Source organism: Helianthus annuus, chromosome 5 (genome assembly GCF_002127325.2).
Source record: "Helianthus annuus cultivar XRQ/B chromosome 5, HanXRQr2.0-SUNRISE, whole genome shotgun sequence".
NCBI classification, from domain to species: domain Eukaryota; kingdom Viridiplantae; phylum Streptophyta; class Magnoliopsida; order Asterales; family Asteraceae; genus Helianthus; species Helianthus annuus.
The window spans coordinates 108,723,259-108,791,555 of record NC_035437.2 but is presented as its reverse complement, the minus strand read 5'-3'; the positions used below and the strand labels follow the sequence as shown (position 1 = coordinate 108,791,555).

Genomic DNA, 68,297 nt, shown 5'->3' with positions numbered 1-68,297 from the left:
ACATGTTTACATAATAAGCTACATTCTACTTAAAACAAATCCACTTCTTATGATGTTGTACAACAATCACTGGAATCCATCATTACCACAACCATATTCGCTTTATTCTTCTTCTCAGTCCGTATTCACGATCCTGCCAATGTAAATTACATTAAAATTTGTTAACCCATTTTACTAATTCAACCTTAATTATATTTTCTCAATAAATGAAATTAAAAAAAATACACAAAGTATACTTTGTAAAAATGTATATAACTTTGTATGGGTCTCACGTCTTCTTTAATGTAGACAACATATGGTCAACTAAATGTTTTGTTCATAAATATATTGGACGTAGATACAATTGTAAGCCATGTTAACACATACATTGGACCAAATATATGATTTCTTTTTATAAATTTTCGTTTTTAATTAGTTTTGGTATAGAATGTAGATACTTAAAATGGAATCTTTCATATATTTTTTAATTTTAATTTGTTAACTATGATTATGGTTATGATTTGTTTATTAATTAATATAAATGACTAAATTCAAGTTTTAAGTAATTTTAATCGATTATATACTTTTTATATATAAATACTCATAAAGTTGAAATCATAATATTTTTAAAATTTGCGTATATGAAAATTGAAATTGAAATATGGTAATGATTGAAATATGGTAATGATTGTAAATTTATTATAAATTAAAAGTTTGATTGAATATACTTCGTAATTCAAGTTTTAAGTAATTTGAATCGATTATATACTTTCTTAGATTAATACTCTTAAATTTGAAATCTGGTTCGAAATCAAAATATTTTTAAAATTTTCGGAATTGAAAATGGAAATTGAAATATGGTAATGATTGTAATTTTATTTTAAAATAAAAGTTTGATTGAATATACTTCGCAATTCAACTACTTAAATGATTGTACAAATTTTTACTGATTTATATATTTAAGGGAAAAATAATGACCAAAAATAATATACTAGCATAAATACCAATTTCGAAATACAGTTTCATTCACAACTTCGCTTCTTCATTCAAAGAAACATCATCGTTCACTCATCCGAATGTATGAATTTGCTTTGAGTTTCAATACGTAGTATTTTAAATGTTCTTTTTGTTTATCTTATTTTTTATGTCCATTTAATTTATTCTTTTTTTGCATGCTATGTAGAATGGAACAACCAGCCATCACGTCGCTGAAAAATTTGAATCTCAACCAGGATGACTATACCATCAAGGTTCGCATTGTCAGACTATGGAGTCGAGCAGCGTTCAATGATCCGCGAAAGGTTTAATGCTATGATATGATTTTAATGGATGAAGAAGTAAGTGTACATAAAATTGTTTTTAATGATACTTCATATACATATGTTTTACGTTCTTTCTCTGGTATAAATTTTGTAATTATTTTATATATTAGGGGACGAAAATGCAAGCCTTTGTCTTAGCCAAAACTGCAAGAGAGTATGAACATTTGTTGAAGGAGAAGCAATGTTTGTTCATCTGTAATCCTTCATTAGGCGAGAATCGACAGAAAGTGAAGTATGTTCATATTCCGACGAAGATTAATCTAAACAGCAACGCAATAGTTTCGGTTTGTGATGAACCTATTGGTACTGTGTGGGGATTCGACTTTTCTCCTTTTCGTTCTGTTGTAGAAGACCCGAATGACGACAACAAGTCCTTTAAAAGTCCTATTGGTATCTTGACTCTCTATTTTTAATATATTATACTGCAATGTAATTTATATGACGTTACAAATAATTTTATGTTAATATTGTTTTATTTGTAGACGTAATTGGTTTTGTCGTTAAGAGTTTTCCTTATGATCTAAAAGAGGATACCAAAGACGGGAAACAAGAAAAGAAGCTAACATTCATGCTTCAGGATTTAGAGTATGTTAACCCTTTTTTTGTCTAATAACGATATGTAAATCAATCACTCCTATGCTAATTTTTTTGTTTTTGTTATTTTGTTCCATAGAGGGAAGCAAATATATGTTACTCTTTGGGATGCTTATGCTGAACAGATATTGGATTTTGAAAGGGACAATCAAGATGAAAAAAATGTGGTTGTAATTGTTCAATTCGGAAAATACAGGTTCTGGGGAGGTATACGCCTACATATATATGATAATTTTTTTTTTAATTACACAATCTGTTGTTAACAATTGTCCATCTATATTAATTTGAGAATTTTGTGGACACTAATAGGGTATCTTTATGTTTCAAATCTCTACACTGTCACTCGCGTGTTGATCAACGCTGAAATTGATGACATAATAACTTTTAAGAAGAGGTATGTTTTAACGTCACCATATCATGTCTTTTTTGCGTACTTTGCAAATAACGTTCAATTAAATATTTTTTTAGGTTCCTTTCAAACATTACCCCTGAAACGTCTTCCAGCTTTTCTGGATTGAGTTCCTCTAGAATCAAGTCTCCTACTGAAGAGTATGTTTCAGATTTTCAGTTCAGTACTATTGGAGCTTTAAATCAAATTTTGGAGGTACTAAAAGTCTTACTTTTACCATGTTTCTTTAATTGTCATATCATTAAAACGTCATTTTTAATATCTTCTGTACAGCAAAAGTTTGTAATTATTGTTGGAACTATCAAGAGTTTTGCTTCCGAGGATTCTTGGTTTTACAATGCTTGCAGAAATTGTAATCGAAAGGTCACCACAAAAACAATTTCAAAAGAAAAAGCAAGATGGTTCCGATGGGTTTTGAGGATGTTGTGGTTCTGGAGTGTAAGGACGATGGCTGTAACAGTAAGACTGTTTACTCCGTTCCGAGGTACTATTACTTTAGATATTAATTGGTATTTTACATGTTTATGCGTTACATTATTGTTGTATAACATATAATTAATATGTTTCAGGATCAGGGTTCCGATACGGGTTCAGGATTGTACAGGGATTGTGACGCTCACCCTATTTGAGCGTGAGGTGCTTAAGCTATTGAAGGTTAACGCGAGTCAGCTGTTGGATAAGAACCTTGATGTACGTTATAATTAGTTGTTTTGTTTTACAGCTGTGGATTATTATTAGTTAGTTAACATTACATCGCTTTTTGACAAAATTATTATTTTTTGTATATGACTCGCCAGTTAGCTAACGAAGGGAATTTTCCGCCTGAACTCAATGCTCTACTCAACAGGAAGTTTGCATTCAAGATAGCCATAGGTTCTTTTAACATACAAAACAAATCGGATGGTTACTCTGTTTCGAAATTAACTGACAATCCAACCGTGATTTCCGAACTAGATAAGATTTTTGATGTCATTCAAGTACTTGAAAACCTATGCACTGGTATTTAGTTATATGTTATATAATTCTAACCAATAATATAACTTTTATATTTCATATTTCAGCCTCTTGACGAGGAGCGTGTGAATGTTGTTAGCTCTGACATGAAAGTAGCAGATGAGGTCCCCGTTAATGTGTGTAATTTGTATCTGGTTGTTCATTAAAAATGCTTCACTTTTTTTTGGGGGTTTAATCATTATTTGTTTTCCCTTTTTTAAGGATTCTATCTCCCGTACCAAAGCCGATGAGACACCTGTGTCTAATTTTACTAAAGGCATATTTACAACACCCTATGAAGATGGCAACGGTACCTCACTTCGTGTCATGGAAAGCGAACTGAAGCGGAATTTGGACAACATGTACGATGCTGATGTGATGTCTTCGCAGTCGTCTACAAAACCACGTAAAGCTGGCAAGGAGGTTGTGGATGATGATGGTGTCACAGTTGGATTACTGATTCCCAAGGTTGAGAAGTAGTTTGTCGCAACTACGAATGTTTTGAACATCTCATTGGTTTTTATGTTTTCGTGGTGTGTTTTTTTGTTTGTTCGTAAACCTATTAATGGTTCCCGTGTTAGACATTCGTGATTTTATCCTTTTGTGTGGTTGCTATTATATTAATAAGAGATGTTCCTTTTGCATTTTGGTATGTATGTCATTCGTTGTGTTGATAACATTTTCCATGAATTATTGCTTTGTTATGCTATTGTATGTTTTTTAAAGTAAGTCTTTTCTAAATGAAGGAAACGGCAAAAGTGGAATCCGTTGATTTGTTTTCAGATTTGAAAGAAGATGGTGTTTGGTATTCTATTATCTTTGTTAGCTTTGAATTTGTATGGCATGACAAAGAGTTAGACAGATTGATTGTTGTTCTACTCGACCAACAGGTAACTTCATAACATGTTTACTAAAGTTTTGAATTATACATTTCGTTTAAGTTTACTTAATTGAAATTCGTTTTGCATGATTTTTTAGAGGCAGAAGATTGCAGCAATTGTGCCTATTAATTTGACTAACTTATACCCATTTAGTAAGATGGTTGGTGGTCTATATTCTCTGTCTCAATTCAAAATCGAAAATCTCATGTATCATGAGTATCCAAGATATGAAGGCTACATCATTGTTTCAACAAACAAAAAGATCGTATTTAATGAATTTTCAAAAGTAACACCTTTTTTAGTTGATCCTCCTAAAGGTTTTTTTGTACCCGTTGACACCATGCATTAAAACATTAGCTCATGACAGAAGACGTGAAAAGTATGTTGTTGGTAAGTTTAATTTCTTTTAACCTTGATTGATTACATGTTATTGTCTAAAGTTTAATTATAGTTGTTATCTATTATTTATTATAATATATTATTTTCATTTATTTGAATACTTATGTTAATAGTTGTACCTTTTATAGATGTTGTTGGAAGAATAATATGTGGCGAAAGAGACAAAGAGAAATATATGTTTAGGTTATTCCTACAAGATTTCACGTAAGTCAACTCTTTGGTGACTATACATTATCTAAAAGTTACTTTTTAAGAATAAATTAAAATCTAGCAGGGGACATGTTAGTGAAATGGAATTGTATGACATGAGAAGATTTAGATATGTTTCAACTCGAATGAATATAGAAAAAAAGTCTATAATATACGTTGCTCGGGTCAAGTTGGTTTACTGGAGCACCAGTAAGTGTTTTAGTTTTATTTATTTTGTTTAATAACATTTAAGTTTACCCGATTATTTGTTTAAAAGTCTATAATATAATTTGCAGGAAACATTTTGAGATCAACGGATTTGACTAACATCATTTTTGAGCCTAAAATTCCGGAAGCACATCTTCTTGGTTTTAATATTCGATCATCTATTCCATGCGATTGTATTACAAAATGACCCGCTCATTGTTTTATGTTACATGACATTCTTTTACTTATTTATATATATACTTTTTAAGCTTTCAATGAAATGTTAAAATGCAATGTTAGATTGGATATATATGATATTAGTTGTTCGATATATTTGAACTGTATTAAACTTCTACAAAATTATCAAAGATTCTTTCCTTCCCACGTTTTCAAAAAAAGTTATTTTTACGATTTATAATACACGTATTATAACATTATAACATTTGTATGTAAAAAAACATGTTATTCGAAATGTAATAATATCAGCTATAATATTTATCCGTGGTTTGATTATTGTAATTGATAACATACCAAAAATACAAAACGTATACTTGGAAAGTATGAAAATATATGTAATTTTAAATTTGGAAAAACTTATCAACCATAAATAAAGATAATCTGTTGCAATTTAACTTATTTGACGTTTACAACTGCTTGGTTGTCCATTTATTGATTCCAATAAATGGAAACCACTGTTATATTGGAATGAAGAGGCCCAATTCATTTTCTTATAAAAAGCCCCATTTTTCTTGGTTTAATACAATTTATGTTATAATATACACATTTTTATCATTGATATGTTTCAATTGTTTACGAAACATATATGGTTTCACACAATTTTAATTACCAATCTCATATTTTTAGTAATAGTGTGAATAATTTTTTAAATAAATTATAACTGTATCCTAAAATAAACCAATATTTTAGTAATAGGTTATTACCCGTGGGTACCACAGTTTCATATTAGTGATTATGATCATTTATTTACTAAATCGAATTCTTAGATATTTAAGAATTCAAAATTTGAAATTCAAATATCTATATTATTGGTAAGTTTTTGATGATTGAAAAAATATAAAAAACAATCATATTTGGATTAATATCGAAGCATTTGATACAGTATCAAATTGATTCCAAAAATATGTAAACCACTGTTTATATTGGAACGAAGAGTCGTATTTCTTTTCCTATATAAGCCTCATGTTTGTTGGTTTACTTCAGGTTTATACATTTAAGAATTGGATCTTCTTCTTCTTATTGCAGTAACTTTAATCACATTTCCGGTGATGTCAAAAAGATCAAAAAATGATTTTTTTTTCTTCTTCATTAAAAGATGTACAGAATGAGAACATTGCAAACCGTAAGTGCCATTTCATAAATTTATCGAAATAAAGTCTTAATTTTATATCACTTTATTTAATTTTTCATCTACCATTTTACAATTATAGTCATGTCGAAAAGATCAAAGATTGAGTCTTCGTCTTTCGGCAACCAGCCTTGCAATATAAACAATTCAAGTGGTAGCATTTTCTTTATCTTTCAATTTATTGATTATTAGTTAGATACATGGCTCAAACCATTTAAATATACTACTTTTTGTATGCTTTTATTATTGATGTTGCAGGTTGCATATCAAGGATTCCATTTTCAGACATTACTAATGGTATACATATAATCCACACATATATGCATAATGTTTTAACGTGCTGTTATAGTTGTTTGGTTTTTATTTATACTTTGTAATTTGTAATTTTAATTTTTTTTAGTTCGCAATCCTGATACCAATAAGGAAGCGAAAGAGAGACGAAGACAACGAAAAATGTATTTGGATTCTCGGAAATCTCAGTCCCTACGAACACATTCTAACGCTCTCAGGAATGTATCTTCAGGTAATAGTTGTACACACAATCTAACTCTCAAAGGAACGTACTTTCATGTAATAGTTTTAAAGTTAGATGAATTGATAATAATAATGTGACCACGAACGCGTCCTAAACAGTTAAATATCTAAACCTTTTGTCCGTAATAGCTGAATATCTTAACCTTTTTTCGCTAATACAGTCACTGTTCACAGATACTTTTGTTATCAATGTTATTTATACGCATCTAATTAACCACGTGCTATAAAATATAAATGTTACTAATACATATATAAGTTAAGAACTTACAACAACTTTTCTGAGCCGGAAAGAAAGAAACGTATCAGTTCTGGTCCATTCCCAATCCATTTTTTCTGTCGTCGTTCAAACTACTGCAGATTGTAATATGCTACCAAACTGCAATACAACTTCATTTCTGTTACTCCTTTGTCAAATAACATGCCATTGTATTAGACATTAGAGTTACCTATTTCGAATACTTTAATTGTATTTATACATCAAATTGTACAATGAGAGAGTTCTTTGCATATCGAATACTTTAATTGTATTTATACACATGTATTTCCTATTATCTCAGATGTCCAGCATCGAACACCTTTGGGAAACATTTCAAACGGTATTATTTAAGTTTTTATCTTAATAATATTTACATTTTCAATTTAACCCGTACCATTAATATTTGATGTAGCTTATATGTGTTTTATATTTAATCATTGTTTGTAAGTTTTCATCCCTAAACTTACTCAAGATGAGAGTAACGAGAGGCGTAAACTGAGAAAATTATACATCGATGGTAAACGTTATAGCATGCAAAAAGGTACATCACAATCAATAGATGTTATAACATCTACTTCTGGTTCATTATCCATTCCGCATGACATGGTCAATGTTACAACAGAGGCGTCCATTGAATATGGAGGTAAAACTTTAATAAATGTTTAAAGTAGGATACTATTTATAAGAAAAATTTTATTTATTAATTGGAGAATGTTTATATGTTAATTATCTGTTTTTTTTATAATATTATAGTTTTTGACCCGAGACTTTCTTCAAAATGACTACAAAGAGAGACGGAGGTTAAGGAAATTATATTTAGACAGTAAAAGATCTACAAGTCTACAACAACGAAAATTATACCCTTCCAATAATTTATCATCTTCTACTGATTTAAGATTGATATCTTTCAACACGCACAATGTTACTCCTACAACGTCGGTTGTACCTACAAGTAAAAATTATATTTACCGAATAATGCAAATATAATTTCAAATACAATATATATGTTTTAAAAATTTTAATAACTTCGATTATATTATGTTATTTAGGTAATGTTAGTTGTCTTACAAACAACTTGACTACTTCAATAAACATTCGTCGTTTCTCTCTATCTTCAAACATCACAACTTCTAGCAACACATCTACTATACTCGAAAGTTCTTCTTTACAGAGGATGTCATCAGGAAAACGTAAGTTATTAAGTAAATCACGGCTTACATCTCCTATACCAATGATTGACTTGACGACAGAGGAAATTACAGATGAGGCAATTTACAAAGGAGTTTCAACAGGTATAATCACAATTACTTTATTTATTAAATTACTTAAATAGTATATATTATTTTTATATTTATATTAGTTCGTAAAGTAATATTCTTTTTTTCTTCAACTAACTTTACAGATTATTTCTACCATGGTGACCAATGTATTACTTGTGAAGTATGCAATGCTAAATTATGGGATGCAGAAAAAGGAAGGGGAAGAAAAGAGAAAGGAAGAATATGCTATTTCTTATGTTGTGGTTATGGCAAAGTAGAGCTACCAGATTATAAAGATGCTGTCCCAAGTTATAAGAAACTTTTTATGTATAAGGATAAAGAAAGCAAACATTTTTTGAATAATATTCGACGGTATAACTCCATGTTTGCTTTCACGTCAATGGGTGGTAAGGTTGATCCCACTGTTAATAGAGGTAATGGACCATTCTGCTACAGAATTAGTGGTGAGAACTATCACAGCACTGGAAGCCTGCTTCCGGAAAACGGAGATCAACCAAAATTTTGCCAGCTCTACATATTCGATACTGAAAACGAACTTTCCAACAGACAATCCGTTTTTAGGTAATTATAATAAACTATAAATTTTTGTCCCACCGAAGCTTTCTTCAGTATTTTTTTTGATTAATATTTATGTTTTTGACACTCCGCTATTTTTTAACCAGTCGTTCCAAGGATACATCTTCCTCAAGTGTGGCTGATCTTGATCGTAAACTGATTAAACATATAAAAGTTGTTTTAGATTCAGAAAATCAGTTGGTAAAAGCTTATAGGATGGTTAGAGACTGTTTTCATGAAAACCCTGATCTTAATCTCAAGCTTCGTCTAATTGGTATTAGAGAAAAGGATGGACGAACGTATAATTTACCAACCTGTGGTGAAGTTGCTGCTCTAATTGTTGGGGATATTGCAAACACAATCAACAATAGAGATATAGTTATTGAAACGCAGACAGGTACTTTGAAACGAATTAGTGAATTGCATCCTTCATACCTTGCACTTCAATATCCTATTTTGTTCCCTTATGGAGATGATGGTTACAAAATTGACATCCCTCATCGAGGTGTCGTAGATGTAATCAATAAGAAATGTCCAAATTGTACAATGAGAGAGTTCTTTGCATATCGTGTGCAAGACATAATTAATCAGTTTTCATTGATTCTAAATTCAAGGAGACTCTTCCAACAATTCTTGGTTGATGCCTATACCATGATTGAGAGCTAAAGGCTTACCTACATACGACTTCAACAAAAGAATCTAAGGTCTGATAGCTATGAAAGTCTCTGTGAATTAAGAAATAAGGGCCAGCAAGACATATCTAATGTTGGAAAACGAATCTTTTTGCCTTCTTCGTTTACCGGTGGCGCTAGATATATGATGCAAAATTATTTAGATGCCATGGCTATCTGTAAGTGGTTTGGTTATCCGGATTTTTTTTATAACCATCACTTGCAATCCAAAGTGGCCTGAGGTTAAAAGGTTTCTTAGAGACACAAATCTTAAACCTGAAGATAGGCCCGATGTACTGAGCAGATTGTTTAAAATAAAGTTGGATTCAATTTGCAAAGATTTTAAAGAACGCCATCTATTTGGAAAAGTTACAGCAGGTATTTTATCAAATTGCTTTTTATATACATATTAGATTATTTAAATCTACTAATGATTTCTTTTTGTATAGTTGTTTACACAATCGAGTTTCAAAAGAGAGGATTGCCTCATGCCCACCTATGCTTATTCTTGGAAAATGAATCCAAACTTCCGACGGTAGACCATGTTGATCCATTTATATCTGCAGAAATCCCTGATGAAGATGAAGACGCATAATTATATGCGCTTGTGAAAGACTATATGATTCATGGTCCATGTGGTAACGCTAATTTGAGTTGTCCATGTATGGTTGACAATAAGTGTTCTAAGGGTTTTCCAAAGAAATTTCAAGATCATACTACACTGGATTCAAATGGATTTCCAATATACAGAAGAAGAGATAATGGTGCTTCTGTAGTAAAAAATGGAATCGACTTAGACAACCGAAGTGTTGTACCATACAAAAAAAAAACTTTTGAAACGGTACCAGGCCCATATAAATGTTGAGTGGTGCAATCAAGCCGGATCAATTAAATATTTGTTTAAATATATAAATAAAGGCCCTGATAGAGCAACCGTTGCTGTTGTCCAACATGATAATAACAATGAAGAACTAGAAGAGGACGAGGTCAAAGAATATTATGATTGTAGGTATCTCTTAGCTTGTGAGGCATCTTGGAGGATATTCGCCTACGATGTGCATTACAGGACTCCTTCTGTTACAAGGCTGCCTTTCCATCTTCCCGGAAAACAACCTGTTGTTTTTGGACCCGACGAGGATATTAATCAAGTCCTTAACAAACCATCTGTCAAAGCATCAATGTTTCTTTCCTGGATGGAATGTAACAAAGACCCGAATGACACAGTGGCCCGTACACTTACATATGTTCAGTTTCCAAGTTGGTATGTATGGAAGCTTGATAAACGTTGTTGGGAACCTAGACAAAAACATAAGTCAATTGGGAGAATTCACGCTGTGAGTCCGTCTCTTGGGGAAGCCTATTTTTTAAGAATTCTTCTTAACAAAGTGAAAGGACCAAAATCTTTTGATGATATTAAAACAGTTGATGGTAAGGTATATGATACATTTAGAGATGCATGTTATGCACTCGGTCTTTTGGAAGATGACACAGAATACACTGAGGCAATCAAGGAAGCAAATGAAACAGGATCCCCTTCGTATCTTCGTAATTTATTTGCTACTTTGCTATTAACAAATACGTTATCCAGACCTGAGGTTGTATGGGAAAGCACATGGAGATACATTGTCACACCCTGGCTTTGCGGAAGCGTGGTTATTTTGGTGTGACTTCTTAATACCATAGCTTAATCATAACAAAGCTATATGAATTAAAATCATGCAAGATCATCCATTCAATTTAGTTTATAATCCAAAAACAACAACATTGTTTTAACGGGAAAACACCCTAACAACCTTAACATTGTTCAACAAACATAAACATCAACATAACACAAACACAGTTTAAGGACTGTGACTTGTCCAGGAAAGAGTCACATTCCCTAAACCCCGGATGACCTCGTACTAGTGCAGCGGGAAAACGTGCCATACCGTGCCAGATCCTTTAATTCCCTGAAATACATGTAAGTTGAAAAATCAACAATAATGTTGAGCGAGTTCATGTGTAAGTGAGTAAATAAACCTTTGTATTTATCAAAACCCTGGTATGTAGCAAATAAGGAAAAAGAGATCACCAATGGTTTGCAAGGCCATTGACATGTGTGAAATGCAAGTAGGAAGGCTCAAACCTAGCAGATTTATGCGTCGGGTACAAAGTCATCCCGAGGTCCGTTATGCTGGGCCTGGGACTGGGCTCGCTACACCCAAATAGATCTATCGCTCCTGCCCCTCGGTCCTACCCTGAGGATTAATGACCTCAAGTTTCCGCCTACCCATTCACATGATCTAAAGTAGTAAACCTCCTTACGCTAACCATACCATGTATAAAGTATTCAAAATCAAAGTAACATGTATTTCACCCCCGCAGTTTAGAAAACTGAAAACAGTTAAGTTGAAAAGGGGGACATGAACTCACAGTCGGTGCGTCTCTACCAAGTATACTCCAAATCAAGCAGCTGTGCAACGACCTACATGTACTAACTCTATTAGACGGACAGCCGTGCCTTAGCTTTATGGTTTAAGTTCTTGGGAAATAGTTAGGCAACTATTTCGTGTTTACTTTTCGTATATACTTGGTAGTTAATCTCCTTCCCAAGGATGGGGGATTTAATACATGTGCGCTCGAAATATATTATTAAGTCTTAGTTAATATATAATTATTTTCCAATTCCAAAATATAAGTATTTTTCTCAAAAATATTATATTTTCATTTCACATAATTTCCCCAAAAATAATACGTCGACAAAATTACGCGTTCATAAATATTTCCGTATAATGCGTAAGTTACGTTTTAACGATCGAGTGGTAATAATAATTACCAATGTAACTTATATATTTATTGTGAAAGCGTTCGTATTATTTTGGATTCGTTAACGTTCGTAAATATTATTTTTACTCTAAAAATAATATTTATACATTTCACAAAATAGTGACAAATAATGTTGTGAGAAAATATATTTACTAAATAAATATATATTTATCACGTTTAATTTTGTGAAAATCCCACCTCCGATATTTGTAAATAAAGTCGTGGCGAAACTTATATTTCGAAAACATGTCAAAAAGTATTTCTAACACTTATAGTGAAAATATTTCTAAGTGTTAGGTTTTTGGAAAAATTTCGCCAGAGTTTCCTCTGTAACTGGAGGTGGCCACGCTTTCAAGCGTATCATTTTTCTTTTACAAAACAATTCAACAACTTCTTTATTCGATCAAAACAATTTTCAACGCAACAAACTAGTTAACAAGTATGTAAATTGCAGAAATCACATGAACTTGTAGTTTTTTCCAAAACTATGGTGTAAATCCCCTTATATTTAGTGGATCTTCATATAAAGTAGTTCGATCTCGTAAAAACCTCGTTTTTAGAGAAAATCCATCTTTACAACTTCTCGTCATTTTTACAAAAATTGTTATTTTGTCGAAACTTTTGTGTTACACAAGTGCTTACACACTTGTGTGTTCTAAAAATCATACTTGTAAGTGTAAGATCCGTTTTTTAGAAAACATGATTTCTGTGATACGTGGTTCTTTGAAAATACCACCTGCAGATACGTAGATCTGCTAGTTTTAAATACTATTTCACAAGTAAAACACTTTTACACAAGTTCATGATTCGCGTGTGGTAGAGTTTCACCTTTTAACCCTTGTTTTATCCAAAACAACCTTATGTCATGATTCATGATCATGACCAACCCGGGTTAAATGATGATCCGAGCTACCACAACATAGATCGGGTCCAAATAACCTCACAAAATAAATACTACAACATTTACACAACTTGTAAGCTTTTAACCATCATTATTCATGTTTTTAGTAAACTTTAAAGCTTCATCTAGCAAGATTTCGAGTTTTAACCGTTACACAACATATTAACCGCTTTAGATTAGTTCAAGAAAAGGATTTAAGCATCATACCACTAGCTCGAGGCTAGGGAAGAATCTAAGCGCAAAATGAGAGGATAAAAGCTAGAGAAAGAGGTCCTTCGCCTTCCGTTTGCACCAAGCTTCCTAATACGAGATCCTTGATGCTTGTGTATGCTTGGAAATGGGATGATCAAACTCGAAAATGGATGTAGGGAAAGGGGGGTGTTCGGCCGAGATATGTAGAGCAAGAGGGAGAGAGTAGTTTTGTGGTGTTATGAGATGAGAATGTTCTTATGTGCATATGGTGATACTTATAGACAATTATTTAGGTTATAGTCCAATGGATTACATGTCCTCTTGATATGAGACAAGAGCCATTAAAATAATGAAAATGGTACATGTTCTAGTTACATGGGGACCGAAATCGGCCATGGGGGGGGGTCTTGGTTGGATTGTAACTAGTAGTTAGGTTATTAGTTAAGTTAAGTAGGTTAGTTAAGTAGTTAACTTGGTTAGTTGTGTGTTGTGTTTTATGGCGGGTGTTAGGGTATTCAGGGACCCTAACTGGCTCAGAAAAAGACAAATAGTGTTATTAACAATATTTTCATGTTCCGGGTATAGTCCGGTTGTTCGGTTGGATAGTAATTCGTTAAAGTGCTTAACCAAGCTTTTAAGTGTCGTTAATGCCCTTTTAAGTGACACAACTTATTCCTGACACTTTGGAAAGTGTCTAGTAATATTTTTCTCATGTTTTGGCACTTTATTAGCTAGCCAGAGGCTGAATTGTTCATTAAAGTGCTGTGTTTTGTGCTTAGTGTACGTTTTAGGCACATCCAGTCATTGTAACTTATTCCTAGAGACGCAGTTCTACAACCCTTGTATCCCTACACTCACTATGGGTGTAGTAAAATATTCCTGGCTCATACAGGCCTTAGAGGCAATGTCTGCCTGATGCTGGCTTTATCAGCATGTTCAATAGGTTATCCGTTCATAGTGCTACTGTGCTTTTGTGCATCATGTTTGTCACTAGAGTTCAGTATGTAAATAATGTAGTGACGGAAATCAAAGTATGATGCAGGAATATACAAGTATCAGAAATCAAGTAGCAGTTCATCAGTAATTTCAGTTATGCACAGTAATCAAGCAACAATTAATTATTAATTAAACCGTACGGATACCTGGTTTAGTGAGGGTTGTCACATACATGACAGACGACTTTATCTACTGACTTAGAAAATATCATTGAGTTCCAGGTAAATTCTTTTACACAAAATGTTGTTTTTCTCCCCTTTTTTTGTTTTTGGTTGTGATACCAAAAAAAAAAAAAAAAAAAAAAACTATTTCGCTTTAAATAAAACATGGTTTTGTGTTTCATTTATGTTATATTGTTTGGTTCATTAAATATTTTTTGATTACATAATATTTTTTTTTTCATTTTTTACAGATTTATCAATTCCAGATGAGCAGCTTAAAAACTATGTTTTGAGTGAAGTTGAAAAATTCTTAGCTAGAAACAACTCATCACTCAAAAGATTTGAGACAATGCCGTACCCAGATAATGCATCTATGTCTGATTCAGAGAATCGTTTGATTAACGAGGAGCTTGTCTACGACAAAACCAATCTTGAAATTGAATTTAGTAATCAATTGAATTTGCTAACTGAGGAGCAACGGTCAGTTTTCCAACAAATAATCAACGCAATTGAGGGTAACAAAGGTGGGGTTTTTCTTGTGTACGGCTATGGTGGGACCGGGAAAACCTTCTTATGGAAGACATTATCTGCGGCAATCAGATCAAAAGGTCAAATTGTATTAAACGTTGCTTCTAGTGGGATCGCGTCGTTGTTATTGTCTGGTGGCAGGACCGCGCATTCCAGGTTTCGTATTCCATTGAATCTTAGAGAGGATTCAGTTTGTAATATAAAACCTGATGGAGATGTAGCTAGACTACTACATGAAACAAACTTGATTATATGGGACGAAGCGCCTATGATCCATAAGCATGCATTCGAAGCGTTGGATAGAACAATGAACGACATTTTCAATATCGACACTTCCAACAGCTCAAATATCCGCTTTGGAGGAAAGGTTATTGTTTTAGGAGGTGATTTTAGACAGATCCTTCCTGTTGTTCCAAATGGTGGAAGACAAGAGATTGTCAATGCCTCATTAAGTTCGTCTTACCTGTGGAATACATGTAAGTTGCTGAGACTAACAAAAAACATGAGGTTAACAGTTGGAAGTTCAGCATCGGACACTGAAGAAATAAAACAATTTGCAAAATGGCTTTTGGATATAGGTGAGGGAAATGTTGGTGGTCCAAATGATGGAGAAGCATCAATTGAAATACCAAGCGATCTTCTGATCACTGATACATCGGACCCCATTTCAACTTTAATTAATTTTGTGTATCCTTCAGTTCTTGAAAACTTCAACAATCAAAATTATTTCAGTGAGAGGGCTATACTTGCACCTAATAACGAGGTTGTGCATGAAATTAATGATCGGTTGTTGTCACTATTCCCAGGCGAAGAACGAGAATATCTTAGTTCAGACAGTCTTTGTCAGTCTGAAAATCCAAACGCTACACAACAAAAGCTATACTCTCCTGATGTGCTTAACGGTCTTAAAGTATCCGGCTTACCTAATCATAGGCTAGCACTAAAAGTAGGCGTGCCGGTGATGCTCTTACGTAACATTGACCAACAAAATGGTCTTTGCAATGGTACACGACTACAGGTCAAAAAATGTATAACCGTGTAATAGAAGCCGAGATAATATCCGGAGGGAACATAGGCACTCGCACTTATATACCAAGGATTAGTTTGATACCTTCTGATAAAAAAATTCCTTTTGAGTTTCAAAGGAGACAATTTCCGTTGGCTGTTTGTTTCGCAATGACTACTAACAAGAGCCAGGGACAATCACTGTCTAGAGTTGGTCTGTATCTGAAACAGCCAGTTTTCACCCACGGTCAGCTGTATGTTGCTTTATCGAGAGTTAAAACCAGACAAGGAGTTAAACTTCTGATTTTGGACAATGACGGCAAACCTACTAATAAAACGACAAATGTAGTTTACAAAGAAGTATTTCGTGACTTGTGATCTCCATGTACTCATTCATCGTTCGATCATTCATTCCATGTAACTGTTCTCTAAAATGATCTATAACATTTGTTTGAAGTCATTTAATGTTTATTTTTTGTTGTTTTTTAATGAATTTTGTTAACGTAATACAAAACTTGTATACTCATACACACACTTAAATATTAACCTAAAATTCTACATAAATAAACAGTACGTTGACTTATAATTCGCTATCCATTATCTTCCATAAACACAATATTACACAAATTTGCATCATCATGTATCTCGAGAGATTAAATTATTTGTCTCATTGTAGTTTACTAATTTATTATTACTTGAACGGTCATTTAATTCAAACGATTAGTTCAATAAATTAAACTTATTCATTTGTGTTTTAGTCCACCCGCGAACCTCGCGGGTTCTTAAACTAGTTAATCCCTAAATAAACATCATTTTTTAACTGCACACTAATTTAACATTCACACACACACAAAAATAAACAACATAACAATTAAAACAAATTAGGGCACAGTTATATAAACACTAACCCTGTGAGATTAACTTTAAGATGCATAAACCGCTCATACATCTAACTAATATCAGAAGCATTCCAAGGTGAATAAACCACTTTGTAAAAAGGTGGGTTTGGTGGGAAAATTGCCAGCGTTGCCGCCATTGATGTGTCGCACCTTATGACGTTGTTGTAGTTGTTCAGGGGTTTTGATTGAATGCAGGTTGTGGGAACTGGGTTGATGAGTGAAGGTTTGCCAGAAGGGATTTAGATTGAAAGTGTGAAGTGGTGGTTACCGGTGAAGGGAGTAGAGACGATCAGGGAGATAATATTATTCGTTTCTTTTTTAAATCGGTTTTGTTTAATTTATTAAAGTATTTTTAAATATATTTATAAAAAGACTAAACTACCCTTGTGTGATCAGATTTAACAAAAAAATATAACTGGGTTAGTGCTAAAGGACTTAAAGTGTTATGTTTTTATCAAATAAAGGATTGTGACTGTAATTATTGAAGTTAAAGGCTATCTGTTGCAATCTGATACAAACATAAAGGACGAAAAATGTAATTTACCCGGGTTTTTCTGTGATCAAGTATATGTAATCAAATTTTAACTAAGCTTGTCATGCCGTTTCATAATTTTCTTATGTTGATTCTTTTTATCACGACGCTATCGGTTGTAAATTTGTAAAATTATAACCTTGTTAGAACTTGAAATTCCCAACTTAAACCTAGACAAGTAAAATGAAGATTTTTGAAAAAAATTTGGGGTGATTTGCGGTTCCAATAGAGTTTTGTGTAAGGCTTGTTAATTAGGACTTGCAAGATTCAAAGTTTTAGCATCCCCCCCACACTTAAATTACACATTGTCCTCAATGTGTCCCAAAAATAAGTTTTTAGGTTGATTGAATGTGTAAAAGGGTGTTAAAAGCAAAATTTTATGTTACTGGTACTCTGGACACGGCCCCGTGGTGACCGGGCACGGCCCCGTGTTCAAGTGCCAGTAACAGAAGTTTGTAAAAAGAAACAGAAGCCTGGACACGGGGGCGTGTTCAGTGAACACGGCCCGTGTCCAGTTACCTGAACTGGGCGTTTTGATCGAAATGTGAAATGTGAAATGTAGTATTTTGAGATCTGATATGGATGTGAAGTGAAATTAGGTCGTCTTTAGGGTTAGATTAACCTAGATATATATATAGATATACCAGGGATGTTTATTTTTAGGAGAGTGACGTTTGTGTTTGGTTTATCTAATTTTTTATAGAAGTTAATGGTTGTATATTGATGTAATGATGCTGCAAACTGTAAGTTTTGGTGTGTTGGATGCAAATTTGTAATGAAAGATCAGTGTTTGGGGTTAAACGCTTTTTGGATGGAAGTAACATGTTATTGATGATTAAATTAGCAATATGGGGGATTGAGATGTGATTTTAATTTGAACTATGTAGAATTTGGTGGTTTGTAATGGAATTTGGGATGGTCTGGTAGCTAGGTGATGCTTATTTTGTTAGGTATAGGCTATCTAGAAGAGAGTAATGAATCGTTAGTCTGTAAATTGTTGTTTGCTTTCTCTTACATGGCTAGACATTGATGCATCGAGTCTACTTGATCAGCAGGAAGCCAAAAAGCCTGCTGTTAAAGCTCCTCTTTAGTTTTTATGTTAATTAGTCTAACTGTTTTTTTCCCTGAAGTAGGTTTGGGCTATAAAGTTTCTCTTTATGCTTTTAAAAAATTGTGAATAAATTTATTCTACAACCTCTTTACCTTGGGGATTGGCCAGGTGTTCCGGTTGAGTAATGCTATAACAACCAAGTTTTGTAGACATTCCATTCATTTGAACACCTTTTATGCCAATTTGGCTATTTTGTTTTTATAAATAAATAGTGTTATATATATGGCTTAGTTGTTATTCCATAACATGAAAATGTTTCATTTGTATGTAATTATATATATATATACTTATTCCTCGTGGTAGGTTTGTACAGTACCTCCAGCAGCCACCGGAGTAAGATAATAGGTTATTACTTTACTAAAAGTTTAAAAGCCAGACTATTACTACAATAATTTGATTCTTTCTAAATAAGCCGCTTTAGGAAACAACCATTAAGAGCACATTTCAAGCGACTATATACCAGTTTGCCTTATACTGTCCATTCAATATAAAACACATATAAACGGGTCCAAATCCCCATATTTATAACTAGGCGCTTTAAGTATTGATTTTCAGGTCATTGGTACACTTGATTAAAAAAGCTTAAAATGAGTATGTTAAAAGCTATATTGGACTGATCTTGTATTGTTTTATGTGTTATGCCTTGCCACTAATAGTTTAAACAAAATGAGTAGATTGGCGAGTCGGTTTTTACGCTTTGAACTGATCTTTTTTTTTGAATTGTTACACTTCAATGAAAGTTACCGAAGTGGGAGTTTAAAACCTATCTTGGATGGTACGAGCAGGTAAGTTTAATCACATTATCTTCACATCATTAACATGTTTACATAATAAGCTACATTCTACTTAAAACAAATCCACTTCTTATGATGTTGTACAACAATCACTGGAATCCATCATTACCACAACCATATTCGCTTTATTCTTCTTCTCAGTCCGTATTCACGATCCTGCCAATGTAAATTACATTAAAATTTGTTAACCCATTTTACTAATTCAACCTTAATTACATTTTCTCAATAAATGAAATTAAAAAAATACACAAAGTATACTGTGTAAAAATGTATATAACTTTGTATGGGTCTCACGTCTTCTTTAATGTAGACAACATATGATCAACTAAATGTTTTGTTCATAAATATATTGGACGTAGATACAATTGTAAGCCATGTAAACACATACATTGGACCAAATATATGATTTCTTTTTATAAATTTTCGTTTTTAATTAGTTTTGGTATAGAATGTAGATACTTAAAATGGAATCTTTCATATATTTTTTAATTTTAATTTGTTAACTATGATTATGCTTATGATTTGTTTATTAATTAATATAAATGACTAAATTCAAGTTTTAAGTAATTTTAATCGATTATATACTTTTTATATATAAATACTCATAAAGTTGAAATCATAACCTTTTTAAAATTTGCGTATATGAAAATTGAAATTGAAATATGGTAATGATTGTAAATTTATTATAAATTAAAAGTTTGATTGAATATACTTCGTAATTCAAGTTTTAAGTAATTTGAATCGACTATATACTTTCTTAGATTAATACTCTTAAATTTGAAATTTGGTTCGAAATCAAAATATTTTTAAAATTTTCGGAATTGAAAATGGAAATTGAAATATGGTAATGATTGTAATTTTATTTTAAAATAAAAGTTTGATTGAATATACTTCGCAATTCAACTACTTAAATGATTGTACAAATTTTTACTGATTTATATATTTAAGGGAAAAATAATGACCAAAAATAATATACTAGCATAAATACCAATTTCGAAATACAGTTTCATTCACAACTTCGCTTCTTCATTTAAAGAAACATCATCGTCCACTCATCCGAATGTATGAATTTGCTTTGAGTTTCAATACGTTATTTGATATTGATTTCAATGTAGTATTTTAAATGTTCTTTTTGTTTATCTTATTTTTTTATGTCCATTTAATTTATTCTTTTTTTGCATGCTATGTAGAATGGAACAACCAGCCATCACGTCGCTGAAAAATTTGAATCTCAACCAGGATGACTATACCATCAAGGTTCGCATTGTCAGACTATGGAGTCGAGCAGCGTTCAATGATCCGCGAAAGGTTTACTGCTATGATATGATTTTAATGGATGAAGAAGTAAGTGTACATAAAATTGTTTTTAATGATACTTCATATACATATGTTTTACGTTCTTTCTCTGGTATAAATTTTGTAATTATTTTATATATTAGGGGACGAAAATGCAAGCCTTTGTCTTAGCCAAAACTTCAAGAGAGTATGAACATTTGTTGAAGGAGAAGCAATGTTTGTTCATCCGTAATCCTTCATTAGGCGAGAATCGACAGAAAGTGTAGTATGTTCATATTCCGATGAAGATTAATCTAAACAGCAACGCAATAGTTTCGGTTTGTGATGAACATGTTGGTACTGAGTGGGGATTCGACTTTTCTCCTTTTCGTTCTGTTGTAGAAGACCCGAATGACGACAACAAGTCCTTTAAAAGTCCTATTGGTATCTTGACTCTCTATTTTTAATATATTCTACTGCAATGTAATTTATATGATGTTACAAATAATTTTATGTTAATATTGTTTTATTTGTAGACGTAATTGGTTTCTTCGTTAAGAGTTTTCCTTATGATCTAAAAGAGGATACCAAAGACGGGAAACAAGAAAAGAAGCTAACATTCATGCTTCAGGATTTAGAGTATGTTAACCCTTTTTTTTTTGTCTAATAACGATATGTAAATCAATCACTCCTATGCTAATTTTTTTGTTTTTGTTATTTTGTTTCATAGAGGGAAGCAAATATATGTTACTCTTTGGGATGCTTATGCTGAACAGATATTGGATTTTGAAAGGGACAATCAAGATGAAAAAAATGTGGTTGTAATTGTTCAATTCAGAAAATACAGGTTCTGGGGAGGTATACGCCTACATATATATGATAAATTTTTTTTAATTACACAATATGTTGTTAACAATTGTCCATCTATATTAATTTGAGAATTTTGTGGACACAAATAGGGTATCTTTATGTTTCAAATCTCCACACTGTCACTCGCGTGTTGATCAACGCTGAAATTGATGACATAATAACTTTTAAGAAGAGGTATGTTTTAACGTCACCCTATCCGGTCTTTTTTGCGTACTTTGCAAATAACGTCCAATTAAATATTTTTTAGGTTCCTTTCAAACATTTCCCCTGAAACGTCTTCCAGCTTTTCTGGATTGAGTTCCTCTAGAATCAAGTCTCCTACTGAAGAGTATGTTTCAGATTTTCAGTTCAGTACTATTGGAGCTTTAAATCAAATTTCGGAGGTACTAAAAGTCTTACTTTTACCATGTTTCTTTAATTGTCATATCATTAAAACGTCATTTTTAATATCTTCTGTACAGCAAAAGTTTGTAATTATTGTTGGAACTATCAAGAGTTTTGCTTCCGAGGATTCTTGGTTTTACAATGCTTGCAGAAATTGTAATCGAAAGGTCACCACAAAAACAATTTCAAAAGAAAAGCAAGATGGTTCCGATGGGTTTTGAGGATGTTGTGGTTCTGGAGTGTAAGGACGATGGCTGTAACAGTAAGACTGTTTACTCCGTTCCGAGGTACTATTACTTTAGATATTAATTGGTATTTTACATGTTTATGCGTTACATTATTGTTGTATAACATATAATTAATATGTTTCAGGATCAGGGTTCCGATACGGGTTCAGGATTGTACAGGGATTGTGACGCTCACCCTATTTGAGCGTGAGGTGCTTAAGCTGTTGAAGGTTAACGCGAGTCAGCTGTTGGATAAGAACCTTGATGTACGTTATAATTAGTTGTTTTGTTTTACAGCTGTGGATTATTATTAGTTAGTTAACATTACATCGCTTTTTGACAAAATTATTATTTTTTGTATATGACTCGCCAGTTAGCTAACGAAGGGAATTTTCCGCCTGAACTCAATGCTCTACTCAACAGGAAGTTTGCATTCAAGATAGCCATAGGTTCTTTTAACATACAAAACACATCGGATGGTTACTCTGTTTCGAAATTAACTGACAATCCAACCGTGATTTCCGAACTAGATAAGATTTTTGATGTCATTCAGGTACTTGAAAACCTATGCACTGGTATTTAGTTATATGTTATATAATTCTAACCAATAATATAACTTTTATATTTCATATTTCAGCCTCTTGACGAGGAGCGTGTGAATGTTGTTAGCTCTGACATGAAAGCAGCAGATGAGGTCCCCGTTAATGTGTGTAATTTGTATCGGGTTGTTCATTAAAAATGCTTCACTTTTTTTGGGGTTTTAATCATTATTTTTTCCCCTTTTTAAGGATTTTATCTCCCGTACCAAAGCCGATGAGACACCTGTGTCTAATTTTACTAAAGGCATGTTTACAACACCCTATGAAGATGGCAACGGTACCTCACTTCGTGTCATGGAAAACGAACTGAAGCGGAATTTGGACAACATGTACGATGCTGATGTGATGTCTTCGCAGTCGTCTACAAAACCACGTAAAGCTGGCAAGGAGGTTGTGGATGATGATGATGTCACAGTTGGATTACTGATTCCCAAGGTTGAGAAGTAGTTTGTCGCAACTACGAATGTTTTGAACATCTCATTGGTTTTTATGTTTTCGTGGTGTGTTTTTTTGTTTGTTCGTAAACCTATTAATGGTTCCCGTGTTAGACATTTTATCCTTTTGTGTGGTTGCTATTATATTAATAAGAGATGTTCCTTTTGCATTTTGGTATGTATGTCATTCGTTGTGTTGATAACATTTTCCATGAATTATTGCTTTGTTATGCTATTGTATGTTTTTTTAAAGTAAGTCTTTTCTAAATGAAGGAAACGGCAAAAGTGGAATCCGTTGATTTATTTTCAGATTTGAAAGAAGATGGTGTTTGGTATTCTATTATCTTTGTAAGCTTTGAATTTGTATGGCATGACAAAGAGATAGACAGATTGATTGTTGTTCTACTCGACCAACAGGTAACTTCATAACATGTTTACTAAAGTTTCGAATTATACATTTCGTTTAAGTTTACTTAATTGAAATTCGTTTTGCATGATTTTTTAGAGGCCGAAGATTGCAGCAATTGTGCCTATTAATTTGACTAACTTATACCCATTTAGTAAGATGGTTGGTGGTCTATATTCTCTGTCTCAATTCAAAATCGAAAATATCATGTATCATGAGTATCCAAGATATGAAGGCTACATCATTGTTTCAACAAACAAAAAGATCGTATTTAATGAATTTTCGAAAGTAACACCTTTTTTAGTTGATCCTCCTAAAGGTTTTTTTTGTGCCCGTTGACACCATGCATTAAAACATTAGCTCATGACAGAAGACGTGAAAAGTATATTGTTGGTAAGTTTAATTTCTTTTAACCTTGATTGATTACATGTTATTGTCTAAAGTTTAATTATAGTTGTTATCTATTATTTATTATAATATATTATTTTCATTTATTTGAATACTTATGTTAATAGTTGTACCTTTTATAGATGTTGTTGGAAGAATAATATGTGGCGAAAGAGACAAAGAGAAATATATGTTTAGGTTATTCCTACAAGATTTCACGTAAGTCATGTGACAATCCGAACGTTTCAGGTTAGTAACGTTTAACCGCGTGGTCTCAACTTTTCGTTACTTCTCTTTAAGGCATTATGCGTTCGGTGTTTGTATGATTCTGTAACCATATATTAGTGCATCGGGCCACATCTTAGTGTTCGTGTTCGAATGGGCCGCACCCAAAACCGACCTATTCTACTTGGGCTTAAGCCCAATGTCACGGCCAATAATACAAATTAAAAACCGTCCTCTTGCAATCTTTTAAGCCAATTCGGAAACCCAACTAAACCTTATGTCACTAGGTACCTAATTCGATTAAGAATCGGTTTTACCTTTGTTGTGGGCTTTGGCCCAGTTCTGTTGGTAATTAAACCGCCCCACAAATGCATATTTATACGTGATATGTATCATAATCTCTGATTAAACTTCTACCACAAGTCAAAAACCCTATTCTTCTTCACCTGAATTGCGTCGATAGGAGAACCCCCCCCCTTTGATCGAGATAGTAGCATTGATTGGTCGAGATCTTGGTTAGTAATTCTTGCTTGTTGATATTTATATTCAATGATATATTTGATGATGATATGTATATGTGTTCTTATTAACTGTGATGTTATACAAAGGGGTCGAATTATATGACAAGATTTGTGTGATTTTATATAAAGTGGTCCAATAAGATCAAGAAACAATTCATAGTTTTCGGCCATTGTGGTAATATAAATTCTTGCATATGTGATGTGTCTCTAGGTAAGATATAGTAGGATAGGGTGGTTATGCATGTGATTGAGTTGAGAGGTCCAATGAAGCCTTACCACTAACTAAAGTTATGTCGGCTATCTTTATTAAAGTCATCATATGTTTATGAGAATTGAATGGCATGTAACTGATTGTTAATGTGATTAAGATATTGCATGATTAGGTTATATTACATGAATATATCACATGAATAAAGTAAGTTGTCAACCCAATACTTGAATCGGTCCAATAATAGCATGGATACATGTATGATTGTCGGCCACTGTAGTTTGTTTTGAATGGCAAATTATTCCAAACATTATTTTGATAATAAAGGTGTAATATAAAGTGATGAACTGGACTGCATGATTGGTTAGACATAGAGTGGGTAATGGGCGGTGTGTTTTGGATTTTTTCTTGGATTGGCTGATTGGGCCGCCCACGATTATAATGGCCATCATGTGACTAGCTATGTTTATTAATCTCGGTGGAGCCTTGTTGACTATTTAGGGGTAATACAAACTGAATAAGTGTTCGGCTATATACATAAAGACTAGATTTCACACTATTGAATTAAATGCACCTTGTGAATTGGAATACACATTGACCGAGTAGTTATGTTGGGCCACATTAGGGGATGTGCCAGTATGTAGAATTTGGGTTGTGAACTTATTAGTTGTTGTTGATAATGGCACTCAAATGGGACGCACAAAAGTAGCAACTTGGGCCACGAGAATTGTTGGGGGCCCAAGTCACTTAGATTTCGCAAACGTTAACAGGCTGCACAGTTGATTTGATCATATGTTTCATTGGGTTGTTCACTGTTAATGAATTGCTATACAACGTGTTAACTGTTAAGTCAAGTGTATGGGGCAATAAATGCTAAAACATGTACACTTATTCATTACTTGCTAACTAAGTGGAATAATATCTGTTGTGCTAGTGTATAAACTGATTAGTATATGTAGTTATCATAGGCTGTGGTTGACCAATTTTGTTTAACGGGTAAATTGATCTTACCGAGCAAAACAAAGGTGAGTTCATTGCTCTTTTCTCAAGCATGGATCCCAGGGAAGGGATAATGGGTAACGTTCCGAGGGGGAATGCATGTGTAATGGGATGTTGGTTATCGTACTCAGTTTTCTATCATTGTAAGACCACAATATCTACCGGCACGTTGCTTGTAGGGCAACGGGGGTTATTAGTTGATAGCGCTATTAGGTTTGGCACCCTCACGACGTTCGAGGAGAACGGGCGTGAACTAATTACCTTAAAACATGACCAATGCTTTGATAGAGGCATTGGGGTTGGCAATCACATATCATATGGCCATTCGGTAATCGAGTAATAACAACATCGAAACATCAAACATCATAACAACAAACAACATATCGTCTTGTAAACCGTTTTACTCACCTGATTGGTAACACAACTTGGTAAACAAACACAAACCTTGAACTCACCAGCGTAGTCTGACACACTTGTTTACATGCTTGTAGGTAATTATTGAAGGAACTTGGGAGCTTGCCGTCTGATGCTGCTGGAGTGGTTGTGGTCATAATAAAAAATTATATTGATTTGGTTTTCTTACATTTATACGCTTATACATTTATGCTTCCGCTCAATACTTTGGTTTTGGTTTAACTTTTCAAACGATACATTTCTTTCAATTGGGTATTTCAATACATTATAACTTGTGTTTGATATGATTGGTGGCTCTTTGTTGGATCGTTACACCTCCATTAGGGACACGCCCTAGGTGGTAATTGGGGGTGTGACAGTTTGGTATCAGAGCCACTGGTTATAGAGAACTCAGTTTTAAAATGTTTTCATAAATCCATACTATAACCTAATTGATCCAAACGATGACCATGACACTCAGCTTCAGATTGCAAGGTTCGTTCCTCGTTAGCTTATGCATTATATGTCTAGTAAACGTAACTATATTTATAGCATGCACGATACGACATGGTAGGCATCATGACACATTGATAGTGTAATACAACTCTTGCAGCTAGTAAATCCTAATCTTGTTGGTAGTGCATATATTGTGTTGATTGGGGTGGGAGAAACTTCGAACATAAGTTAAGAAGCATTGAGAGGAGCATGCAAACCGCCTTATTATCATGGGTGCACACATAATAATAACGCGTGGTGCATGCAAATCCCAATGAGGCTTAACGAGTGTAAGAGGGGTTCTTCCCTGTTTGTGTATGAACATGGTAGTTAATCGTCCCTAACGTGATAAACCTGAACACTTTTCTCGTTCTCGACTCCTAAATTCGTTCCCTTCTTCTATTATAGAACCATGAGTGGACGAGGACACGGACGTGGTAGCATCAACATGACTCAGGCTGAGTTAACAAATCTGATAAACACACGTGTGGCTGAGGCTCTGGCAGCCTACCAAGCTGGTATGAACTGTACCAAATACTTTTAATCCTGTATCGTGTACACAACTCTTACTCCTGTGTTGTATCTTCTTTCACTCAGCGCACCCGAACAACCAGCCTGCCTGTACGTTCAAGATGTTTATGGATTGTAAGCCACAGACCTTCAGCGGGATGGAAGGGGCTGTGGGACTATTGAGGTGGTTCGAGAAAGCTGAGTCAGTGTTCGCTATGTGCAACTATCTCGTGGGGGACCGCGTGAAGTATGCGACGGGCACGCTTGAGGATGGTGCCTTAACCTGGTGGAATGCCCAGGTTCAGCTGCTGGGTATTGATGCAGCAAACGCTACTACTTGGGACGACTTCAAGGAATTAATGAGGGAGGAATACTGTCCTCGTGATGAGATACAGAAGCTAGAGAACGAGTATTACGATCTGAAACTGGTGGGATCTGAGGTTGAAGCGTACATGAAGCGGTCGTATGAGTTGGCTGACTTGTGTCCGAATTTGTCTCGACCTATGTCTCGAAGGATTGAGTTATTCATCAAGGGGTTACCTCCACGAGTGAAGGGTTTGGTTACTGCTGCAAACCTCAATAACTTAACCCAGATTGTCCGGTTGACTCACAAGATTATTGATCAGGAGGTGGAAAGCAACTCACTACCACCGCGTGTTTCTAAAGCTACTGCTGCCACCACCACAGCCACTACTCTAGTCACTGATAGTAAATGCAAGTGGGGTGATATGGACAAGGCGTCCCACTCGATTCAGCCCCAAAAGAAGACAGATACTGGCAGTACTCGCAGCTTTAGCCAATCATCCTCAGTGAATCAAAATCAGAGCTCTTATGTGGGAAAGAAGCCTCAGTGTAGCAAATGTGGGTTTCATCATTATGGGCAGTGTGCTCGAGTTTGTTGCAGGTGCGACAAGGTAGGCCATGAGGCCAAGGATTGTAGGGCTCCTCAGCCAAAACAGCAGCAACAGCAGACTCAGCCGAATCAGAGACAGCAAGGGCAGCAATCTCAGCAGAGTCAGGGGTCTAGAAAAGGATGTTATCAGTGTGGGGCTGAGGGGCATATGAAGCGGGATTGCCCACAATTGAAACAGAATACAGGTGGTAACAACGCAGGGAGCAATGGTGGGAACAATGGGGGCAACGTGGCGCGTGGGCGTGGATTTACTATTGGAGCTGGTGAAGCTCGGAACGACGGCAATGTAGTTACTGGTACGTTCTCTGTGAATGGTGTTTATGCTTCTATTTTATTTGATTCGGGTGCCGATTGGAGTTATGTGTCTACGGGGTTCAGTAGTCGTCTAGGATTGAGTCCTACACCTCTTGTTGTTAAGCACGTAGTGGAAATAGCAAATGGTAAAACTATTGAAGCGTCACATGTCCTCATGGGATGCAAATTAGATCTCTTAGGTCAAGTATTTGACATTGACTTACTCCCTGTCACTCTCGGAAGCTTTGATGTAGTTGTCGGTATGGATTGGTTATCCAAATATCAGGCGGAAATCCTCTGCAAGGAGAAAGTCATTCGTATTCCCCTTGCTAGTGGTGAATCTTTATCGGTTCAGGGTCATCGTAGCGGTGCTACAGTAGGTATTATCTCAGCCATGAAGGCTCTAAGTTGTCTACGTAAGGGCTATCCTTCCCTTTTGGCCCTTGTTACTGACTCTCAGACTGACGAGAGGAAACTCGAAGACCTTCCTGTTGTTCGAGAGTTTCCCGATGTTTTTCCTGAAGAGCTCCCTGGTTTACCTCCTCATCGTCAGGTAGAATTTCAGATTGAACTCCAGCCAGGAGCAGCACCGATTGCTCGTGCTCCATACCGTCTTGCACCAGGAGAGTTGAAAGAATTATCGAATCAACTTCAAGAGTTACTAGACAGGGGTTTCATTCGTCCTAGCTCTTCTCCTTGGGGAGCCCCTGTATTATTTGTGAAGAAGAAGGACGGGTCTTTTCGTATGTGCATCGACTATCGCGAGCTCAACAAGGTGACGATCAAGAACCGTTATCCTCTGCCGCGTATTGACGACTTGTTTGACCAGCTGCAAGGGTCAAGTTTCTATTCCAAGATTGATTTGAGGTCCGGATATCATCAGGTACGGGTTAGAGAGGAGGATGTGCCTCGAACAGCTTTTCGGACGCGGTATGGCCACTATGAATTTCTGGTTATGCCATTTGGGATGACCAACGCACCAGCGGTCTTCATGGATCTCATGAACCGCGTGTGCAAACCTTACCTTGACGACTTCGTTATCGTTTTCATTGACGACATATTGATCTACTCCAAGAACAAGGAAGACCACGAGCGCCATCTTCGCCTTATTTTGGAGCTCCTGAGGAAGGAGCAGTTGTACGCAAAGTTTTCTAAGTGTGACTTCTGGATTCGGGAAGTACACTTTCTCGGGCACATCGTTAACGAAATGGGTATTCATGTGGATCCTGCCAAGATCGATGCTATTCGAAATTGGGCGGCACCAAAGAATCCTTCGGAGGTGCGTCAATTTCTTGGTCTTGCGGGATATTATCGTCGGTTTATCCGGGATTTTTCTAAGATTGCTCAACCCCTCACCGCCCTGACTCAAAAGAAAGTTGTTTATTCTTGGGGATCGAACCAGGAAGAAGCTTTTCAGCTCTTAAAGCAGAAGTTGTGCAGCGCGCCGATTTTATCTCTACCTGAGGGTACTGAAGATTTTGTGGTTTATTGCGATGCGTCTATTCAGGGTCTCGGCTGCGTGTTGATGCAGCGAGACAAGGTGATAGCTTATGCTTCCCGACAGTTGAAGGTACACGAGAAGAACTATACGACACACGACCTGGAGTTAGGAGCCGTAGTCTTTGCGTTGAAGATTTGGAGGCATTACCTGTACGGTACCAAGTGTACCATCTATACCGATCACAGGAGCCTTCAACATATCTTCGACCAGAAGGAATTGAATATGCGGCAACGCCGTTGGATCGAGCTTTTTAATGATTATGAGTGTGCTATCAAGTATCATCCGGGTAAAGCTAATGTTGTAGCTGATGCCCTTAGTCGCAAGGAACCGAAGCAGAAGCGTGTTCGTGCCCTACAGCTTACTATTCACTTTGATTTACCTGCCCGGATTCGTTCAGCTCAGATTGAAGCGTTAAAGGAAGAAAATATCGAAGCCGAAGGATTACGAGGGCTACACAAGAAGAAGTTCGAGCAACGATCTGACAATATCTACTACTTCATGGAACGGATATGGGTTCCTTCATTTGGTGATCTTCGAGAACTTGTGATGGACGAAGCACACAAGTCACGATATTCTATTCATCCAGGGTCTGATAAGATGTACCAGGACCTCAAAGTTTTGTATTGGTGGCCGAACATGAAAGCTATTATTGCCACCTACGTGAGTAAGTGTTTGACCTGTGCTAGGGTCAAGGCAGAGTACCAGAAGCCTTCGGGTCCACTTCAGCAGCCAGAGATACCTATGTGGAAATGGGAGCAGATCGCTATGGATTTTGTTACGGGGTTACCTAGAACACAGGCTGGGAACAATACTATATGGGTGATTGTCGACCGGCTCACAAAGTCAGCACATTTCCTAGCAATCAAGGAGACAGATAAGTATTCGCAGCTCGCAGCAGTGTACCTTAAAGAGGTGGTTTCTAGGCACGGGGTGCCAACTTCTATTATTTCTGATCGAGATCCTCGTTTTACTTCAGAGTTATGGCAGGCTATGCATAAGTCATTCGGCTCACGTCTCGATATGAGCACGGCTTATCATCCACAAACGGATGGTCAGAGTGAGCGTACTATTCAGACACTAGAGGATATGCTGCGGGCATGTGTTATTGATTTTGGGAAAGGATGGGAGAAGCACTTGCCGTTGGTAGAGTTTTCCTACAATAACAGCTACCACACCAGTATCAAAGCGGCACCATTTGAGGCACTGTATGGGAGGAAGTGTCGTTCACCCCTCTGCTGGGCTGAGGTGGGTGATAGTCAGATCACAGGTCCTGAGATGGTACTCGAAACTTCAGATATGATCGTGAAAATCAGAGAACGTATGGCAGCTGCTCGTGACCGCCAGAAAGCCTATGCTGACAAGCGCGCCAAAGAAGTAGTGTTTGAAGTGAATGACCGCGTAATGCTGAAAGTCTCACCGTGGAAAGGGGTCGTACGCTTTGGGAAGCGTGGCAAGCTGAATCCACGTTATGTTGGGCCGTTTAAAGTTCTTGAGCGTATCGGTAAGGTGGCTTATAGGTTGGAGTTACCTACTGAGCTGGGTAATGTTCACGACGTATTTCATGTATCACAGTTAAAGAAGTGTTATGCTGACGACCCATTAGCGGTACCTTATCAAGAGTTAAAAATCGACGACAAGTTACAGTTTGTTGAAGAACCCATCGAGATCATGGACCGTGAGGTCAAAGTGCGTAAACACAGTCGTATTCCCATCGTTAGAGTTCGTTGGAACTCAAGACGTGGACCGGAGTTCACTTGGGAGCGCGAAGATCAGATGAAACTCAAATATCCACACCTTTTTCCCAAAGACAAAGCCGAGTCAAGCAAAACTGGTGAATCTCGGGGCGAGATTCCTCTTCAAGTTGGGGATGATGTCACAGTCGAGCAGAACCCGCAACAATCCTGATTTCTCACTTCGTTTCTCGCACACTTGACGCTTGCCAAATTTCGGGACGAAATTTCTTTCAAGTTGGGGATGATGTGACAATCCGAACGTTTCAGGTTAGTAACGTTTAACCGCGTGGTCTCAACTTTTCGTTACTTCTCTTTAAGGCATTATGCGTTCGGTGTTTGTATGATTCTGTAACCATATATTAGTGCATCGGGCCACATCTTAGTGTTCGTGTTCGAATGGGCCGCACCCAAAACCGACCTATTCTACTTGGGCTTAAGCCCAATGTCACGGCCAATAATACAAATTAAAAACCGTCCTCTTGCAATCTTTTAAGCCAATTCGGAAACCCAACTAAACCTTATGTCACTAGGTACCTAATTCGATTAAGAATCGGTTTTACCTTTGTTGTGGGCTTTGGCCCAGTTCTGTTGGTAATTAAACCGCCCCACAAATGCATATTTATACGTGATATGTATCATAATCTCTGATTAAACTTCTACCACAAGTCAAAAACCCTATTCTTCTTCACCTGAATTGCGTCGATAGGAGAATCCCCCCCCCTTTGATCGAGATAGTAGCATTGATTGGTCGAGATCTTGGTTAGTAATTCTTGCTTGTTGATATTTATATTCAATGATATATTTGATGATGATATGTATATGTGTTCTTATTAACTGTGATGTTATACAAAGGGGTCGAATTATATGACAAGATTTGTGTGATTTTATATAAAGTGGTCCAATAAGATCAAGAAACAATTCATAGTTGTCGGCCATTGTGGTAATATAAATTCTTGCATATGTGATGTGTCTCTAGGTAAGATATAGTAGGATAGGGTGGTTATGCATGTGATTGAGTTGAGAGGTCCAATGAAGCCTTACCACTAACTAAAGTTATGTCGGCTATCTTTATTAAAGTCATCATATGTTTATGAGAATTGAATGGCATGTAACTGATTGTTAATGTGATTAAGATATTGCATGATTAGGTTATATTACATGAATATATCACATGAATAAAGTAAGTTGTCAACCCAATACTTGAATCGGTCCAATAATAGCATGGATACATGTATGATTGTCGGCCACTGTAGTTTGTTTTGAATGGCAAATTATTCCAAACATTATTTTGATAATAAAGGTGTAATATAAAGTGATGAACTGGACTGCATGATTGGTTAGACATAGAGTGGGTAATGGGCGGTGTGTTTTGGATTTTTTCTTGGATTGGCTGATTGGGCCGACAACGATTATAATGGCCATCATGTGACTAGCTATGTTTATTAATCTCGGTGGAGCCTTGTTGACTATTTAGGGGTAATACAAACTGAATAAGTGTTCGGCTATATACATAAAGACTAGATTTCACACTATTGAATTAAATGCACCTTGTGAATTGGAATACACATTGACCGAGTAGTTATGTTGGGCCACATTAGGGGATGTGCCAGTATGTAGAATTTGGGTTGTGAACTTATTAGTTGTTGTTGATAATGGCACTCAAATGGGACGCACAAAAGTAGCAACTTGGGCCACGAGAATTGTTGGGGGCCCAAGTCACTTAGATTTCGCAAACGTTAACAGGCTGCACAGTTGATTTGATCATATGTTTCATTGGGTTGTTCATTGTCAATGAATTGCTATACAACGTGTTAACTGTTAAGTCAAGTGTATGGGGCAATAAATGCTAAAACATGTACACTTATTCATTACTTGCTAACTAAGTGGAATAATATCTGTTGTGCTAGTGTATAAACTGATTAGTATATGTAATTATCATAGGCTGTGGTTGACCAATTTTGTTTAACGGGTAAATTGATCTTACCGAGCAAAACAAAGGTGAGTTCATTGCTCTTTTCTCAAGCATGGATCCCAGGGAAGGGATAATGGGTAACGTTCCGAGGGGGAATGCATGTGTAATGGGATGTTGGTTATCGTACTCAGTTTTCTATCATTGTAAGACCACAATATCTACCGGCACGTTGCTTGTAGGGCAACGGGGGTTATTAGTTGATAGCGCTATTAGGTTTGGCACCCTCACGACGTTCGAGGAGAACGGGCGTGAACTAATTACCTTAAAACATGACCAATGCTTTGATAGAGGCATTGGGGTTGGCAATCACATATCATATGGCCATTCGGTAATCGAGTAATAACAACATCGAAACATCAAACATCATAACAACAAACAACATATCGTCTTGTAAACCGTTTTACTCATCTGATTGGTAACACAACTTGGTAAACAAACACAAACCTTGAACTCACCAGCGTAGTCTGACACACTTGTTTACATGCTTGTAGGTAATTATTGAAGGAACTTGGGAGCTTGCCGTCTGATGCTGCTGGAGTGGTTGTGGTCATAATAAACAATTATATTGATTTGGTTTTCTTACATTTATACGCTTATACATTTATGCTTCCGCTCAATACTTTGGTTTTGGTTTAACTTTTCAAACGATACATTTCTTTCAATTGGGTATTTCAATACATTATAACTTGTGTTTGATATGATTGGTGGCTCCTTGTTGGATCGTTACACCTCCATTAGGGACACGCCCTAGGTGGTAATTGGGGGTGTGACAAGTCAACTCTTTGGTGACTATACATTATCTAAAAGTTACTTTTTAAGAATAAATTAAAATCTAGCAGGGGACATGTTAGTGAAATGGAATTGTATGACATGAGAAGATTTGGATATGTTTCAACTCGAATGAATATAGAAAAAAAGTCTATAATATACGTTGCTCGGGTCAAGTTGGTTTACTGGAGCACCAGTAAGTGTTTTAGTTTTATTTATTTTGTTTAATAACATTTAAGTTTACCCAATTATTTGTTTAAAAGTCTATAATATAATTTGCAGGAAACATTTTGAGATCAACGGATTTGACTAACATCATTTTTGAGCCTAAAATTCCGGAAGCACATCTTCTTGGTTTTAATATTCGATCATCTATTCCATGCGATTGTGTTACAACATGACCCGTTCATTGTTTTATGTTACATGACATTCTTTTACTTATTTATATATATACTTTTTTAAGCTTTCAATGAAATGTTAAAATGCAATGTTATTTGATGTTATTATTTACCTATTTTTGATCTACATTGGATATATATGATATTAGTTGTTCGATATATTTGAACTGTATTAAACTTTTACAAAATTATCAAAGATTCTTTCCTTCCCACGTTTTAAAAAAAAGTTATTTTTACGATTTATAATACACGTATTATAACATTATAACATTTGTATGTAAAAAAACATGTTATTCGAAATGTAATAATATCAGCTATAATATTTATCCGTGGGTTGATTATTGTAATTGATAACATACCAAAAATACAAAACGTATACTTGGAAAGTATGAAAATATATGTAATTTTAAATTTGGAAAAACTTATCAACCATAAATAAAGATAATCTGTTGCAATTTAACTTATTTGACGTTTACAACTGCTTGGTTGTCCATTTATTGATTCCAATAAATGGAAACCACTGTTATATTGGAATGAAGAGGCCCAATTCATTTTCTTATAAAAAGCCCCATTTTTTTTGGTTTAATACAATTTATGTTATAATATACACATTTTTATCATTGATATGTTTCAATTGTTTACGAAACCACAATTTTAATTATCAATCTCATATTTTTAGTAATAGCTTGAATAATTTTTTAAATAAATTATAACTGTATCCTAAAATAAACCAATATTTTAGTAATAGGTTATAACCCGTGGGTAATGATCATTTATTTACTAAATCGAATTCTTAGATATTTAAGAATTCAAAATTTGAAATTAAAATATCTATATTATTGGTAAGTTTTTGATGATTGAAAAAATATAAAAAACAATCATATTTGGATTAATATCGAAGCATTTGATACAGTATCAAATTGATTCCAAAAATATGTAAACCACTGTTTATATTGGAACGAAGAGTCGTATTTCTTTTCCTATATAAGCCTCATGTTTGTTGGTTTACTTCAGGTTTATACATTTAAGAATTGGATCTTCTTCTTCTTATTGCAGTAACTTTAATCACATTTCCGGTGATGTCAAAAAGATCAAAAAATGATTTTTTTCTTCTTCATTAAAAGATGTACAGAATGAGAACATTGCAAACCTTAAGTGCCATTTCATAAATTTATCGAAATAAAGTCTTAATTTTATATCAGGTTATTTAATTTTTCATCTACCATTTTACAATTATAGTCATGTCGAAAAGATCAAAGATTGAGTCTTCGTCTTTCGGCAACCAGCCTTGTAATATAAACAATTCAAGTGGTATCATTTTCTTTATCTTTCAATTTATTGATTATTAGTTAGATACATGGCTCAAACCATTTAAATATACTACTTTTTGTATGCTTTTATTATTGATGTTGCAGGTTGCATATCAAGGATTCCATTTTCAGACATTACTAATGGTATACATATAATCCATACATATATGCATAATGTTTTAACGTGCTGTTATAGTTGTTTGGTTTTTATTTATACTTTGTAATTTGTAATTTTAATTTTTTTTAGTTCGCAATCCTGATACCAATAAGGAAGCGAAAGAGAGACGAAGACAACGAAAAATGTATTTGGATTCTCGGAAATCTCAGTCCCTACGAACACATTCTAACGCTCTCAGGAATGTATCTTCAGGTAATAGTTGTACACACAATCTAACTCTCAAAGGAACGTACTTTCATGTAATAGTTTTAAAGTTAGATGAATTGATAATAATAATGTGACCACGAACGCGTCCTAAACAGTTAAATATCTAAACCTTTTGTCCGTAATAGCTGAATATCTTAACCTTTTTTCGCTAATACGGTCACTGTTCACAGATACTTTTGTTATCAATGTTATTTATACGCATCTAATTAACCACGTGCTATAAAATATAAATGTTACTAATACATATATAAGTTAAGAACTTACAACAACTTTTCTGAGCCGGAAAGAAAGAAACGTATCAGTTCTGGTCCATTCCCAATCCATTTTTTCTGTCGTCGTTCAAACTACTGCAGATTGTAATATGCTACCAAACTGCAATACAACTTCATTTCTGTTACTCCTTTGTCAAATAACATGCCATTGTATTAGACATTAGAGTTACCTATTTCGAATACTTTAATTGTATTTATACATCAAATTGTACAATGAGAGAGTTCTTTGCATATCGAATACTTTAATTGTATTTATACACATGTATTTCCTATTATCCCAGATGTCCAGCATCGAACACCTTTGGGAAACATTTCAAACGTGATTATTTAAGTTTTTATCTTAATAATATTTACATTTTCAATTTAACCCGTACCATTAATATTTGATGTAGCTTATATGTGTTTTATATTTAATCATTGTTTGTAAGTTTTCATCCCTAAACTTACTCAAGATGAGAGTAAGGAGAGGCGTAAATTGAGAAAATTATACATCGATGGTAAACGTTATAGCATGCAAAAAGGTACATCACAATCAATAGATGTTATAACATCTACTTCTGGTTCATTATCCATTCCGCATGACATGGTCAATGTTACAACAGAGGCGTCCATTGAATATGGAGGTAAAACTTTAATAAATGTTTAAAGTAGGATACTATTTATAAGAAAAATTTTATTTATTAATTGGAGAATGTTTATATGTTAATTATCTGTTTTTTTATAATATTACAGTTTTTCACCAGAGACTTCTTCAAAATGACTACAAAGAGAGACGGAGGTTAAGGAAATTATATTTAGACAGTAAAAGATCTACAAGTCTACAACAACGAAAATTATACCCTTCCAATAATTTATCATCTTCTACTGATTTAAGATTGATATCTTTCAACACGCACAATGTTACTCCTACAACGTCGGTTGTACCTACAAGTAAAAATTATATTTACCGAATAATGCAAATATAATTTCAAATACAATATATATGTTTTAAAAATTTTAATAACTTCGATTATATTATGTTATTTAGGTAATGTTAGTTGTCTTACAAACAACTTGACTACTCCAATAAACATTCGTCGTTTCTCTCTATCTTCAAACATCACAACTTCTAGCAACACATCTACTATACTCGAAAGTTCTTCTTTACAGAGGATGTCATCAGGAAAACGTAAGTTATTAAGTAAATCACGACTTACATCTCCTATACCAATGATTGACTTGACGACAGAGGAAACTACAGATGAGGCAATTTACAAAGGAGTTTCAACAGGTATAATCACAGTTACTTTATTTATTAAATTACTTAAATAGTATATATTATTTTTATATTTATATTAGTTCGTAAAGTAATATTCTTTTTTTCTTCAACTAACTTTACAGATTATTTCGACCATGGTGACCAATGTATTACTTGTGAAGTATGCAATGCTAAATTATGGGATGCAGAAAAAGGAAGGGGAAGAAAAGAGAAAGGAAGAATATGCTATTTCTTATGTTGTGGTTATGGCAAAGTAGAGCTACCAGATTATAAAGATGCTGTCCCAAGTTATAAGAAACTTTTTATGTATAAGGATAAAGAAAGCAAACATTTTTTGAATAATATTCGACGGTATAACTCCATGTTTGCTTTCACGTCAATGGGTGGTAAGGTTGATCCCACTGTTAATAGAGGTAATGGACCATTCTGCTACAGAATTAGTGGTGAGAACTATCACAGCACTGGAAGCCTGCTTCCGGAAAACGGAGATCAACCAAAATTTTGCCAGCTCTACATATTCGATACTGAAAACGAACTTTCCAACAGACAATCCGTTTTTAGGTAATTATAATAAACTATAAATTTTTGTCCCACCGAAGCTTTCTTCGGTATTTTTTTGATTAATATTTATGTTTTTGACACTCCGCTATTTTTTAACCAGTCGTTCCAAGGATACATCTTCCTCAAATGTGGCTGATCTTGATCGTAAACTGATTGAACATATAAAAGTTGTTTTAGATTTAGAAAATCAGTTGGTAAAAGCTTATAGGATGGTTAGAGACTGTTTTCATGAAAACCCTGATCTTAATCTCAAGCTTCGTCTAATTGGTATTAGAGAAAAGGATGGACGAACGTATAATTTACCAACCTGTGGTGAAGTTGCTGCTCTAATTGTTGGGGATATTGCCAACACAATCAACAATAGAGATATAGTTATTGAAACGCAGACAGGTACTTTGAAACGAATTAGTGAATTGCATCCTTCATACCTTGCACATCAATATCCTATTTTGTTCCCTTATGGAGATGATGGTTACAGAATTGACATTCCTCATCGAGATTTCGTAGATGCAATCAATAAGAAACGTCCAAATTGTACAATGAGAGAGTTCTTTGCATATCGTGTGCAAGACAGAGTTAATCAGTTTTCATTGATTCTAAATTCAAGGAGACTCTTCCAACAATTCTTGGTTGATGCCTATACCATGATTGAGAGCAAAAGGCTTACCTACATACGACTTCAACAAAAGAATCTAAGGTCTGATAGCTATGAAAGTCTATGTGAATTAAGAAATAAGGGCCAGCAAGACATATCTAAGGTTGGAAAACGAATCTTTTTGCCTTCTTCGTTTACCGGTGGCGCTAGATATATGATGCAAAATTATTTAGATGCCATGGCTATCTGTAAGTGGTTTGGTTATCCGGATTTTTTTTATACCCATCACTTGCAATCCAAAGTCGCCTGAGGTTAAAAGGTTTCTTAGAGACACAAATCTTAAACCTGAAGATAGGCCCGATGTACTGAGCAGATTGTTTAAAATAAAGCTGGATTCAATTTGCAAAGATTTTAAAGAACGCCATCTATTTGGAAAAGTTGCAGCAGGTATTTTATCAAATTGCTTTTTATATACATATTAGATTATTTAAATCTACTAATGATTTCTTTTTGTATAGTTGTTTACACAATCGAGTTTCAAAAGAGAGGATTGCCTCATGCCCACCTATGCTTATTCTTGGAAAATGAATCCAAACTTCCGACGGTAGACCATGTTGATCCATTTATATCTGCAGAAATCCCTGATGAAGATGAAGACGCAGAATTATATGCGCTTGTGAAAGACTATATGATTCATGGTCCATGTGGTAACGCTAATTTGAGTTGTCCATGTATGGTTGACAATAAGTGTTCTAAGGGTTTTCCAAAGAAATTTCAAGATCATACTACACTGGATTCAAATGGATTTCCAATATACAGAAGAAGAGATAATGGTGCTTCTGTAGTAAAAATGGAATCGACTTAGACAACCGAAGTGTTGTACCATACAACAAAAAACTTTTGAAACGGTACCAGGCCCATATAAATGTTGAGTGGTGGAATCAAGCTGGATCAATTAAATATTTGTTTAAATATATAAATAAAGGCCCTGATAGAGCAACCGTTGCTGTTGTCCAACATGATAATAACAATGAAGAACTAGAAGAGGACGAGGTCAAAGAATATTATGATTGTAGGTATCTCTCAGCTTGTGAGGCATCTTGGAGGATATTCGCCTACGATGTGCATTACAAGACTCCTTCTGTTACAAGGCTGCCTTTCCATCTTCCCGGAAAACAACCTGTTGTTTTTGGACCCGACGAGGATATTAATCAAGTCCTTAACAAACCATCTGTCAAAGCATCAATGTTTCTTTCCTGAATGGAATGTAACAAAGACCCGAATGACACAGTGGCCCGTACAGTTACATATGTTCAGTTTCCAAGTTGGTATGTATGGAAGCTTGATAAACGTTGTTGGGAACCTAGACAAAAACATAAGTCAATTGGGAGAATTCACGCTGTAAGTCCGTCTCTTGGGGAAGCCTATTTTTTAAGAATTCTTCTTAACAAAGTGAAAGGACCAAAATCTTTTGATGATATTAAAACAGTTTGAAGTCATTTAATGTTTATTTTTTGTTGTTTTTTAATGAATTTTGTTAACGTAATACACAACATGTATACTTATACACACACTTAAATATTAACCTAAAATTCTACATAAATAAACAGTACGTTGACTTATAATTCGCTATCCATTATCTTCCATAAACACAATATTACACAAATTTGCATCATCATGTATCTCGAGACATTAAATTATTTGTCTCATTGTAGTTTACTAATTTATTATTACTTGAACGGTCATTTAATTCAAACGATTAGTTCAATAAATTAAACTTATTCATTTGTGTTTTAGTCCACCCGCGAACCTCGCGGGTTCTTAAACTAGTTAATCCCTAAATAAACATAATTTTTTAACTGCACACTAATTTAACATTCACACACATACAAAAATAAACAACATAACAATTAAAACAAATTAGGGCACAGTTATATAAACACTAACCCTGTGAGATTAACTTTAAGATGCATAAACCGCTCATACATCTAACTAATATCAGCAGCATTCCAAGGTGAATAAACCACTTTGTAAAAAGGTGGGTTTGGTGGGAAAATTGCCAGCGTTGCCGCCATTGATGTGTCGCACCTCCCATTTATGACGTTGTTGTAGTTGTTCAGGGGTTTTGATTGAATGCAGGTTGTGGGAACTGGGTTGATGAGTGAAGGTTTGCAAGAAGGGATTTAGATTGAAAGTGTGAAGTGGTGGTTACCGGTGAAGGGAGTAGAGACGATCGGGGAGATAATATTATTCGTTTCTTTTTTAAATCGGTTTTGTTTAGTTTATTAAAGTATTTTTAAATATATTTATAAAAAGACTAAACTACCCTTGTGTGATCAGATTTAACAAAAAAATTTAACTGGGTTAGTGCTAAAGGACTTAAAGTGTTATGTTTTTATCAAATAAAGGATTGTGACTGTAATTATTGAAGTTAAAGGCTATCTGTTGCAATCTGATACAAACATAAAGGACGAAAAATGTAATTTACCCGGGTTTTTATGTGATCAAGTATATGTAATCAAATTTTAACTAAGCTTGTCATGCCGTTTCATAATTTTCTTATGTTGATTCTTTTTATCACGACGCTATCGGTTGTGAATTTGTAAAATTATAACCTTGTTAGAACTTGAAATTCCCAACTTAAACCTAGACAAGTAAAATGAAGATTTTTGAAAAAAATTTGGGGTGATTTGCGGTTCCAATAGAGTTTTGTGTAAGGCTTGTTAATTAGGACTTGCAAGATTCAAAGTTTTAGCATTCCCCCACACTTAAATTACACATTGTCCTCAATGTGTCCCAAAAATAAGTTTTTAGGTTGATTGAATGTGTAAAAGGGTGTTAAAAGCAAAATTTTATGTTACTGGTACTCTGGACACGGCCCCGTGGTGACCGGGCACGACCCCGTGTTCAAGTGCCTTGTCGGGTGGACACGGGCCGTGCTGAACTTGCTGCAATGAAGAAATTTCTGTCAGATGGCCCTGTTTTCGTGCATGGGGTGATGTTTCTCGTTTCCCTTGTTATCCTTCACCATCCCGAGTGTGTTTTATTCCTGAAAATTAAAATTAAACTAAAAATTAATCTAAGCTAAACTAAGGATAGTTCCATGGAATGCCTCCGTGGTGCGCCACGTGTATAAGGGTTCTTGGCTAGACCCAAAATCAGGTCACATGTTATCCGAGCGGGATGTTTTGCATCCCATGTTGCACCGTCGGAGAGCATCATCCAAACTCGAATCAATGACCTTCATGTAATTGACCGGGTCATCGTCCTCTACTCTCTTCCCAACCCCAAACTTCACTTCCTTATCCCCAAACTTCAAAGTAAGTGTTCCGTCATTCATGTCTACCACTGCTTGTGCAGTGGCTAGAAATGGCCTCCCTAGTATGAGCGGGACTTCGGTGTCTTCTTCCATATCTAGTATGACAAAGTCGGCCGGGTAGACGAAATTGTCGACTTTAACCAATAGATTTTCAGCGACACCTTGCGGGTATTTGACGAATCTATCGGCAAGTTGTATACTCATCTTGGTAGGGCTTGTTTTTCCTAGGCCGAGTCGTTTGAACATTGATGCAGGCATGAGGTTAATGCTAGCCCCAAGGTCGGCTAGTGCATTACGAACGGGGGATTCCCCGATCGAGCAAGGAATCGTGAAGCTTCCAGGATCAATCTTCTTCTGTGGGAGTTTGTTGAGTACAAGGGCGGAGCATTCTTCGCCTAAGTTAACTAATTGCAATGATTCAATTTTCCTTTTATGAGTGAGGAAGTCCCTCATGAATTTTGAGTATTTAGGCATTTGAGTTAGGACTTCGATAAATGGAATATTAACATGCAATTGTTTTAGTAATTTTTCGAATTTTGCGAATTGCTCATTGGTCTTTTGGCGAATTAACCTACCGGGGTATGAACCGGAGGAGCCTTGGTAGGATCTTGAATTAGAGGGGAAGCCTTCTCTTGTTGGGGCGGTGTTGTGCTTCCCTCAGTTGGCGGTGGTGGAGCTTCTTCGGAACCCACGGTACGATTTCTCAATGTTATGAGATGGACTTGTGCTTTTGGTTTTGTTTCGGTATTACTTGGTAACGCGCCTTGTGGTCTCTCGGAGAAATTTTGAGCTAATTGATTTATTTGTTTTTCAATGTTTTGTATACTAGCTTGTTGATTTCTAAAATTCGATTCCAATTGTTGAAATCGATCCGAGTTTTTCTTTTCAGTATCGGAGATGAGGCGAGATATAGTATCTTCAAGCCTTTCTCGTCCACCTTGTTGTTGAGGGAAATTTTGTGACTTGTTTCTTGGTTGTTGAAAGCTTGTTCGTTGGCTTAGGTTTTGTTGGTTACAACTATTGCCGGGTTCTCTCCAACCAAGGTTAGGGTGGTTACGCCATCCTAGGTTGTAGGTACCCGTTGGAGGACCCGATGGCCTAGGTCTGTTATCAATGTAGTTTACCGACTCTGGTTGATCATCAGTTTCTTTCATACAACTCCAACTTTCATGTGGCCCACCACATCCTTCACAAGCCATAACTGAGACCGTTTTTGTCATTTCTAACTTTTTGATTTTTGAAGAAAGGGCCTCGATTTGGGCTTGTAAAGAAGTGCTTTCATCAACCTTATGGGCGCCCAGGGCAATAGATTTATTGCCTCGGGGAGTGTGCCACTGAAAATTGGTTTGAGCAATTTCCTCAATTTGATTGTATATTTCATGTGGGCGGCGATTACCTAAAAGTCCCCCGGAACTAGAGTCAAGTGTTTGTCTTGTGTTTGGCAACAACCCATTGTAGAAAGTGGATACTTGTTGCCATACCACAAGACCGTGATGAGGACACTTTCGCAATAGCTCCTTGAACCTTTTCCAAGTTTCATACAAGGATTCCCCATCCTCTTGTGAATATGTATTAATTTCAGTCATTAATTTAGCCGTTTTAGCGGGAGGGAAATACTTATATAGAAACTTTTGGGCTAGTTCATCCCAGGTGTTTACCGAGCCAACTGGGAGGGCATTGAGCTAAGCCTTTGCTCGGTCTTTTAGTGAAAATGGAAACATCCGAAGGCGGATGGCGTCGTTTGATGCTCCATTGATCCGGAAGGTATCACATATTTCTAAGTAATTAGTAATATGTAGATGGGGATCCTTGTCCGCAAGCCCATGGAAGGTTGCGGAGTTCTGAAGCATCTGTATCAAATGTGGATGAAGTTCGAAGTTGTTAGCTTCGACATTCGGGGCATTGATAGCGGCGCCGAGATTACCCACGGTGGGTTGTAGGTAATCCATGAGGGTACGTTGGTTCGCCATTGGAAGTGGGTCCCCCGAAACTTTCTCTTGGTTTTTAGCTTTAAGTCTTTTTCTAAGAAAGCGTTCGGGTTCTTCTAGAGGTTCTTTTATGTCTCTACTAGAACTGGAGCTCATACACTACGTAGAAAGTTCAGATGTGGTGCCTGGGTTCTAAGTCCTACAATGAAAATAGAAAAGAATGTTGGTCAGAAAGTTCACCACGGCCCCGTGCTCAGTGAACACGGCCTGTGGTCGGAGATACGATGATTGTTTTTCGGATCCCTGTTACTGGGAAGTTGGACATGGCTCCGTGTTGCACCGACACGGCCCCGTGCTCAGCTCTCTGTAACTCGGAAAATAAAAACTGCCAGTGACACTGCTGGGCACGGCCCATGTCCGACCAGGCACGGCCCGTGCTGAGCTCTGCAGAAGCTGAAAAATTTAAGAAAATCCTAAAAAATAAAAAAATGATTAGGCTGCTGATTCCTAACTTTCTTAAAATCCTTATGTCCCCGGCAACGGCGCCAAAAACTTGATGCGTGTCAGTGTGTATATAATTTAGATGTATATTTTAAGCCCTTTTTACACTTTTTAGCCAAGTTTTAAATTTATAAACACGATATTCACTAACACTAAACACACATATGGGCAAGTGCACCCATCGTGGACGTAGTACAGTGTTGGTAAGATACCGAGGTCTTCCAAGGACACAAGAGCTTTTAGTACCGGTTTATCCTCAACGTCTAATCAAATCAAAATGTTAGAAAAAGGTTTTTTTTTTTAAACTAGAAAAATAAAACTAACTAAAATGCTGAAAAGTAAAATAAAAGTAAAAACAGATAGACAAGATGAATCACTTGGATCCGACTCGTGTGTAGTGTAACCTTTGATTATTTTTGCACCTTTGCACTTGTTTAAGAGATTATCTTAGTTATTGTAGTAGGCCCCTCTTTTGAAGGCGACGTTACCCTCAACCCAGTAGTTTGAGTCAGCAAGGATACAATCCTAAAGGGTCGGATTATTGAAAGATAATTAATTAATTTATTAATGCATAATGCGGTAGGCCCCTCTTTTGAAGGCGACGTTACCCTCGGCTAAGTAGTCTGAGTCAGCAGGGATACAGTCCTAAGTAGCCGGGTTAAAGTTTTAATAGTAGTTTAACTTATGAGGGGGTCAAAGAGTTTGGACCCCCGCCATCCAATACCGCTGGGTATTGAAGGAGGTCCTACTAAAGTTGACCCAGGTCCTTTGTAGGATCTATACACTGAACAATGGCAAGACTCTTACCAAACCGTTCCCTTAACCCCCGACCAGGTAGCCAACATACCTCCATATAGACCGTGGAGATATGAATGGTGAAAATCTTTTATTTTATATAGACAGTAAAATAATGCCAAGACACCACGGACAAACGATAAGGAAGAATCACTTTCAACATAAGAAACTAGTAATTAAAGTCATTAATACAAAACCAATTAAAAAGTGCAAAAGATTAAAAATAAAAAGTATTACACTAAACACTTGTCTTCACCAAGTGATGTAAGAGACTTAGGGAAACATGGCCTTTGATTGTCAAGAACTCTTACGATCAATCTTGGATCCCGAGACGACTCACACACTCTATGATGGACAATGGATGATGGTGGTGGATGATGGTGTTGTGATGGTGGTGGGTGGTGGGTGAAGTGTGAGAGAGGTGGTGTGCCAAGGGATGAGTTGCAAGAGCTCCAAGCACTCCTATTTATAGGCTGAACAGAAGCTCGGGCACGACCCCGTGTCCATCCTGCTCTCTTTCTTCATTAAATGCAGTTTGTCTGCAATAGTTGACCACGCCCCCGTGTCCGCTGAGCACGACCCCGTGTGCAGAAGCATATCTGTACTATCAAGATTTGCCTGGATTCCACGAATCCTATAGTTGACCACGGCCCCGTGTCCGCTGAGCACGACCCCGTGGTGGGCGATGGAAGCTTTTACCACTTCGTCTTTTCTGCTGACACTTGGGCACGCCCCCGTGCTCACTGAGCAAGGCGCGTGTTCAGTCTTCTGTCTTCTTGTTTTGCTTGGGAAGATGCTGTCGGGAGGCCGGGCATGCCACATTTGTTCCTTTTCTTGTATTTATGTTAGATTTAGCTGCCTTTTTGCTTCTTTTATCTATTTGAGCTCATTTAATCCTGAAAATACAAAAGGAAGACAAAAGCACACTTTTTCCAACATTAGTACTAAAAAGGGTTACTTTTATGCCACAATTGATGTAATTTATATGTTGCATTTTGTGCACATCACTCGACAAAGGATTCATTCGTCCAAGTACCTCTCCGTGGGGTGCTCCCGTGCTGTTCGTCAAGAAGAAAGATGGTTCGTTTCGTATGTGTATCGACTACCGAGAGCTCAATAAGCTTACCATTAAAAATCGTTACCCTCTACCTCGTATTGATGATCTATTTGACCAACTACAAGGCGCGTCCTGTTTCTCGAAAATCGATCTTCGTTCTGGTTATCATCAGCTTCGTGTACTTGAGGATGATGTACCCAAGACCGCATTTCGTACTCGTTATGGGCACTATGAGTTCGTGGTCATGCCTTTTGGATTGACCAACGCACCCGTTGTGTTCATGGACCTTATGAATCGTGTGTGTAAACCCTATTTGGATCGTTTTGTGATAGTCTTTATTGATGATATTCTCATTTATTCTAAGTCTAAATCCGATCATGCTCGTCATTTACGCTTGATGCTTGAACTTTTACGTGGTGAACGTTTGTATGCTAAATTCTCTAAGTGTGAGATTTGGATCGATGAGGTGCAATTTCTTGGTCATGTCGTTAGTCAGCAAGGTATTCATGTCGACCCGTCTAAAATCGAAGCTGTGAAGAATTGGAGTACGCCTAAATCTGCATCTGAGATTTGTTCATTTCTTGGATTGGCTGGTTATTACCGCTGATTCATCTCAGACTTTTCTAAGATTGCTGTACCTCTCACCTCACTGACCCAAAAAGAGAGACCTTTTGCTTGGGGTCCTGATTAAGAGGAATATTTTCAGACTCTTAAGACCCTTTGTGTAACGCTCCCGTTCTTACTCTACTCGATGGGAATGACGATTTCGTGGTGTATTGCGATGCCTCGAACTGTGGATTGGGCTGTGTGCTCATGCAGCGGGACAAGGTTATCGCTTATGCCTCTCGTCAAATCAAGGTACATGAGAAAAACTATACTACTCACGATCTGGAGCTTGGTGCAGTTGTATTTGCGTTAAAGATCTGGCGACACTACCTGTATGGTACAAAGTGTGTGGTTTTCACCGACCATAAGAGCCTTCAATATATCTTTGACCAAAAGGAACTGAACATGCGACAGAGGCGTTGGGTAGAATTACTGAACGACTACGACTGCGAAATTCGCTACCATCCTGGCAAGGCGAATGTAGTGGCCGACGCTCTTAGTCATAAGACTCATTTTAAGGCTATTCGTATCTCTAGTGGTCTGCATGCTTGCATTCGTGAAGCTCAATACTCGTCAGCTAATGAAGGAAGTCTATCTGTTGAAGTTCTTGGCGCCAACGCTAATCAGCTCGAAACTAAATCTGATGGTCTTTAGTACCATCTCAATTGCATCTGGGTGACAGATCGCGATAACCTCCGTGAACTCATTATGAATGAGGCTCACAAATCTCATTACTCTATTCATCCGGGTGCCGATAAGATGTACCAGGACCTGTGTACGATGTGACAACCCTCACAATTACAGTTACCGTGCAATGGATTAATGTTAATTACGTGCTTAATGACTGTGCTTAATTACAACTGATGACGTAAACTGCTTCTGATTTTTGTTACATATATACATATGCATCACATTTCATACTGTCACTATATTCATTACATACAAACTTTAGTGACATACTTGATGCACAAAGCACAGTCAGCACAGTGAGCGGATAACTCAGAAACATGCTGACAATACCAGCACATGGACAGACTATATATTGAGGCCCAGTATGAGCCAGAGACAAGGTATTACACTAGTATGGAGTGTAGGGAAGTAAGGACCATAAAACTGCGTCACTAGGTGATAGATAAAGTACCGGGAAGTGCCTAAAACCCACTAACAATGCAGAAATCTGCATCATTTATCAGAAATTCAGCATTTAACATGCTAGTAAGGTCCAAAAATATGGCAGAATGGTCCTGTATGCTTTCCTAAGTGTCGGGAATTAAATATGACACAAAAAGATATATAAAAGACACCTTACCGTATAATTAAACACTTTAACGAAGCGGTATCTAACCGAATAACCGGACATTACCCAGAACACCAAAAATTTACTAGAAATATTGTTTAATTATTTTTGAGCTAGTTATGATCCCCGAACATCATAACACCCACTAAAAATATCTACTAACTAATATAAGTAACTAATACTTGAATTTAAACAAGGATGTAACCAACTTAGTTAAACCTATGCTAGTACCCCCCCAACCTATCCCACGGCCCACATGGCCTATATGGAGATCTTATTTGATTTTTGCTTGATCTTGTAAAGATTGCCTAGATTTTATTGGATCTTGCTTGATTTTGTGGGCAAAATATTGGAAGTAAAGATAATAAGTATGGCCTAAAGATCCTAGAGTTCAATACATTCCACAACACCACACATTTCATCACTCTCTCTCTCTCCCCTCTCGGCTCACATACAACTGCCACCACCACCACCTTAACTCAATCATCTTCATCCATTTCCAAGCTCCATTCAAGTGTAGGAAGGTGTCTTGAGAAGATGGAAACTTGAAGAACCTCAAGGAGCTTCATTACTTCCTTTCTCACACCATTCTCACCACCATTTTCACTAGAGTTCTTCCCTAGCTTTAAGCTAGTAGTAAGTCTTGATTTACTCTTGTTTATTTCTATTTTGAGTAGTCAAAAGTTGTAGTATGATGAATATCACAAGAACACTAAAAGGTTTAAACAAGAAACATGAGCACAAAGCTTTACATAAAGATGAAACAAAATGAAATGTTGTTAGTATGATATTATAGTGAATATGTTGTTGATTTCATGTTGATTCTAGGTTATGTAATATTAATCACCATATGGAACTTGTTAAGTGTAGGATCGTGTTCTGACCCGAACGAGTCTATCAGAGGAGTTTTGATCAGATACAGGTGCGGAAAACAAGTACCTGACGTAGAAACAGCTAGATCTTCACTTAAATCACTTTGTTGATTGATATAACAGCGTTTACAACCAATTCTCACACCGGCAGCACTTCGGTATGGAAAATCAGAGCATTACCAATGATTTCGCTTCAAGAGGTATTTATAGACATGTATGTTGAAGCGGAACTATTCAAAAGGTTTCACTTGAACGGACATGTACATTGAAGCGGAACCTTTCATAAGGTTTCACTTGAACGGACATGTACATTGAAGCGGAACCTTTCATAAGGTTTCACTTGAACGGACATGTACATTGAAGCAGAACCTTTCACAAGGTTTCACTTGAACGGACATGTACGCATAAGTGGAACCTCGTACAATGTGCCCTAATCTATCATTCTAAGACTAAGACTCGATACAAGACAAAGTCGACAGATGCATGCACTAACAGACTCCCCCTCAGATGTTGACGAGTCTTAAGTGTCGAGTCTTCGCATCTTCCGTCTTGATCTGTCTCTGGGCTTCATCCTCAATCTTTTCTTGCAAGTCTTCAGACTCCCCCTTGCGATATGCTGGCATTTCTTCAGATCATCAGCATCATCAGCTTTAGGATCGTTGTCTGGTTTTCCATCTTACATCTTCTCAATATCAATCAGTCTGACTCTTCATATCTCAAGATCATTGCCTGGCTACCTCCAAACAGCGTCCTCAGGTATCGGAACCTGGCTCTCATCTAGCTCAGATCTCAGGAACGAATAACATGGCACATCTTATCCTGCAAAAACTCTACCCCAAAGTAAATTTCTCTCACATATATATTTCTAACATAAACACTTGCACTAATTCAGACTCTCCTACAAAACAAACACAGATTTTGATGAACCACTTGAAAGGTTTGATTAAGAATAATCAGTTTTAAAAATAAACTCCCCCTCAAATGATACTCATCATGTTTAGCACTCAAAATTTTGAAAATCAGCTTTTCAATATCAGTTGTCGAAAATCTTTTTGAATTTTCTGAAACTTTATGCTAAAACACACCGAAAATCTTTTGGATTTTGAAATAACGACAAATGTAATGCAGTAAAGAAATATTTACAAACAATATTTTTGTGAGTTCGTGTAAGAGGATCATATCAGTTTTTGAGACAGGTCACCAACACCGTTAAGCTTCATTTCATTTTAAGTTCTAAACAATTCACCTAGATTGTCAGTATATTTGTCCACTTAAATTTTCACACAAAGTTCAAATGTTCCGAGATACGATGTTAATGTCTTAATGACTTAAACTTATCCGTGTGTCCCACTTCTTGAATATACTCTCGTATCCAGATCCCAATATTCAGTCTTACAGGTGAGTATACCACAGATGATATCTGTTCAGGGGTTAAATGCGAGGGCCGTGAGAGCTCAGGTCGATACTTCCGTATACGCAGAGAGATGACGGCTTCGACTTTTCGGTGTGTCCCCTTTAGAGGATCTTTTTGTTTCAACAGCAGCGACTATCAATTTTATTGTTTCATCAGCTTGCTGAGGGCGGCGCTTATGTTTCAAAGCATAGCAGAAAGCATTATCCGGGGACTAGGTCAGTACTTCCATACAGCAGAAGTCCCGGGATAATACCCCAGATATCACTGAGCATAAAGACCTAGTATCTCAGAATAAGGGACCTTTCAAACAAGATTTCAGGGGTTACCTATATATCCAAGATGTTGTTCCCCACAGAATAAGCAAGTTTGAATTTTTAGATTTATATCTCGTCACAATCTACTAAATGTGTAAAAACCTACTGGCATATCCGCAGTGAGATTGTTTATCACATTTTTATCTCTCCAATTCTTTAGCATGTTGTGACAGTCCACTGATGTACTATCATTTCCTCTTTTTACAACAAAACTCATTTTTGAATTTTATCATGTTTTTGGCTTTTTCAAATTTTCTAATGTTTTTGGATTTTCAGAAATATCTACTCCCCCTAAAATGCAAACACATTAACGAAAAATTTGAAAAACAAAACTAAACTCTTGACCTACTTGAAGAAAATTCAAAACAAACTGTACAAAAACATGACAACCGATATCAAATCGCCTCAATTCGCCATTCACTAGGCATAAACAATCTTAACTCCCCCTTTCACATACCATTTTCTCATTGAGATTTCAAAACACTTAAGTTTGTTTTAATCAAAATGATTTTTCCGGAAAATAAGTTTGTTTAGATAAAAACCATTTGTAGGTTTATCACTTTGTTTTAAGTACGGGGATATGGTTCATCATCTTGTTCTTTGTGTTATCATTAGTTAGTAAATCAAGTACAAATTAATGTCCCTGATTTACCATTAAGCAATTAAGCAACATGTACCACTTGTAAAATAACCAAACAATACCACTTGTAGGTATGTCACCTCTACACAAACCATTTTACCAATCAGAATGCCGATTCCTGCTTCGCACTTACCAACCTGGAAGCTCCGGCGTAGTCCTTTAACCTGTAAAGTTTTAACAATTTTAAGAATTTTTCATACAAACTCATAATACATGAATGATGCTGATTCCTGATCCACGATTACAAACTTGGGATCTCCGGCAAGTCAGGTATTTACTCAAAGAAAATGTCCACCCAAGCCTGACCAGCCTTGGGTGATTTCAGTTCAGATTTTGTTGGGGTGTAAGTTGCTTTCTTTGTAGCGTAGAAGTCTTTTACCCCTTTCACCTTCCCATCAACCATTTTTCCGAAAATGTTCTTAACTTTCCCATTAAATGCTTTCTCAACATCAAAATTATCTTTTTCAGAAAAACTCTGATTTGAGATTTCAGACTTTCCAACTTTCCTTTTAAAATTTTCAGTCCTCAATGGTGGAAAGTTCTCATCATCCATTGAAGGAACTGAGTTTTCATCATTCTCATCAAACTGTGGCTCCTATGATTTTGTGGAATCAGATTCATCACCAGATTTCACCTCAGATTTCTTAACAACCCATTTTTGGTTGTCAAGTTTTACACTTCACCTGTAAAATCTCTTCGAACACTCACCAACTTCAAATGTTGAATTTTTGAAAACTTTAAATTGTTCAGTTGGTGATTCGGTTTTATCAACAATAACTTGTTTCAGTTTTCCAAAAACTCCCTGTTTTGTGTTTGTCGCTTTCGGACAGTTCCATGCAATGTGACCGGCTTCATTGCATCGGAAACAGGTTCTGGTTTCTTTCTTCACATAAGCTCCATTCTTTCTTTTCTCGGCAAGAAATTCTTGGTTAGATTGTTTCCAGAATGGGCTTTTTGCTTCCTCTTCCGAGCTTGTACCTGAAACAAATTTTGTATTTGTTTTAGAAAATTTTTCATTTTTATAGTTTTCTGGTGGAGTAAAACCAAGTCCTTTCTTTTTGTAGCTACGATTTTGGTTTGGTTTCTTTTGAAAACCAGAACCAGAATTGTAACCCTTTTTCTTGTTTAACCTTTGTTGAACTCTTGAGGTGTAAAGTTTAGGTTTACCATTAAGATGTAAATCTTTTAATTCAGAAATATTAATTTCTATAAGTTTGAAAACCTTTTTGATCAATTCATTTTTAACACCTCTTATTGGAAACTCTTTATCAAAATACAATTTGTCAGAACCATTCAAAGTATACACAACTTCAAACGTTTCATCATTCAAACTAGATTTTGACAACAAAAACTCTTTATTGTAAACCCGTTTTCCCGATGATTTTGAACTCTTTTCGGACGAATTTGAACTCCCGATTGACTGACACGAACTTTCAGACTCGGACTTTGACTCAGACTCCTCATCCTTTTCCAACACCTGATCGACCACTCGTTTTATCAAATCGGACTCATGATCTGTGTCGGACGCTGTGAACCTGACGTCAATATTGTCTGGTAAAACATCGGTTATCTCGGTTTCTAACTTAATAATGACCGCCTGTTTTAGTTCTTCCTCGTTAGGTTTTCTGGGCGAGTACCCTTCCCAAATCGGAGGCGGACACTTATTATAACAGACACCCTGTTTCTTACCAGTATCCTTCTTCTTCTTTGGCTTTGTTTCTTCATCTTTAAACGCCTCAAAACCTTCAACTGTTGGATAAATTCTATCAATTATGTAGTCACAGCCTTTGTAACTTTGCAGCAGTCTTCTGATTCTTTCATTCTCAGCTGCTTCACTATCCAACTCTTTCTTCCATTTTGCACATTCTTCTATGTACAAGTTGATCTCTTTCTGCTTTGTCATCATGGTAGCATTCATCATTTTCAAAGCTTTCTCTCTTTCAGAGTTAGTCTTCTCCAGACTATTCACATGCCTGTTCAATACATCATACAATTTTTTCAAGTTCTTTACATCAAACAACAATTGTTCTTTCAACTTTTCTAACTCACTAAACCTCTCATCTTTTTCTATACATTGTTTACAAGACTCTAAACATGTAAGACAAGGTTTTGTGACTTCAATGATCTTTTCGACTTCAACTCTCTTTTCAACTTCCACAATCTTCTCAATCACTTTGATTTCTTTCATTTCCTTTGCAGCTTTCCTCTTTTTCAATTTCTTCAATTTTTCTGCAAAATAAAATTCAAAAGTGTCAGAAGATAAATGAGTTTTTCCCAAATTTATCTGTTCCATTTCTTCATCATCACTTGTTTCTGATGAACTGTTTTCAGAAGAAACAGATCCTTCATCTTCACTTTTCTCTTCATCTAATAACACTTCCATCCATTCTTTCAACATTTCTGGTTTTCGAATAATATGTGCAATGAACGCTTTAACATTTGAATCAGCTGGAATAAACTTGTCCCAGCTAAAACCTTCAGCCATTTTCTCATCATCTTGATCAACAATGCCATAATAAGCTTTCCTGTTTGCATCCTCGATCATTCTTCCATGTGCCGTTTGAGGTTCTTTTTGTTGATGTGGTTGATGAGTGATTTGCTGATAAATGGTCTTCCTATAATAATCATCTTTTCCAGAAGACTCCTTCGCTCCTCTCGGCTCCTGATTCTTGCACTCTCTTTTAAAGTGGCCTTTCTCCCTGCAACGAAAACAAACAACTTTAGATTTATCAAATCCAAGATTAGAAAGATTTGCATCCAAGAAATCAGTTCTCCCTGTAACCAATCTAAACTTTTCTGCTCTCCTCAAAACGCTCGCTAAGGCCCACTTGATGTCCATCAATTCTAGCTCCTCTGCATCGATCTGGTCATAATCTTCTTTTGTCAGCATTGGATTGCCAATTCTTCCTGCAATCAACCCTTCATAAGATTCCAATGCAGTGACCAATAATCCCATATGATGCTTACAACTTCTTCAGAATAATTTTGACCATTTTGAAGATGTAGAGCTACATTGCACTGAATCGAATGCCCATTTCCAGCAGATGCACTTTGAACACTTGGAGGATTCACCATTGAAAACCCACTAGTGTTGACAGATCCTTGACTGCTTGGTTCAGACTGATTTCCAGCACTAAATGCAGTTTGTATCTTTGGACTGGCTTCAGTAGTTTGAACATTTCCTTTATAGTACAGTTTGATATCTTGTTGATGAGTAGAACTGTTCATTCTAGCAATTTTCTGCTGCTCCAAATCCTGTGCCTCCAGCTTCTCGATAAACTCTGCAATTGATAACCTGCTAAACTGTCCGGAATTTTTCAGTATCATCAGATATGTACCCCATTCCTTTTGCGGTAAAGCATCAGCAAGCTTTTCTACCCACTCTGCCAGAGTTTTTGTTATCTTCAACTGTGACATAGTGCGTACAAGATGACAGTATCTCTCAATGAGAGTCTTTGTCGTTTCACCAAGCATGCAAGTAAACAATTCAAACTCTTTCTTTAGTAAAGCTGCTTTACTCTGTAGCATCTCCGTACTTCCCTCAAACTTCTTCTTAAGAGCTTCCCAGATAGAATGAGCATTATCATCATGTTGAAGTAACACAAATATATCCTCCTTAACAGCTTGCTGTAGCAAATTGATCATCATTTTTTCTGCTTTGTAACTTTCCCTCTCTTGTTCACTGAATTCAGAAATGATTTTATCAACTCTCATAGCGTTTTGTGGTCTACCATATTCAGTTTCGATGCTCTCCAAAGCTTTTAGATGATTCGCCTGCACCCAATTCTCGAAACGTTTCTTCCATCCATGATAATCTTCAATTCCCATAAGTTTCGGGGGTTTTTGCCTTGTTCCGGTTTTGATTCTCTATTGTCATATTCTTAGCAATGTCAGACGGACTAGCAGGGGTTGTAGCAAACGCGTTGTAAAACTCAGTATCCATGTTTCACACCTGTATCACCTGACGATCTCGAATTACCTGACGTAACACAAACAAACAAAAACACAATCAGTTTAAAACATTTATCAATGAAACTGAATCAAACTGATACTCTGTGTGAACTGAATCACTCGAACTGATGAATATTCTATGCTGACTGAGATTTAAATTGGCAAATTGTGAGAACTGCTTTGATTCAGATCAATTTCAAACCACCAGACTCAGTACGTGCGAACTGATGGACTTTCGGACAACGTGATAGACCTTCGAAAATTTTGAACTCCAAACCGTACGAACTGGAACAAACTTCCAAGCGAAATGATTTCTTTCAAACGAATCGGACCTTTTCACGCGACCTGACTAAACCACACAATCTTGACCAAGTTTGAATTCAAATGACTATTCTCAAACGAACTGAATCAATTTCAAGCGACCTTGTGCGAATGAGATTTGATGTGACTCGAATTTGGTGCCAACTGAGCTAAAACTCACAACACAAACTGACCCAAATCTTACAACCTTTCTTACCCAACCAAACCCAAACAATGATCTAATTTCAACCCGTGCAATTTAGACAACTTTAGTTATTAATATTCAGCACATGGATTTAACAACTGAAATTATCTTTTTAGAATAATATGTCTAACACTCTCAGATAATCATTCACTTTGATTGGGCCGTGAGGTGGGCTAACAAAATGATTGGGCCGCCGATGTTAATGAATCAGTGACAAACACAAGGATTGAATCAACTTTGATTGGCCCAATACAAATCAAGTCTAAAAATCCTCAAATTCCACTAACTTGATAACCGTGAATCTTATTTTAATACCTGATTGGGCCGATAACACCAACTGTAATCAATATCACATGCATTTCATTTAATCTTTTTAAACAAATGGCCGACAACTTAGATGATAGGACCTCACAATCCACCAATGGGCAGACACCAAGCCGATTAAACATGTACTGTCACATGAGCTAATGACTTAAACCAACTATGATTGGACCTATGTCATGAAGTGGGCTGCCATTTTTTTTTTAAAAAATAAACCGATGACTATTGGACCATGTATATGATTGGATGTAGCCGATAATTGTTTCAAACACTTATCCAACAAATGTCTTTTTTAATTCAATCTAACACCACAGTGGCCGACAACTTTTATGATCACTCACAATTTAAAGAAGTATCTTATTAGGCCGCAAAATCCACTTAACTGACAAGTCACATGCAGCAATAAGTTCCCGACAACCTTTAAATGATCAGACACAATAATGATGATGACAGATAAGCGGACCAAATGAACGAACCACAAAAGCGGACCTTACAAGCGGACTTGAACTTATAAGCGAACCAAAGTGTTCTTTGAAGCGGATCTATATGCTATTTGAAGCGGACCTAATGCAATAATGTGACAATGAAGCGGACCTATGATGTCATACAAGCGAAAGGTCTATTTCAAGCGGAACACCATGTAAATTCAAGCGAAAGGTCTATTTCAAGCGGAACTATGTGAATTAAAGGTCCTTTGAAGCGAAACTAAGTGTATTAGGTGTCCTTTGAAGCGAAACTAAATGTATTGGGTGTCCTTTGAAGCGAAACTAAATGTATTGGGTGTCCTTTGAAGCGAAACTAAATGTATTGTCCGTATAAGCGGAACTACATCCGAAGGTAATTTGATCCATTTTTAGGTCGAATTTTGATATGAAACTTTCAAGGCTTTGACTATTATCAATTATCTACCATCTGTGAAATTTTGAGCGAATTCCGACCGTAAAATCTCGTTCTGATGAAGAAGGAAGGTGTAGAAGTAAGAATTTGTGATGAAATCCAGCAAATCTTTGTAGAACTCCTCCTCCTGAAGCTCTGATACTACTTGTAGGATCGTGTTCTGACCCGAACGAGTCTATCAGAGGAGTTTTGATCAGATACAGGTGCGGAAAACAAGTACCTGACGTAGAAACAACTAGATCTTCACTTAAATCACTTTGTTGATTGATATAACAGCGTTTACAACCAATTCTCACACCGGCAGCACTTCGGTATGGAAAATCAGAACATTACCAATGATTTCGCTTCAAGAGGTATTTATAGACATGTACGTTGAAGCGGAACTATTCAAAAGGGTTCACTTGAACGGACATGTACATTAAAGCGGAACCTTTCATAAGGTTTCACTTGAACGGACATGTACATTGAAGCGGAACCTTTCATAAGGTTTCACTTGAACGGACATGTACGCATAAGTGGAACCTCGTACAATGTGCCCTAATCTATCATTCTAAGACTAAGACTCGATACAAGACAAAGTCGACAGATGCATGCACTATCATTAAGTGATGATTAGAAACATGATTTAACAAGATTAGAAAATGATATTGTGTTACATAAATAATCACCTTCTAATAAAGTTATGAACTTGTTGATAATATGATTTCTTGAAAAATAGTGAAACAAAATGAGTTGGTGATCATGTAGATCTGAGATTTACAAGAGACTTTTCTAAACAAACCAAGTTCAAGAATCGGTTTTTGATAGATCATGACTATTACATACACTTACACTATTTTTGGTGATAAAATAAGTGTAAGAACCATTTATTTACAAGAAGAGTTCAAAAAGATTAATTTTTGTAAAAATTATTTACAAGTTGTAAACACTTAACTTTTTTAAGAAAATGATTTTTAAAAGAAATGAATACACTTTGGAAGGTAACTAAGTCCACTAAACGCTTTACTAAGTTACTACGCGTTTTTGTGATATATCAAGTTCATGATTAATATGTAACGCATATAGTTTTTGCTCTTGGTGATGTATAATTGTTTAAGGATTGATTGTTGATTGATTTTGAAAAAAAAATGATATGCTTAATAGCATGGACACCTCCGTTTTCAGGGGAAAATCTGGCGAAATTTTCTAAAAAATCCCAAGACTAAGAAAATTATTTTCTAACAAGTGTTTACAAATGTGTTTAACTTTGTTTTTCAAAAGTAAACTCCGCCATAAGTTTTGTTACAAAATTTCAAAGTGTCAGAGGTGGGTTTTCGTAAATAAAAGTGGATATATATATATATATATATATATATATATATAATATATATATTTTATACTAAAACGCTTGTGTGAATATTTGCATGATTTGTGAACTAGTTATATTATTTTAGGGAAAAATAATATATCTTAACCAAAGACCATGAAATTACAACTCCAAAGTAATGCCAAAAATCACAAGGGATAAAATATAAGTTACACATTTAATATTGTGAAGCCAAACAATAAAACGTAACTTATGAAATATTCCGGAAGATACCGATACACTATATTTTTGGTAAATACTATTTTGGAAAGCGAAAGAAGTGAAAATATGATTTTTGTACATATTACCAAGTATATCATATTTTCGACAAAGAGAAAATATATTATTTTTGGGAAATAAAAATATGCTTTCTTAAGCATATTATAAGATGTATGATTTTGGGAAAATATATATTTTCTGGACGATACATTATTTTTGGGACAAAATGAGTTATCATATATTTTCTAAAAGTGGGACTTGGAAATATATTGTTTCGGAATAATATATTGGGAATACATTGGCATATTTACATTTGGAATACTACACCGGATTACGACGCCAATACATGGCAAGTTTCACGAACATAAGAATACGAATATACAAGTATGAGATACGCCCATCCTTGGGAAGGAAATACGAATAGCAATACTTGAGAAGTGTAAATACAAAGGCAAGGCACGGCCCGCTCGTCTAGTAGACCCTAGTACATTGTAGGAGTCGTATTTGCTGAGGAGACTTGAGTTACGAGCACAGAAGACGCAAAAAGTGAGTTCATGTCCAGATTCGTGACCGATTGAAAGCTGCCCGAGATAGGCAGAAAAGCTACGCAGATTTGAAGCGTAAACATTTTAACTTCGAAGTAGGTGACAAGGTATTGCTTAAAGTATCACCCTGGAAGGGGGTGATGCGATTCGGAAAGAAAGGCAAGTTAAGCCCGAGATACATTGGACCCTTCGAGATCATCGAACGTGTCGGATCGGTTGCCTATAAGTTAAACTTACCGGAAGAGCTCAGTGGTATCCATAATGTGTTCCACATCTGCAATCTAAAGAAGTATTTCGCTGATGAATCGCTAGTTATACCGCATACAGATGTACACATCGATGAGAGCTTAAAGTTTGTTGAAAAGCCGGTGTCGATCGTGGATCGACAGGTTAAGAAGCTTCGAAGGAAGTATATACCGATTGTAAAGGTAAAATGGGATGCCCGTAGGGGTCCCGAGTACACGAGGGGGGTAGAGTCCACGATGAAGGAAAAGTACCCTCATTTGTTTCAGTAAATCCCAAGGTCGAGATTTCTTTTAAGGGGGTGAGGATGTAACACCTCGAAATTTTGCGTCCTATAAAGTAATGACACGTGTCATAAGTTTGCACGTGGTAATAAATACTACAGAGGGACTAAAGTTGACAAACATAGAAAGTATGTGAATTCAAGGGTTCAAGATGTCAACAAGGGCAAAATATACTTTACAATAACCCTACATGATGCTCGTACCTTCGAACGAATGAATCATGGATCATACGGAACGAAATGTGGAAGAAAGTGAGAGATTACAAGCTACAGGGGTTAAATGTGTCAACATGTTGAAGTTGTACCTCTGAGTGACCCTTTAACAAACCCGAGGCTTTGTAACGATGAAATATGCTCACTAGAATGCACGATATAAATTTCATCAAGTTCCGTTATAAAATGGGAGAGTTATGATCGAATTCGTATGAGAGGGGTGAAAAGCGTCAAACATTGAAAGTTATGACTTTTCGGGTAATAATAAAATAACCGAGGGTTAATAAGTTGGGTAAAAGTCCCGAGGCCCTTATACGTAAATAAGAAAGGCCCAAAATGCAAAGTTACCCCTTCGAAACGCCAAGAGCCGACTGTAATAATTGAAAAAGATTTGAAAATCTTACAGCAGGTCTCAGGCGGGCCGCGTAAAGGTTACAAAGGGCTTTACGCGGGCCGCGCTAGCAGTAAAAGATATGGGCTCTGACAAGGAGATTCATACGGGCCGCGTAAGAGTTGCAGGACCTCTTAAGCGGGCCGCGTCAATGGCCCAGATGGAGAAAACGTGGACAGAAGCACTGTTTGGTGTTTTAACCGACTCTACACATTATTACAAGAGCATGGGCGCCCCCTAAACGACCCCTAGCACTCAGGGACACTTGTTGATGATCTGGTTACACTTGTAGAGTTGTGTGACATGATCTAATGCATCTAAGACTACTATATAAAGGCCTTATGTGCAACCATTGTAACCACACCTCATTTCATCACTTCTGATCATTTCTGGAGCTCAAGTGTCTTCACTACTCATCTCTGGTCGTGCATAGGACTTCAGTAAGTGTGCTTAACCCTTATTAGTTAAGTTTTTGCTTAGTTATAGCTTAAGAGTCAATCGGTCGTAATTAACGATTGACTTAACGATTAATCACAAATGGTCCAGTGATTAGTCGAATCAAAGGTAGTTATATGTTGGTAATTATGTGGGCATTAAACCCTTAGAAGGGCACCCTCTGATTCCCACTCTAACTAGTCCAAATGTCGGGTTAAAGTTGCTTAGAAAAAGTCAACAGAATGCTAATTTTCGATTTAACGCATAATTAACAATGTAGATGGCATGTAACCTGTTTTATCACTCATATAACTAGATAATAAGTATTGTAACTGGTCTAAGGTTGTTTGATCCGACCATTTACTGTTTTGACCCGGTTCGGAACCGAAAGTCGCAAAACTTTGACTTTTGCTTTGACTTCAGTTCTGACCCGATTTAGTATGTTTTAGATATGCCTTAGGACTCTCTTAGGACCAGGTTACATGATAGTATAACCCTCTGTGGCTGGTCCATTGTTTGTCCGAGTCATTTACACATTTCCGTTATATGCTTAAAGTTGACCATACTGCCCTTTTGACTTTAAAACGAGAATCTTGGATATGTGAAAGAACAATAACTTTAGTTACTGATTTCTAAACATGTCCCTAAAATTTCATGTCAATCCGAGGTCTAGAATAGGAGTTATGCTAAATAGCGCAATTAAGAAAACTTTAGTAATTTAACGGCGCAATTAGCATATAGCCTATCTAAACCCAAATTTCGACACCAAAACTTTTTCATCTTGATGTAAAATAATATTTCGGGATTTTCAAAGATTTTTAATTACTTTTAACCTGCTCATAACCTGCGGTTATGGCGTTGATTCGGTAAATACCGAATATACCCTTTTCGGACATAAAATGAGTTCTACATGGTATTTTGACACGAATCCAGTTGCTACTGATTTGAAATAATAAATAAAGTATTTTGAACTTTATAACCTGTTCAGAAAACTCAGATTTCCTGTAAAACCCGGAAATCTCTTTTATAATCTTTAAAATGACCAAAATACCCCTACGGGGCGTATAGTGGGATTAAACTCGTTATGGGCATAATGGAAGGTATCCTACTGATACCACAACCTCTTTAGAGCATATTAACTTAGGAAACCTGTGTAGGACCCTTACGGTTAACCGTTACGCCATTTACGCGTTCGGTTCGGTTTATGTAACTAGTTTACATAAATTAGCCGAAACGGGTCAAACCTTGTCGTTTTTATCTCAAAACCCAGAATGTGTTTAGTTTACCCATAATATACAAGTCTCCGAACTTGTTAGGTCCAAACCACATTCCATTCTCGGTTTTCGCCTTTCATGCGATTAAACCGTATTTATCCTTTGAAACTAACCGGTCTAAGCTTAGGCTAAATTAAAAGACCCGTTAGGATTCTAATAGGTTATTATAAACCTTCGTTCCAGAATAGGAGACCAGTAAAAGATACTTGCATTTGCTTGTTGTGGTTATTACTTGCTCAGGTAAATACTTTTAACTTATTTCCCCTTTTACGGGCTTGGGGTATGGTATATAAAATACCGCTTGGTCGGGCAATTGACCTTAACTCATTAGTAGTTGACTATTATCAATGTGACCCGTTTAAAAATTTGGTTTTGTTTGTTTTACGCTTTTGGGAGTTTAATGACCATGTCCCGGATATCCTTGGCATCATTTTACGAAATGGCCACGACCTTGACACGCGGGTGTAGGCGTACACCCGACAATGTGTCCATATTTATAAAGGTATAACCGTTGGTTTTCCCGCCGTGGTTTTATACTATGTGGTGTGTCAATTAACCTTAAAACCGGCACAAACCGGCACGAACTGGCCACTCCTTAGCATCGTTAGAGTCTCGCAAGCGTGGATGCCACTATTTGTTGAACATTATTTCCTATTTTATACTAATGTATCTATCTTTATGCTTCCGCTGTGCATTTAAATATTGTGTTGTTTGACTATATTGTTGCCAACTACGTCACGGTAATCCCCCACCGGGCCCACCGGTGAAGCGTGTGGAAATCGGGGTGTGACACTAAACTTTAGGCTTTAGGCAAGTGTTGGTGCATGTTATGTGACAACAACTTTGGATTGGTCTTTGGATATTAAACAGAAGATTGGATCATGAAGACTTAAAGAAAAACGAGTTCTATGAAGCCCAATCAATTCCAAGTTTGTATTAAGTCTATTAGGCCCAAGTTTATGTGACAAATGTAATATGGGCAAAGCCCAATTCGAGTTATTGGTTGTGTGTATATAAACAGCCTTAGTCTTGAGTTTTAGGGTTAGACTTTTGGAGGTTGTGAGAGAGCATTTGAGTTTGAGAGGTTAAGAACAAACAGAAATCGGCTGTTAGGTTCTTGGAGATCTTAGTGATTGTAAAACGTTTCTAAGGGTTTGATAATCACAGAAGATCAGTTGGAAAGTTTGGGTGTTTGTGTGTTCGAGTTCTTGTTCATCTTCATAATCTTGTTTCTGTGTTCGAAGGTTTATAAGGGGATTCCACACCCTTGATAAATTAGCAGTCTTGTTACGATCCATACGGGATACGGGGACCTACAATTGGTATCAGAGCTTTTGCTCTTGTGTGTGGTTCAAGACTGATCGATTGGAATCAAGGCAGTTGGTTTGTTTGGAAATTTTCGAGTTAAAATTCTGGGATTTTACGAAGAACAGGACGAACAGTTGAAGAACAGTTTAAATTCGTGTATTTTAATCTGTTTTGATTATTAGTTTTGATTTTTTTCGTGTTTGTAGGAGACTTTGCTTGAAAGTTTCAAAAGGGAAGTAATTTCGTGCTTGGAAAGAAGTGCTGATTGAGACTTTGCTTGGAAAGTTTCAAAAAGGAAGTGATTTCGTGTGTGGATAGTTGTGCTGATTGACAGTTGTTGATCTTACGGGATTGGGTGGCTGGGTGGCTGATTATTTGAAATTCAAAATTTAAAATTTTGGATCTTGTGCGACCCGGATTGTTCTTGTGCGATCCGTTTTCAGCTTGTGCAATCAGAGTTCAGCTTGTGCGATCAGATTTCAGCTTGTGCGATCAGAGTTCAGCTTGTGCGATCAGAGTTCAGCTTGTGCAATTCATAACATGTGCGATCAGGCCCATTTGGTGACAGATCGGCCCAAAGTCAGCGGATTGTGCGATCCAAAAGACCTTGTGCGATTCTAAGGGTCTTGTGCGATCCTATATTGTGCGTTTCACTAGTGGTGGAATTTTCAAAGGCAAGCGTAGGAAATTTTTCAGTGTTTCGAGTTTAGAAAACAATCTATAGCTGATCTGAAGAAGCCGTTTGCACCGTTGAACTCGTGGGATTTTTAGGACAAATCCCGAATTCAGTTTTCGACATTATATATCATTGGATTCGTCTTTTCGAGACGATTCTAACGGTGCAATTTTGTAACCACTGTTTTCGGAAAAATTTTGTACGGTTTTATCAGTCTGTTACGTTAAAATGTCGAACATGACTAAATTGAATGAACTCTTAAGGATGGAACATGAGGTTGGCACAACCAACAAACCACCTAAGATGATGAAGGTGGAGAACTACTTGACATGGAAGGAGAGGTTTCAATCCTTCATTGAATATCAAGACACACGCATGTGGATTTGTATTGTTGATGGGTACACCAACCCTACACATGACTTTGAGGGGAGACCACGTGTCACAGCCTATGTGAACATGCAGGAAAATGATAAAAAGATGTATGAGGCTGAAAAGAGAGCCTTGGCTGCTATCAAGATGTCTCTACCTGATAGCATCAAACATACCTTTAAGAAGTACACTACTTCAAAGGAAATGTGGGATGCTCTGGAGAAGAGATATGAGGGAAATCCTGATGTCAAGAAGAACAAAGTTGATCTACTGAAGAAGCAGTTTGCTGTTGTCAAGTACATGAAAAATGAGTCACTTGAAGACATCATCACTCGATACTACCATCTGATGTCAGAACTGGATAATTATGATGTAGATTGCTATACTGACATTGAGAAAAATGACAAGCTGCTTGATGCTCTACCTGCTAAATGGGATATTTACACTCTCATGATAAAGGGAGAAGCAGATTATGACACAAAGGAACTAGAAGATGTAGTTGGAAAGCTAAGAGCTTATGAGCTCAGCATGAAGAAGAAGAAGGACACCGGATATGATCAGGTTCAAGATCCAGGGATCTACAATGGGCTTACATCTTCTTCATCTCATGATGTTTCTAGCGACTCTGCCACTGCATTTCTTTCATGTGAAAATGAGCAGGTCACAATGAATGAGGATGGTGATGTGTGTTTTGTAGCTGCTGCAGGAGGATCAACAGGAGTCAAGAGAACATCAACTTCAAAGCAAAATAGTAGTGCAAAGTCAATGCCTATGAGTGTGAAGTCTGCTGAAGAACATCTTGCTCTACTTGCTTCTTTTGTTGCGTCATATGAGAACTACATTCAGGGGAAGATATCTGATCCTGCCACTTTAGATGAAGATTATGATCAGATTGACCCTGATGATTTAGAAGAGATGGATTTGCAATGGCAGATGGCCATGATTTCAAGACGTGTGAAGAGGTTCATGAACAGAACAGGAAGGAAGTTTGTAGGGAAGAGTGTTGGTTTTGACAAGACCAAAGTCAGGTGCTTCAACTGTCAGAGTTATGGACATTTCGCTAGGGAGTGTGAAAAACAAAAGCATGAGAATACGAGTCAGAGTTCAAACAATAAGAATGCATCAAACAACTCTAACTCATGGGCGTTGATTTCTACTGCAAGAGAGGGTTCATATGACTGGAGCATTCACTTGGAAAATGATGAGAATGTCACTCAGGCATTTATGGCAGAGATCGTGCCAGTTGAAGAAGCTGAAGCTAAAGCAAATGCTGAGATAGAAAGTGATGCTGAGGTAAAGAAGGTTGATCAGACAACAGATGCTGATGAGGAAAAGCCAGAGTCTGAGCATGAAATGGAAGCTGATGAGAAAGATGAAATTATCAAAAGAATGGAAGCTCAACTTGCTGCTCTCATGGCCAACTCAGACAAATCGACAGGAGAGGTAAGTAACTCTGCTACTTCTGTTTGTTTAAAGTGTCGTGAATTACAGGATGAAGTTGACAGGTTGTCAACTCAAAACAAAAGTCTGGTGAGCGAAATGTCTAACGTAAAAGAATCAAATTTCTTTGCTAAAAGAAACGAGTCATCATATTTGAAAAAGATAAAAGGCTATGAAGCTGAAATTGAAGCTTTAACTTGCAAATTAAATGAAAAACTTCAAGTCATAGACTTAGCTCATGATATGATGGCTGAGAAAACAAAAGAGATTTCTGATAAAAACAAAGAGTTGTCAGATGCACAGCTTAAAATTGTTGAACTTGAAAAAAAGTTAGGTCAATTCAGAGATTCTACTTTTGTTATGAAACATATGATGGGCGGGTTAAAGAAGAGTAATGACAAGACAAGTGTGGGATTCCAGGGCTTTAATGAAGTCCCACCTCCTCTCAGTCATGACTATTCTTTCTTACCTGATGAGGATGAGCTTACAGACTTTCTGTCAACATCACCAAGTAGTTTCACATCCAGTCAAGGCGATGTGTTTGCTGATAATGATGCTAAGAAGGAAAATAACAGCAAACCTGTTTTGAAAAAGCTAAACACACCTCCTAACAACAAAAATCAAACTTCTGTTAAAAAGGTTAATTTTGTTCAAGGAAGTGATATGAAAACCGAAACAGCTGTTATCGAAAAGGAATCAAATGTAGAGTTTACTAAAAACAAAAACAAAGAAATTTCTGAAATTAAGCAAACTGAACCAAATCCTTCTAAGGCATCATCATCAAAACCAGAATCTAGTTCAAAGGCTTCAGGTGAGAAGTCTTCGAAAAAGAGATCGTGCTTCAAATGTCACACAAAGGGACATGTAGCTAGCTGTTGTCCTAATAAAAAGGTTGAAGCACAAGTTAGTGAGAAACAAAGAGGGAAGTCACCAGAAAAGAACGGTGATAAAAAGGAAAGAGAGTCTAACTCTCCAAAGAAATCTGCTCCAAAGCAACAACAGGGTGTTGCTAGTGGTGTAGATAAGGCTGAAAAAGGAACTCCTCAAGTTCCTCGTTTTCAAAGAAATCAACCAAGATTTCAGCCTGCATCTACATCAGGCAGACATGAGAGACCTAGAAGTAGTTCACCAAGAATGAACAAAAATAATTTCAGAAGTCAAGGTCAATATCAAAATCGATACCAAAATAATGGTGGTCGAACTTTTTATAATAATGGCTTTAGAAATTACAACAATCAAGCTTCTTGGAATCAAAACTCAAGATTTCAAAGGTCAAATAGTCCAAACACATATAGGAACCATCAGGACCAGAGACCTTATGGAAATCGAACCCCATTTCCATCGAAAGGTCCAAGATCCAAGACTCCAGGTAGGAGTGATGGATATTGGATGGATGTTCCTGTAGTTGGTGAATCTGGACGACCCAAGACCATCAAGGCTTGGGTCCCCCACTCTAACTAATCTTTTGGTTGGTGTGTGCAGGAGCTGCTAAGGAGGATTATCAACTTATGGTATGTTGATAGTGGCTGCTCCAGGCACATGACGGGGGATGCGTGGTTGTTTTCTGAATTTGAAGAATATGATGGTGGACATGTTAATTTTGCTGGTGCTAAAGGTGGTAGGATTACTGGAAGAGGAAAAGTGACGAATGGGAAGATCACATTGGACAAAGTGAACTATGTTGAGC

General features: G+C 36.3%; 3 protein-coding genes and 1 non-coding gene across 7 annotated transcripts in view; all 4 read left to right on the top strand.

The window, feature by feature from the left end:
• Positions 1-3,275, top strand: part of LOC110941026 — a 4,902-nt gene extending 1,627 nt beyond the window's left edge. For 2 of the 4 annotated variants that reach the window (XR_004892721.1, XR_002593744.2), the window contains 2 exons: positions 2,874-2,994; positions 3,102-3,275. Coding sequence is in view for 1 of the 4 variants with exons in the window: in XM_022182629.2 (XP_022038321.1) it covers positions 2,874-2,994; positions 3,106-3,171 (187 nt within the window). In the remaining 3 variants the exon portion in view is untranslated. Of the gene's footprint in view, positions 1-2,718; positions 2,789-2,873; positions 2,995-3,101 lie in introns of those variants that run through there. The other 2 variants (XR_004892720.1, XM_022182629.2) reach the window with 2 other exon arrangements.
• Positions 3,276-21,136: 17,861 nt separating this feature from the next.
• Positions 21,137-23,079, top strand: LOC110939032. Its single transcript, XM_035989941.1, has 10 exons — positions 21,137-21,278; positions 21,371-21,473; positions 21,565-21,692; positions 21,794-21,878; positions 21,952-22,087; positions 22,166-22,170; positions 22,256-22,375; positions 22,461-22,581; positions 22,689-22,868; positions 22,953-23,079. Exons 1-10 carry the CDS (start codon positions 21,137-21,139, stop codon positions 23,049-23,051), a joined length of 1,119 nt encoding a protein of 372 aa, XP_035845834.1. The 3' UTR covers positions 23,052-23,079.
• Positions 23,080-23,160: 81 nt separating this feature from the next.
• On the top strand, positions 23,161-40,712 carry LOC110943451. Its single transcript, XM_022185200.2, has 15 exons — positions 23,161-23,349; positions 23,622-23,765; positions 23,854-24,073; positions 24,285-24,360; positions 28,763-29,079; positions 36,487-36,525; positions 36,629-36,751; positions 37,467-37,661; positions 37,771-37,968; positions 38,066-38,308; positions 38,419-38,857; positions 38,958-39,700; positions 39,804-39,899; positions 39,971-40,285; positions 40,438-40,712. Exons 1-15 carry the CDS (start codon positions 23,161-23,163, stop codon positions 40,710-40,712), a joined length of 3,612 nt encoding a protein of 1,203 aa, XP_022040892.2.
• A 3,544-nt stretch (positions 40,713-44,256) lies between these two features.
• On the top strand, positions 44,257-44,363 carry LOC118492735. The gene has a single exon (XR_004894737.1). It is a non-coding gene; the product is annotated as a small nucleolar RNA R71 (small nucleolar RNA).
• The last annotated feature ends 23,934 nt before the right edge of the window (positions 44,364-68,297 follow it).

Coding starts and splice junctions, on each gene's coding strand:
- LOC110939032 (XM_035989941.1), top strand. CDS start 21,137: ATGAAGATTAATCTAAACAGCAACGCAATAGTTTCGGTTTGTGATGAA. Junction 21,693..21,793: donor AAAATACAGGTTCTGGGGAG/GTATACGCCTAC, acceptor GGACACAAATAG/GGTATCTTTATGTTTCAAAT. Junction 22,582..22,688: donor TGTTGGATAAGAACCTTGAT/GTACGTTATAAT, acceptor ATGACTCGCCAG/TTAGCTAACGAAGGGAATTT.
- LOC110943451 (XM_022185200.2), top strand. CDS start 23,161: ATGTTTACAACACCCTATGAAGATGGCAACGGTACCTCACTTCGTGTC. Junction 24,074..24,284: donor TTTAGTTGATCCTCCTAAAG/GTTTTTTTTGTG, acceptor TACCTTTTATAG/ATGTTGTTGGAAGAATAATA. Junction 37,662..37,770: donor GGCGTCCATTGAATATGGAG/GTAAAACTTTAA, acceptor ATAATATTACAG/TTTTTCACCAGAGACTTCTT.